At 31.4% G+C, this 72,089-nt stretch overlaps 5 protein-coding genes across 6 annotated transcripts; all 5 read left to right on the top strand.

Moving 5' to 3' along the window:
* Nucleotides 1-9,913: 9,913 nt before the first annotated feature.
* LOC137832049 (patatin-like protein 7) lies at nucleotides 9,914-12,171 on the top strand. Its single transcript, XM_068640021.2, has 2 exons — nucleotides 9,914-10,951; nucleotides 11,409-12,171. The coding sequence occupies exons 1-2, from the start codon at nucleotides 10,019-10,021 to the stop codon at nucleotides 11,784-11,786; spliced, it is 1,311 nt and encodes a 436-aa protein (XP_068496122.1). The 5' UTR covers nucleotides 9,914-10,018; the 3' UTR covers nucleotides 11,787-12,171.
* A 16,651-nt stretch (nucleotides 12,172-28,822) lies between these two features.
* On the top strand, nucleotides 28,823-32,351 carry ACD11 (Glycolipid transfer protein (GLTP) family protein). Of its 2 annotated transcripts, none has more exons than XM_068640022.1 (4): nucleotides 28,823-29,209; nucleotides 29,336-29,508; nucleotides 31,117-31,262; nucleotides 32,006-32,351. In XM_068640022.1, the coding sequence occupies exons 1-4, from the start codon at nucleotides 29,015-29,017 to the stop codon at nucleotides 32,110-32,112; spliced, it is 621 nt and encodes a 206-aa protein (XP_068496123.1). In that variant the 5' UTR covers nucleotides 28,823-29,014; the 3' UTR covers nucleotides 32,113-32,351. The 2 variants fall into 2 exon arrangements, 1 of the variants encoding a protein (XP_068496123.1); XR_016521512.1 differs by having other exon boundaries at nucleotides 28,876-29,209; nucleotides 29,336-29,512.
* Nucleotides 32,352-37,411: 5,060 nt separating this feature from the next.
* Nucleotides 37,412-51,708, top strand: CPSF30 (cleavage and polyadenylation specificity factor 30). Its single transcript, XM_068640018.2, has 7 exons — nucleotides 37,412-38,055; nucleotides 39,038-39,427; nucleotides 44,346-44,508; nucleotides 45,646-45,756; nucleotides 48,211-48,279; nucleotides 49,158-49,244; nucleotides 50,501-51,708. The coding sequence occupies exons 1-7, from the start codon at nucleotides 37,670-37,672 to the stop codon at nucleotides 51,386-51,388; spliced, it is 2,094 nt and encodes a 697-aa protein (XP_068496119.1). The 5' UTR covers nucleotides 37,412-37,669; the 3' UTR covers nucleotides 51,389-51,708.
* A 1,574-nt stretch (nucleotides 51,709-53,282) lies between these two features.
* Nucleotides 53,283-54,977, top strand: LOC137832046 (peroxidase A2). Its single transcript, XM_068640019.2, has 4 exons — nucleotides 53,283-53,532; nucleotides 53,700-53,891; nucleotides 54,118-54,283; nucleotides 54,406-54,977. Exons 1-4 carry the CDS (start codon nucleotides 53,320-53,322, stop codon nucleotides 54,885-54,887), a joined length of 1,053 nt encoding a protein of 350 aa, XP_068496120.1. The 5' UTR covers nucleotides 53,283-53,319; the 3' UTR covers nucleotides 54,888-54,977.
* A 6,972-nt stretch (nucleotides 54,978-61,949) lies between these two features.
* Nucleotides 61,950-67,396, top strand: LOC137832048 (peroxidase A2). Its single transcript, XM_068640020.1, has 4 exons — nucleotides 61,950-62,191; nucleotides 62,501-62,692; nucleotides 66,464-66,629; nucleotides 66,832-67,396. Exons 1-4 carry the CDS (start codon nucleotides 61,973-61,975, stop codon nucleotides 67,251-67,253), a joined length of 999 nt encoding a protein of 332 aa, XP_068496121.1. The 5' UTR covers nucleotides 61,950-61,972; the 3' UTR covers nucleotides 67,254-67,396.
* Nucleotides 67,397-72,089: the final 4,693 nt, after the last annotated feature.

Raw genomic sequence — 72,089 nt, 5'->3', positions numbered from 1 at the left:
CCATATGGCTGCCTCATACAGCTCTTAAATTGTGACCTTCGTCCTTCAGTTGACCCCATTTGTAAGTATTTGACTCCTTGTCATTCTCCCTAACAAGTACACATCTATATATGATTTTTATCACAAAAGTATACAACTCCCATCAAGTATCAATTCCACCACCAACCAAATCGTAAATGATAATGTGCCAACAATATCATGTGTGATTTCTATCTCTTTCGACCTCATCACATTCATTTTCCCTTTTTTTCATTTTCCATAACTATCTTCGGACTATATTACAAGAAAATTATGAAATAGAAACTAATTTGTAGATACCAAAATAATTAGTTGTAATAGTAACTAAATTAGAGACATTTTAGAAACTAAAAAGAAATTTAGTTTCTAAATTAGTTTATATTATTTTCTATTATTGTTAAATAGTCTCTAAATTGGTATCTTTTTTTTTATCAGCAATAAAAAATCAATAAATGAGAACCACTTCAGGGGTGGTCCAACCCTTTTACAAACACACATACAATTTAACTCCTAACTTGACACCCAAAACCGCCGGTCAAAAGACCAATCAAACCAAGCGCTAACTAGCTTTACCGAATCAGCCGTATACAGGCCAAAGGATCCAGAACCCAACAGGGATAGGAAAAATAAACTTCGCGGGACTTTGCAGCAATCCAAGATCACACCTTTACTTGTGCTGAGGCAAAAACTTCTAACGCATCTGCCACTCTTCCATTAAAGACGACCGAGTTCCTATGCTTCCAAATTTCACTCACAATTCCAACCCAAATTGCCCCCCAAACATCATTAACCGAAACAGATGCCTGACTCAACCTGAATTGAATAAAATTTTGCATTGGATCCGAATGGATTACGAACGACACTCCAAGCCACTCAAAGCAAAGGCATCATACCCTCCAAGCAAAGTCACAAACGGCGAACAAGTGACTCGACGACTCATCGACCTTCCCACACAAGCAACATACAGGATTTTCAACCACCATCCCGCGCCTTACCAAATTAACCCTAGTTGCAATCCTATTTTCCAAAACTCTCCAGGCCAAGAATACAGCAAAAGGCAAGGCTTTACACCTCCACAACCTACAGTAGGTCGGAGAGGACTCCCCATCACTAACCCTCCTTACCTTGCTATAAGCTGAGTTAACAGTAAAACTTTGAGACCCCTCAGCCTTCCAGATCCAGCTATCCACCCCTCCCACATCCATCTTCACCCCTTGCAGCAACTGACTCAACTGCTCCTCCAACAACTTCTCCCAGTCAAAGAGGGATCTACGCCAGCACAAATGCCAAATCCAAACACCATTAAACCAGTTCCCGAACTCGGCCACCTTAGCAGCTTTAACCGTGCTAAGCGAATATAATCTCGGAAACATTCCCTTCAGAGCACCACAATTCAACCAGTTGTCCTCCCATAATGAAATATTTCCTCCATCACCAACTTTCCACTCAACCCCATCTTCAAAACTTCTGCCCCAGTCCACCGAGGCCCAAACCTCCTTCAAGTCTCTCCACCAAAGAGAACCCTTGCAGGGTTTACCTTCCGCTCTCAAATTCCTCCATCCACCATATTTAGAGTCAAGAATCTCTTTCCACAAACCTCCCTTGGCCGACCCCCACCTCCAAATCCACTCAAAATTTTTCTACCAAATTTAGAAACTAAATAATTGGTAGTTAAAACCTTAGTTGCTAATTAGATACCAATTTAGAAACTATTTAACAGTAATAAAAACTAATTTAGAAACTTTTTTTTTAGTTTCTAAAATTATCTCTATTTTAGTTTCTATTGTAACTAATTATTTTGGTCTCTAAAAATTGATTTCTAGATTTTCTTGTAGTGTATAACAAACATCATATATAATTTCATTTTTTATCAAGAAAAAAAATAATGAAACAAATAGCAGATATTTTAGGATGTCTCACCCCTATAACATATAAACAAGTAATGTAATGCGTAACTCAAAAAGATCTGAAAACCATAAAAAAACATGTATATATCAACTCACTATAAATTAAAACTTGGTATTCAAAATTATAAAATTAAAGCAACAAAACACAATAAACTCAAATCGACTTTAAATAAGTTTATTATAATTTACTTATAATAACTGTTTTGAACCTAAAAAAAAACAATCCAAAAAAAATGTATATAGTTACTGAAAGAAACTGAAAACTTGTAAAGTTTATTCAGCATACAACTACAATAATATACTATGGTAGAGAGTTCACTGTACTCCATAAAATAAGACTTTTACAAACAGACAGATTAAAAAAATTTGAATTTTCTGTATCTTCAAAAATTAGTCTCTAATAACTATGATCAACAAAATCAATACATTGTTTGGTTAAGAAACCTTGGGTAAGAATAAATAAAAGGAGTGAAAAATGTCATCTTCGAGGTAACAAGCTGATCAAAAAAAAAAAAAAAAAAAAAAAAAAATCTTCGAGGTAACAAAAATGGAAAATTCATATCAAAATAGGTGAATCCTATGAATAGTAACTTCATCACTAATTTGTAAGGAAATACATGGAAAAAAATATACCAATTGCACCCTTACAATAAATAATCTAAACAAGAAAAAAAATTAATAGTTAAGTTGCATAAAAGTTAATTTTTTCTATTATTTTATTTTAAATCGAACATTTGAAGATATTTATTTTTACCTATTTCAATTCAATATGAAACATTTTTTTCTTCATTTTTACTCTACTCTTATTCCTTTTTCATTTATTGTTCTTCTATGAAACAAAATTTGTAGTGAACACGTTGAGATTGTGTGTGTGATTTTTGTACAACTTTGTGGTTTTGGCGTAGCATATGAGTCCGTTCAGCACAGCTAAGCACTTGCAGGTGGTACACTGGTACGCGTTCATGGACTTATATGGTACGGTTTGATGGTAGTACTGTCACTGAAACTGTATTTTAGAGAGGGGGGCCAGGGTCAACTATTAATACTAAAACTAGATACATCGTTTCATAAATATCGCCAGAAAATTCAAGAGAATGAATAGAAGAAAGAGGAAGAGAGGGGAAGACAATCACGTCTTAATGATTGAAACTCTCTGAATTTTAAATTGTTTCTGCAATATCCAAAAGGGTATATAGGTAAATCCACAGTGAGACCTCTGGGTATGGCTTAATTTTTATTAGGGTAAACTTGCCACGTTCTATCGTAAAGTAGATAAGTGTTCTAGTAATAACAATCCTATTGCATTATGAATCTGACCTGGTTTAGATGAAAGAAGAAGGGAAATTTAATGCAGGGTGTTATATCTGTGTAGGATTGATGTGGAATGAAAAGAAAATAGAAAAAGGTGGTGATATGATGTTTGATGTGATGAAGAGATAAACAAGAAATTAATATTATAAAAAATGTTGTGGTGATGATATTAGTGGAAGAAGTAGGATTTGAAGTGAAATATTGAAATTATTTAAAAAAATAGAGGAGAATGGAGAGAGAGGTAGAAGAGAAGAAAAGATGGAAAAGCTGAGAAAGAGTAAAAACGATTGATTTTGTCGGTACGAGCAGAGAATGCATGGAAGAAGAGAAGAAAAGAAGAGAGAGGGAAAGAGAAAAGGGTATGATCTGTGAGTGAGACCACATCTTTGTGAGAGACCCTACACAGATTTTGCCTCTGACTCTCACACTACCCACCACTGCCCTTCACCAGCGACGTAACACTCCCTGCCTGATACCGAATCTCATCCCCAACATTACTGTCCAAAATATCAACCAACTTTCTTTCACGTAACACCATCATCTCCATTCTCATCATTCTATAAAAGTGTATCCAGATAATATCTGTAAATTTTTTTTATGTATCTCAGTCATTCTTTTGTTTTTCATTTTAGGTTTTTCTTTTATTTGTTGATATTCGATCAGGTTTGACCAACAAATATATTCTAGTAATCAATTCTAGTAATAACTAAATACTCAGTATAGTATATTAATGGTATATTAATAACTGATTAAAAACATATTTATACGAGGATTTATTTATATTATTTAGTTATAGATTATCTGTCCTAATAAGTTGAATCTAATATATATATATATATATATATATATATATATCATTGTTAGTTTATTTTGAGAGAGATTTTCTGATTTTTTAAAGTGTTATCCGAATTTGATGGAACATGTTCTGAATTCTTAACAAGTTTTTTATCACGCGGAAGCACCACACAATCACGAATCAACTGTAGAAAAATAAACAACACAAAATTTAATGTGATTCGGTCGTCAACTGCAACCTACATCTACACGAGCAACTATTAGGTTTTCATTTTTGTTTTGTTGCACACCTAAGTACAATGATTTCTTTAAATAAAAATTATAAAATGATATTATGATTAAACTTACTCACTAAACACGGTATTTAGTCGGTCCAACACAATTGATCGTAACTTCATACCCAATCACTTTTACTATTTATTGTAATTGTTTTAAATGTGTGATTGAATGATATGGCTCCTATGATACCAACAAATACAATTTGTTTTTACCACCCAAAACATCCGTAACAAACCCACAGTAAGAATCTCATCTGAGCTATTGTTCTTCGATTCCATTCTTTTACTCTCCCCAATCAAAATAATCACTGTAACCACAACATCTCTGTACTCTATATTCTGTATTCACGTTGGAAATCCAAAAGTACAAGTCTTCTTCATAAGAAGGGTCATAAATAAGGAGTAAGAGATTTTAATGTTACAAAAATCAATCCATCTATTTATTTCTAGGACTACTATACATGGCGCACCATCGTAATTCATTAATTCCTATTGCAACTTGTAAGCGCACGTTCTCCCATTAATGCTTGTCTTCTCCTACTTTCTCTCTTTTTTTTTTCATATGCACCGCAGCTTATTTTATCAAATTTGGCAGAGAAAGGGTTTTGTATGATTCCACATTTATATATAAAGTTTAATTTCTATAGATTTTGTAAAAAATGTTATATTATTAATCCTTTTATTTTCAACAATAGACATTTTAAAATATTAGTGGTTGTATGATTGATGTAAATGTTACTTATTTCTTTTAAAAATTGTGTACATATTGGTTTAAGGTTAATGGTGGTCAAAATCTTTCCTCTTTTATTTTGAATTATAATATAAATATAAAAATTTGATAGTGTTTTTAAGAAAATATTTATCATGGAATAATTTACTTTTTTTTGTTTTAATCAGTCAGTACGTGTTTTTTTTTACTTCTCAGACTTATTCGACTTATTCTCTCTTTCTCTGCTCTCGTTCCTCCACTTCAATCAAACTATATTTTCTTCATTTGTTTTCGGTCAAAGAATACCTACAAAAGGTGATCTAGTGATGAAGTGAGTATTCTGTGCAATAATTGTGTAATAACGACATGTATTTTCTTTTAAGTTGTATCTACTTATATGTTTATCATGGACATTGTTACTCTTTGACCAATATTAATGTATGGATCGTGATTAATAATATATTACCTAATTTTTCATACTGCTTAACTTTATTAATTATCTCTTGATCCACAATACATTTTAGACATCAATCAATCAAAACCGAATACTAAAGTTGTGTTGTGGAACTCATCCTATTCCAAACTATACATATAGTAGTTATAAATCTATAAACTATCTTCCACCAATATCGCCAAACAACAATATAATATAAAAATAAGTTAATTTAAAATATAGCTGCTGATGAAAATCAAAATTAATTTTGCAACTACACACCACATTATCTTTAGCATTGCTCTCATTATTTCAAACCAACAATTGGCTTTTGCACACTTGAGACGTCCCTCTTTGGTTGCGGCGGACCTATTGACCTAATAATGCATTTAAATTTCAACATTCAAAGCATTTTTCATAAATTTTTGGGGCAATGTTTATCTTTATATAACGGCGACGAGATTCAAATTTAATGAAATTCGAAGTTAACAAATATTATCTAAATTCCTTGTCATTACCAAAAAAACTAGTGAGTCGAGTTAATATTTTTAGGCTTGAATGGTTTGGAATTATTTCAGTTATGGAGAAAACTATATGAGTGGGAGAATATTTTTCAGAAAGTGAAAGAGAATGTCACACAGTTTTAGAGAAGAGTGTCAAAAAAACTTCAATGCCAAAATTCGCATAAACACTAGCAATTGCACATAATGAAAATTCTTATTTCAACAAATTTTATGATAATATCTTTTTTATGTTTTATATTTTTTTTATCAATATTCTTATTTAACCGTCTTATAATTTGTATCTTTTAAAAAATACTTAACTCGTTTTAAGAATCTTAGTTTTTTACCTAGTCGTTATAAAGACGAAAATATTTATAACTCGAAATGGTTTTATATATCCTGTAATTGAGTTTGCATTGTCATCGATGACAATTATAAATAACACAAACTATTTAAAGAGATTTCACTCATAAGCGGTTATTTATGAAACAATAAATAGTTTTCAAGTCAAATATAACAAAAAAAAATTATAAATATCAATTCTCAATGCATTTTATTCGATACTTTTAATTCTCGTATACACTTATATTTATAACTCGAAACAACTCTATATATCCTGTAATTGAGTTTGTATTGTCATCAATGATAATTATAAATAACACAAACTATTTAAAAAAACTCCACTCATTAGCGGTTATTTATGAAACAATAAATAATTGTCAAGTCAAGGATCAACACAAATCTCAATTCTCAATGTATTTTATTGGATACTTTTAATTCTTGTATACTCTTATCATCTTTATAATCTTACTTACTCATACACTGGAGAATCTCTTTAAGATGAAGATTCATCCCTTGTTGGAGACCAATTGAAAATATATTTATTAAAAAATCCAGCTTCTCACCATTTGTACAAATTTCCGTTAAATATATATGTGAATATTATTTTAAGAGATGGTAACTCAAAAAAGCTGTTAAAAGTGTTGAAAAATGTTTTTTTGTTTTGAGTGTGATATGTTAACATTATAAATGTTACTACAAGAAAATTATGAAATAAAAATCAATTTTAGAGACAAAAAAATAGTTGTTATGGTGACTAAATTAAAGATTCTTTTAGAAACTAAAAAAAATGTTTTTAAATTAATTTTTATTATTGTTAAATGATTTATAAATTATTATCTAATTAGTTACCAAGATTTTTCTACCAAATTTAAAATATAAATAATTGGTAGTTAAAACTTTGGTAATAGATATCAATTTAAAAACTATTTAACAATAATAGAAACTAATTGAGAAACCACCTCTAAAATGATATATAATTTAGTCACTATAGCAACTAATTATTTTTTGTCTCTAAAATTGGTTTTTATTTTCTTGTAGCGTTTATTCACTTCAAAAAATAATAAAATAATATTTTATAATATTTAATTATTTATTAATTTTAAATATTATTATAATATGATGTCAATATATGTTTTTACAGTGTGATCATAAATCTTTTCCCTTTGTTTTTCTGAAGAATGAAAGACAAAAGAACCGACCTTCCTTTGGTGAGTGTGTGAATGACAATGATAAGAAGAGGAAGAGACTTGAAACAGTCCAAAAAAGGAAAACGATGAGCTATGAAATAGTGATAGTACAACCTTGGTGCCTAGGCTACACTGTCCAAATTATGTCTACGTACACACGTGTTAACACCACCTTCCCATACATCACTCCTTTATTCCTCTATTTAATGGTTTTTCATTTCTTTTTCATTCTAATTTCTTCCCATCACTCTAACAAATTCTATGATGTTATCATAAAATTTTAAATCATTTTCCAGGGAGAAAATATAAAAGCATGCATTCACCTTTTTCATAAATTAAAGCTTCAAATATCTAGTTTATTCTTGTTTCTTTATTAAAATCAGTTTTCATATTTTAATCTTTAAAATATTCAAAACTATATACCAAGATTAAAACACCAATGCTAACTCAAATTTGAAAGTTAAAATAACTAAAGTGAATCTTCTAAAAATTAAAGGAAAAAAAAACAAGTTTTAGCAAAAACATTAAAAACTAAAAATATATTCAACTTATATATGGTTGAAACCTCACATCACCTATACACTTAATTAAATTATAATATATAGATAAGATGTAAATGTCACTTCAGAAATTAATTTTGTGGTATTAAGTTATTTTAACATAATATTATAAAAAAAACATCTTAATAAATTTTGTTATAAATCTTGGTGTATTATTTGTGTAGTAAAATATATCTTATATCATTTAAAAATTAAATTATAATATATAAACCTGGTAGGATGTATATTAGTAAGTTTTAATGTCATATGGAGTTGAAAAACTTTGATGTAAATATCGTTTTTTTCCATCATGTGTACATTCATGAAGATATTTTGTGTCTCAATTAAAATTCTTTGAATAGTTTAGAAAGAGGACTCATTTTTCAAGGTGTAAATGTATTTATATAAGTTTAAGTTGAGATAAAAAAAAATCGTATCCACGTGTATTATTCAGACTCGTCTTGATATTAACAGAATATCAAAATTAACAATTCATGAATACGAGTAATAATCAATTTTCCAAAATTACGTAAATCAGCAAAATAATATCAAAATTAACAATACATGAATACGACTAAGAATCAATTTTCTAAAATCACGTATATCAACAAAATAATATGTCCTTATTTAATATTTTATTTTGAAATTTTAGTAATTATATATTTTTTAATAGTTATTGAGCATTATGTCATTTTAACATTGATTTTTTTTTATAATATTATGTTTCTTTTATATCTTACATTAGATATTTTTTTGTAATGTAAATTATACTTTGCATTTACAAAACAACATAAAATAGCATGTTACTCAGTTGAAAAACAATTTCAAATGTAATAGATTAATTAAAAGAAATAAAAAAAAGTTAAGAAATAAATTGCTAAAAACGTTTTTTTATTGAAAACACACACCAAAGTACTCTTGTTAAAACAAAAGGAAAGTATTGTTAAAACAAAAGGAAAGTATCTTAGCCTTGAATATTATTATACTACGTACCTTGCATAGAAAAAAAATATACTCTTTGTAACATATAATATAATAATCTACTAATAACTCTAAAAGTTATTGTAAGTGATCTTTATGTTGATGGTGTATAAAACTCACTTGATTTTACAATGATTTATCTATTGAAGGGAAATGGATGAGATTTAACGAATAATAAACAGGTGAAAAACAACAATATTTTAAGATAACATTCTCTTGGCACTCCTAAAAAAATAGAAAAAAAAAACTTAGTGTAGCAAAACACTTTTACTTAAATAATGATAAGTGGAATATTATAGTTGTGAAAGAGTAGAATAAGGAGAAGAGAGTTCCGTTTCCGAAACAGCACCATGACATTCCCCGCACTAAGTTTTTAAAATTTACAATCTGAATTGAAAGCGAGCAGAATAAAGCAACAGCACGGAAGAAAAGGGTGCAACAAAAAAAGAGAAAGAAGAAGACTAACCAAACACTGTACCCACCAACAACATTTTAAATTCATACCATAAAGTCCTTCAATTGGAACTTTGTTTGTGGTCTCCCAATTTTACTTTCCTTTCAACGCATCGCTTTTCTCTTCGTTTTTCCAAACTACCATCAGTTTCACCCATCTCAAATACAATTCCCTCCCATTCTTTAACACATTTTTTAATTTTATTAGACACTAAATAAGTTTTATCATTTTTTTTTCTTTTTAATTGGTGGTTTCTTCTATTACTACTATTTTCAAAAGTAGCAAACAGTTCCCTCGCTCACTCTGTCCAATCCTTTAACACGGATTATTAAATTCAGAGAAAAAAAAGAAAACACAAATCGCGTGCCGATTAATCGCCCACCACAGGGATGTGGAATGTTCTTCGATCGTCACATTCACTCACTCTCATTCCTCACTATATATACCCACCTTCCACACCTTTCTTCGGCATCACAATTCTTCAACAACACAAACACAAAACACAAACTCTCTTCAAAACCTCTTTCTCTCTCTAACAAAAACTTCGCTCCAATTGCAGAAATGGCGGCAATGTCCACATCTCCAATGAACCTCAACATGATTGACTCTAACTTCCAAGTCGACAAGCTCACCTACGAAATCTTCTCCATTCTCGAGAACAATTTCCTCTTCGGCTACGGCGACGCCGACACCAATTCCGTTCCAAAAGGAATAGACGCGAAACCAGCGAAACACAGCGCCGGCAAAGTGAGGATCCTTTGCATTGACGGCGCAGGCGCCACCGACGGCATCCTCGCCGCGAAGTCCCTCGCGCACCTCGAGGAATGCCTTCGCCGCAAGTCCGGCGACGCGAACTCGCGTGTTTCTGATTTCTTCGACGCTGCCGCTGGCTCCGGCGTCGGTGGTGTCCTCGTCGCTCTGCTCTTCGCACGCGGGAAGGATGGCCAGCCGCTGTTCACCGCCGAGGAGGCGCTGAGGTTCCTCACTGACAACCGTCGCAGGATCTCCCGCCGGTCGGGGATCCTTCGTCGAGTGCTGCGGCCCGAGTCCAAGGCGGAGAAGCTCTTCCGAAGGACGTTCGGCGAGTGCACGCTGAAGGACACCGTGAAGCCGGTACTGATCCCGTGCTACGACCTCGTCACACGCGCTCCGTTTGTTTTCTCGCGCGCCGACGCGCTGGAAATGGACGGCTACGATTTCAAAATGAGCGACGTTTGCGCTGCCACGTCAGCTGACCCTTCCTTCGCGGGCCCCACCGAGATGCGGTCCATCGACGGCAGGACCAGGATCTTGGCCGTCGGTGGAGGCGTTGCAATGAACAATCCAACAGCTGTTTCCATCACCCACGTTCTCAATAACAAACACGAGTTTCCTTTCTGTAACGGCGTCTCCGACCTCCTCGTACTCTCCCTCGGCAACGGAGAGTCAGACTTTAACGCCGTTAAATCACCGTCTGGTTTCGTAAAGATCGCTGGCGAAGGAGCTTCCGATATGGTAAGAATTACCAAATTTATTAATCTTCCTCTTTTATGTGTATTAAAGTATAATTTGAAGTTTCATTTTATTTTCTCTTAAACGTTTTATTTATATTATAAATTGCAATATGCAATTTAGTTAATGCCATTCTATTCTTGTTCTTTTAATTAAACACTTTAGATTAAAGAGATCATTAGCAGTTTAGAATTATTATGATATTAATTTTTACATGTAGCCCAGTTACTTTTTATCCCTATAAATTAAATGTAACAATAAAGATAACAATACACCATTTGCTAAAATATGCTGTGTTCATATAGAGCTTTAATTAATTTGGTAGTTAGGGAAAGGACAATAAATGTGTTAACTACCTTACAAACACATCCGCCATATTTGATTATATAATAATGAATGGGTTTACTTTAATTATTGGTTTAGATATTTATTCTAATGGGAATGAAATAAAATAATGCAGGTTGATCAAGCCGTATCAATGGCATTTGGTGATTGTCGGATGAACAATTATGTGCGCATTCAGTCAAACGGTGTTATGGCGAAGGCGAACAAGGGTGCGCAGGTGAAGTCCTGCAAAACGGAGTCGGATTTGTTGGCAGTTTCGGAGGAGATGTTGAGGCAGAAGAACGTTGAAGCCGTTTTGTTCAAGGGGAAGAAGGTGGCGAATAGTTCCAACCTGGAGAAGTTAGAGTTGTTTGGGGGAGAGATAATTAAGGAAGGAGAAAGAAGAAAAACCAGTATTCTACCAACGGTGGTGTTGAAGAACAACAATGCCTCACCCTCCCCCAGCAGAACCTCCTCTGCCACAACCTTGTCCACTTTGTCTTCCAATTGTTAGATTAGAGAGAAGAACATCCAAAGTTAGATTTGATTGTTGGGTTGAATTTTTATGCGAGTTTTTAAGTTTGTGGTGTTGGGTTTGCTGCCGCTTCGGACCAATTAAGGCAAATTGAGACTGAGCTGTGCAGAACCGAATCCTTACTACTACTTCTACTACCTACCTACATTATATTTATTTTTTTCTTTACTTTTTCGTATATATTACATGTATTTAATCATAGTGATTTGTGTAAATGGTTATTGTCACGGATGATTTTTGGTCAAGGTTAGATCTGTGCTTGATTTGTAAGAGAGAAATGTACTTTCTGTTCGCTAAGAACATCTCATCTCATACTAATATTATTGTCACTGAATGAATGCAATGGAGAGCACCAATTCAGAAATTTGAATAGTTTGCACCTTTAAATTGTTGCCAAAGGAAACACAGAATCATTATATAGTTACATCCTTTTAAAAGAATTGGAAACTACAGCAGTTTTAAGAATAGGATATTTGGTGGGTTTATTTTATTGTCTTTCTTAGTTTCGCCTGTCAAATTGAGTAAAATTGAAATCAAAGTTGGAAATGAAACTTCACTCTTAATAATAATCATTAAATTTGTTAATTTAGTCCAAACTATTTTAGTTGGAGAGTTGCAGGCATGATTTAGAATGAATACCGTAGCACGATTGAACGTGCGCATGACACAGTATTGACGTTTTTGTGTAGGGCTGCTATCCTAAAGAAGGCTCAGTATTTTGAAAAAAAAAGTGGTCACCACGTAGCACGTTGAAATTGAGTATGCTGTTATACCAAGAAAATAAATGCTTGAAATTTACGAAAAGATTTTTCATGCAGGACCACTACTTGGCACGGAAAACCAGTACAATAAATAACAATAATTCAAATTCAATTTTTATTCAAATTATCTTGGTGCTAAAAAAATCAAAATTTCAAATTTTAAATAAAAATTACAACTTGAATGTAAATTTGGGACTACAATTGATTTCAAACATACATGTAATTACATTCTGTAATTCAAAATGAATTTTGTTAAAATAATTTGCATTTAGCTTAAAAAAAAAAACGTTTTGGCACAGTCTGTGTGCATTAGGGTACAGGGTGGGTCGAAAAGTGAGAGTGGCATTCCCAAAGGAGTTTTTGTGGGTGGTGGTAGAGTGTATTAATGTTGATATTAATGTTGAAGGAGACTTTGCAGGTGTTCTTGAGGTGTATTTGTAGAAACATATCTAACAATGTAGTGATGAATATATTTCTATAAGAGTGTATAAGAGTATATAGGTGACATTTTTGGTAGTTTAACATCGTCATCCTGTTTCTATTTTGATTAAATATTAATTTCAAATTACGTTAAGTAGTTTTAAAGTTAATATGCATGTCTATATAAAATGGTGGTGTATTTGCGTACAAAGATGAGGACTGAAAAAAAGAAAGACAAAGAAAGAAGTGTGGTCGTATAATTGAGATGAAAAGGAAAGAAAACATGTAAAACAAAAGAAAATTACCCAAATACTTTATTTGTACACAACAAAGTAGAAAAGACACCAAATATACATTATTCTTTATTTTCTTTATATATAATCGCTTGAAAATGAAGACAATAATATATAAAATAAATAGAGATGACGAGCAATGTGCTTTTTTTTTCTATGAATGTCCATTAATAAAACTACCGAAATTACTTTATTTAAGTGTGAGAAGTTTAAATATATACATTTTTATGTATAATTAAGATAATTTCATCAATCTAATCTAACTCATTTTAAATCCATGATAAATATATATTAAAAAAAATCTTCATAAATATTAATATTTAAAAAAATTATAATTTGTAGTAGAAAATACATTTTAAGTTTAACTAATTTATAAAATAATGTTTGTATTCATTTAAAAATATGAAATGTTTTTATTTTTACGTCGAATCTTCAATTTTTAATATGATATTAAAATTATTTAAAATTTATTCTAATAAAAATTATTATATTTATAAATCGAAGAATCATAAATATATAATATATAATATTACATAATAATGATAGTACACTAGTGTTAGTAGTAGTGGCAACAATGTGTGCTGCAATGAGGGATAGACAACTAAACAATTCAATCATTTACCTAATTGTAAAGGTGCATGTTGAAAAATGGTGGTGCAGAAAATAAAAGCCTTGATTAGAGTTGTTTTCCCATTCCATGGCCCAAGCCACTGTGTCGGCCCATTTTGAACTTTCTATCTTAAGGCAAATTCTTTTTACACCCAGTCTTTTTGAACCTATACTTCATTCCAGAAATAAAAATCTGGAGTTGTATGGAAAAGTAGATTGTATTGTGTTTTGGAAATAAAAATCTGAAAAAAAAAATCAAATTTGATTCTGAATAAAAAAATTCGCAATATGAATTTTGGAAACATATTTCAATAAAGAAGATCTTGAATGTATTTTTATAGATATCCCCAATTTATTTAAGGATACTTTTGTCTTTTAATACTGAAATTGGGTGCACGGTGCAAAAAGTAATTGGCCTATCTTAATTTGCTTAAATATTGATTAGGAAATTACTTCTTGTGCCCCCATATTTTAACCTGTACCACTATAATTGAGTAAAATTGTCCGGTTTGTTCCTCCCATGCTGCAACCCACCACCGTTACCACGGTTGTTCATCAGAGAAAAGAAGAAAGGAAAAAAAAAAATAAAGTTGTTCCAAAAAGTTTTTTTTAGCACAAAAATATGGTAGAAGAAGTTCTTTTTGCAATACATAAAGATGTGTTCCCGAAAATTCTACAAAACTCATTTTAAAAAATACATTTCATAAGATATGCGTTTTGATTTTTTTTTCTTATAAATTTTATTCAAAAATGGATTTCGTGTATTTTGAAAAAAAGAAAAAAAAACAATATAAACACATGTTCCATTACTTCTCCACATGTATCTTTAGAAGCAAAACAAAATTTTGACATATTTTTTTCTTAAATTAGAACGATATAATTTAGTAAGCACAAGCCTATATTTTTTTGCAATTTATTACAAAGCCCAATGAAAATGAAAGCTCTGTTTTTACAGCTACATGTTAGGTGATAATGTCATTCTAAATAACAATTTGCTCACTGCAAGATAATTTATATATATTAAAAAAATATATAATATAGGCTATTTAAGTATTCTATTTCACAACGTATTTTACATTGATGATTTATCCATTTACGAATTGTTTTGCCCATTTTGAAAAATTCGAAAAAGAATTGCATTACCTAAAGAAAAAAAAATTCAATTTAAAATAAATTATTTATCCCAATTATTCTTGTTCATTATTATTTTTTAAACAGTTACTTATTATCACTCAAATAATAGTAATTATCTTTCTCTAATTATTGATAGCTAATGCTGTGTTTGTTGCTGAGTTTGTTTTGAAGTATGAGGAGAGTGTATATATTTTGTGCTTTGAGAGTGGGAGAAAGGATGAAAAAAGTGAAGATCTTTTTCAGTTTTCTCCTTTCACACAAATAAAAAAAATTGTTGAGATTCATATAAAAATTATTGTATTTTACCTAAATATAAAATATTCTTGTATGTATTTTAATATAATATATAAAATTAAATATTATATAAACTTATTTAATAATTTTAAAAATATTTAATTATATTATTAATAATTAATAATAACATATAATTATAAATAAATAAATAAATTATAATATCAACAAAATATATATATATATATATTTATATAAAATAACAAATAAATATTATTTTCATAAATTTTAATATATTTAATAAATTTATTTTAACTTAACACAAAAATATTTTTTATTATATTTGTATATTTTTTATTAAAAAATACAAATAATTATAGATATTATATATTAAAAAAATTTAAATAATTCAAATAAAAAAAAAAGTCATAATTCATTGTTCAAATATTGAATAATAATAAAAATAAATTTATAAATACACCTCATATACAGAGTAGACTTTAAGCCTAACTCAACCCCATAAAACTGGCTCATAGGATTGAGGTTTGCACCCACTTATATACAACGAAAGACTCTAATCTCTAGTCGATATGGGATCTCCAACAATATATATTCACGTTTTCAAAATATCAGAACTCTTCATAAAATATATAAAAGCAAATGTGAGATACTTGTTGTTGTGGTTGAAGTGTTCAGAAATAATATTTGTAACTAACATCCTAAATATTTAGATGGACCAAAAATGACAGATTAATTATCATAATTTGCAATGAACTGAAATAATTGGTGCAGTAGTACTGGACATGCACCATGCACCATGCATGCACGCACTGTGGTGTGACATGTTTTCATCAGTTTCCAGGAAAAAGAAAAGAATCACAATAATCACCATTGTATAAAATAAAATAGAAATACCAATTTAAAATAGTGAATTGCCAAATTATCTAAATGCATTTAGTGGAGTAATCTAATTTAGTTGTAAATTTTATCATATTCAAACCAATTTTGCAATTATAAAACAGAAACATTCATTTTTATAATGTATTCCAGCAGTAGAAAAGGAATCGCTGCAATTCTTTGTTAGTGGGTTTTGGGGGAAATTGACTTTTGCTTCTAAATTTGCAATTGAATTAATAAATATTTGGTGAATGTGGCAGATGGTATAAGAAAATTGTAAGAAAAAGAGATATAATTATATTACATATAATTGTGTACATATTGCACGATTTTTGTCCTGCTGATCTTTTGATACCATATTGTTTTTTTTTGCAAAGAAATATCTTTTTTTCTTACCATTTTCTTATATATCATTTTCTTACATGGTATAGAGTCATTTCGAGTCTATCTAGCAAGTGTTTGTTGAGTTTATCAGGTCACCCGCTATTTGACCGTTATCGGACCACCTATAACATATATCTCAACGTATGAGTTGGTAGCCTCGGCGTGAAGGGTGTGTCGAGATCTCTCATCGACTAGAGATGAAGACATTTCATTGTATATAAATGGGTGCAAACCTCATCTCATAAGTCAGTTTTATGGATTAAGTTAAGCTTAAAACCCACTTCTTAACCGATGGCTAGATGTGGTATAATTTGAATGTGGATGACATTGGGATGAAGTAAGGTTAAATGGAATTTCTATTCTTATTAATAAATCAAAATCTAAATTACTATAATATATATTGAATTCTATTATTTATATTTTTAAAATTTAAATATTTAAATAAATTAAAACAAAAACAAACAAAAAAATCTCATTAAAACAAAATTCTCTATTTTTTCTTGCAATTCATCATTCATTTCTTTTATCTTCTTCTGAAGAGTTGTATCATCTTCATCTCAAAGATGCTTCATAACTTGTAATTTTCCTTTTAGCTCTTCAATTTTCATTTCTGATTTCTGTTTCGATCAAGCTGTTTTTCCAGGTTATAAGCCTACTCTTTCTCTCTCTCTCTAGATTTGAAATTCACTAGTAAATAGAAAACAAACCTTCTGCTCTTCAACTAGCCTTAAGACATTTTCATAGACTATCCTCTGTTCTTTTGAAGCCAACAGGAGTGATTCATTTCTGGAATCTTTCTACAAAGACAAAGAGATTATGCCATGTAAGTATTTCTGAATTAAGCAATTTTTAAAATAATGAGTTATTTACAAAGCAAATAAGATTTTGTAATTGAAATTAACAGAAAATTGCTTATTATAAAATAAGCAGATTAGACAAAGACATTAAAAAACTGAAATCTAATTATTTATAAAAAGAAAACACTTTTTTAAAATAAAAATAAGCACAAACAAACTCATCCTATATAAGAATCCTGTAAAAGCATATCATCAGTTATTAATCTATTGAGATGCATTGATTAATATTGAAAGAATTTTTAACAAACAAATTTTACAACTTATATTCAATTTTATTGATAAAAATCATATTTGAAAATTAATCTAAACTAATAGGTGAAATTAAGTACAGGTAGTTTTCAACTCTCATAATTGTGTAAGTATTGCATTGAACCATTATTTAAGAAGTTTAGCTTTGACAAATTGTTAAAAAAAAAATAATTTATTTTAGTTTTAATAGAAATAGTTCAGTTTTTCATAATTCATTCAATTCGAATAGTGTTTTTTTAACTGCACTTAAGTGTACATGATATTTTATGCACATAATTGCACATGATATTTTATTTTTCTGTTTTAATTGTATTTTAGTTACTGATTTAATATTTTTTAGATAACATAAAATTATTTAAGAGATACTATAAATGTTTTTAAAGTCCTGTTAATGAAATTAACAATGTGCTGCATTTTTTCCTCCAATATATATGCTGCATTTTTTCGCATAACATATGAACATAATAATCATTTTTATGAATTCATATTTTCTCACCATGAATGGTTGCAATTAATTTAATAATGACTTTAGGTTCCAATCTAAAGAGATAAAATCAACACAAATTACTTCGGTCAATGTAATATTAAAATGTAATATTAATTACTACAATCCAACCATTAACTATCAGCCATCACTATTTTTTAGTTTATCATTTAAAATGTAAATTAATTACTACAACCCCACCATATTATCACCATTGTATAAAATAAAATAGAAATACCAATTTAAAATGGGAATTGCCATCATAAATAAAATTTAAACAATTTGAAGTGTTTATTAACACAAACTTTTACGTGTTCTGGTGCAATTTTTCCAACATAAACTTTGGTACAGGTTATAGTTTTACTAAAAACAATAATTTTAAATCCCTCCCCTTTATCATATTTCCCTACTGTAATTCTTTTACGTTCTAAAACATTTAAATACATTTATTCTTTTATTATAAAGTAATATAATTTATAAAAAATATAACATTGCTCTTAATGTATATTTGGATTGACTATAAAGAATAAAACAGAATGAATCAAACTATATTAAAATAAAATAATGAGAATAAAAATGTATTATTTAATTAAGATATTTTACTATAAAACAAAAAGAAAAATCATACTATTATTTTGAAAAGACGATGAAATGAATTATAATTTTAAATTTTTATATTGATTTTATTTAACTATATTATTTTTAAGAAGTTAATAATTATACATATTGTTATTTTTTGAATTGTTTCTTAGTATAGATACCTGCAGAAGGAAATTATGGTGTGAGAGGCTCTGCATAGAAGAAAAGTCTCCCCTAACATTACTCACAGCACGCTTAAGAAAAGAACAAAAATGGTGACCCAAAATTGAATGTGGTTGGAAAATAGTGCTTTCCATTGATGACATAAGTTGAGCATAGGAGAAGGCATTGTCCTTTTATTTTTTTTTACAGGGAGAGTTATAAATGGAGGTGTCTTGTCTATTTGCTTATTTGCACAAAGGGTAACTAAAAATCAAATAATCAAATGACTAAACACAACAAGTCTTAATTTCCTAACTTGAAAACTCAACAGAAACATACGCTGTTTTAGAAGAAAGTAACGTCCAAAACCTAAATTAGGAAAACAAATCAAAGCTTTTCAGTTTGAGGTGGTACTGAATTTTTTTAATAAAATTTTCATATATAAACATTTAATGAACCACTGTGAGTCATAATTGTTGATAATTAATTTAGATTTTATTATTATTAAATGTTGATTTATTACTCTTAAACATCGTTATTGAAGGTCTGTGTGTTAGTATTCTTATCTTATAGGTTCCAGTAATTATAATTTTATTATTATTATATATATATATATTATTGAAGTAAATCGAATTGAATAAGATCAGTTCAGCAGTTTTGCAATTTTGTGCAATTACGTTCAATTAGTTTCTACAACCTTTTGAGAGTTTTTGTTTGATTATCATAAATTATGGGATGTCGTTGATAGTGGAGTGTCTGCATTAGCTGCTAATGCAACTGAGGCGCATCGTGATCAGAAGAATAAGGACAATAAGACTTTGTATCTAATCCATCAAGGGATGAATGACGAGACGTTTGAGGAGCACCAACTGTCAGTGAGAGGCTTGGACAATTTTGTCAACCAATTATAAAGGTGATGACAAGATCAAAAGGCCTAAGACGCCAATATGAATTGCTGCAGATGGAAACCACAAAGACGGTTGATGTATATATAAATAAAGTTCTTGAGAAGATTTTGAGATCTTTAACTCACAGAGATTTGAACATGTTGTTGCCGCAATTGAAGAGGCCAATGACATTTTAACGATGACAGTAAGGTTATTGTCTGGTTCCCTACGAGCGCATGAGCAGTGAATTAATGATAATAAGATTGAAAACCAATTGAACCGGCTTTACAATTACAAGCACAAGCTTAATTGATAGCTCCTATCATAACACACGGTAGTTCACGAGGCAAAGGACGGGTACGTGGTGTTATAAATGTCATAAACGCAACCATTATGCAAATGAGTGCAGATCAAAAGGTGATAATCATGATGCCAATTATGCTTAAGAAGATGAGGAATGGCAATGGAATGCAGCAACTGAAATGGATTAAAAAAAACGATATATTTACATTTTGAATGATGATGTGGAAGATGGAATCACTCTTGAAGCACCTGGAGTTCAACCTGAAGCACTGCAGTCCAACCTGAAGCTGTAATTCAACCTGAAGTTGTAGGTCATATCATGACTCAAATTGGTTTTAATCTAGATGTTCCAATTATTAAGATTTATGTTGACAATGTCTCTGCAATTAATCTTACAAAAAATCAGGGTTTTTCATCAAAGAAGTAAACACATTGATATTCGACTTCCTACAAGATAAGTTGGGAAGAACATGATCAAATTGGAATACTTTAGATCAGAACAGATTGCAGATAAATATCACTAAATCATTGGTTGGGCACGAAGGTTGTTCCAAATCAGAATTAAGGGAGGATGTTGTTATTAATTCAGATTTTATTATTATTAATTCTAATTCATTACCCTTAAACTACCGTTATTATTGTATTAATGGTCAGTTTACCGGGCTGTTAGTATTATTGAAGTTCAATAGTTTTTACAACCTTTTGTCTTCTCTTGCAATAATCACTAATAGTGAAAATTAGATTTTAATAAAAAATTTAGTGATTTTTACTCTATTTAATTTTTTTATTTTCATTTATATGTATTGTTATTTTTTTTATAAATAAGATGAAAAAGATATTAATTTAAGTTTTATTTAATTTGTCTATCAACTGATCCACCTCTCTTTTAAATTTCTTTCAATTTATTGTTTATTTTTTTTTAAAGAATGACTTAATTTACAAATTCAACTTGATTATGAATAAAAAAACTTGAACTACAGCTAATTAAGAAGAAAGATATAGAGAGAATAATTCATGTTGAATTTGTCATAAGGAAAATGGTATTGGTGACCAAATAAATAATTAATGGAAATATTAATTACTACAATCCTACCATTAGCTATCAGCCATCACTATTTTTAGTTTATTAAAATGTAATATTAATTACTACAACCCCACCATTATTCACACAATTAGAAATTGAAGTGTTAGTTACAATTTTAAAGAGTTAATTTTGGATTAAGTTGATGTATCGGTGACAAAACGTGGCTAGGTGATTTTCTTTTTGAAGTAATTTGTCTCTTTGGAGGTTTCGTGTGTTCTCCTACTACGTACCACTTTCATTTATTATTTATCCTTAATGCATTCAATTCAGACATAATTATGGGTAATTTCTGTGAACTAGAGAGGATTGAAAAATATATTTTATTATTTTGTAAAGAAAAGGAAAATGTTAAGTATAATAGTTTTTATTTTTTTTTGGGCCATTTGCTTTGGGCCTCTTTGGGCTTTAGCTATTATTCTGAACCTCATCACCTTGTATATATCTTCTCTGTGCCTTCTTTCTGTTTATCAGATAATAATAATAATCTCTGAATTCCTTTTTCTCTTCAAACACGTGTACTGTTACTTTTCTTCATTCACTGTGCTAGGGTCCCGTTTCTGTTTCTTGGGTTCTTCTTCTTCTTCTTCTTACCAGGTGGCTCCAAGTTCGTGCTGCACTTCTTTGGCACCACTGGTCCGATCAAGCAACATCGCGGACACACACCAAATCTATTATGGTATCAGAGCTCTTCCTTTGAAGAGCTCTGTTGCGCGCTCCTTTTCTTTCTTTCTCTTTCTTCTTCATCTTTATGAACATTTCTTGCATTTACTTTGGTTTCTTTCTTCCTGTCTAGTGAAATGGCGGAAGAACGAACAACAAGGACTACGCTGGAACCTTATGCAAACAGCTATCTCTATCTACATCCAGGAGAGAACCCAGCAGCTTCACTGGTCTCGCCGGTTCTTGACTCAACGAACTACCACTCATGGAGCACGTCTGTTATAACGGCGTTGAGCGCAAAGAATAAGGTGGAATTCGTTTTGGGAACCCACCCCTGCCCACCGATGAACGATTCTACATATTCGGCGTGGATAAGGTGCAATAACATGGTAGTTTCATGGTTAGTGCATTCGGTATCCCTTCCAATTAGGCAAAGTGTTATTTGGATGGACGTAGCGGTTGATGTTTGGAATGATTTAAAAACACGATATTCACAAGGTGACCTATCCAGAATTTTCGATCTGCAATTAGAGGCCTCTTCCTTGAGTCAAAATGATTTGTCTGTCACCGATTACTTTACCAAATTAAGGATAATTTGGGATGAACTTGATAATTTTCGACCTAATTCCGTTTGTGTTTGTGAGAATAAATGTTCTTGTACTGTAGCATCTACTATCAGCAAAAGGAAGTGCGAAGACCAGGCAATGCAATTCTTGCGGGGGCTTAATGAACAATTCAGCAATATCCGATCTCACGTGCTCCTCATGGAACCAGTACCGCCTATCTCCAAAATCTTCTCTCTAGTGGCTCAGCAAGAGCGTCAATTGGCAAGTAATTTTTTGATTACAAGCATTAATCATACTAGTACAAGTCGTAATTCTGCTATCACTTGCTCTTTCTGTGGAAAATTGGGTCACACCGAGAACGTATGCTTCAGAAAAGTAGGTTTTCCAAATCAAGAGAATAAAAATTTTAGGTTCAACAACAATAGAAAAGTTTGTACCCACTGTGGTAAGATAGGTCACACCATAGACACTTGTTACAGGAAGCATGGTTTTCCTCCAGGTTACAATCCACCTAACAGTAGGACAACCCCTTTACTCAATGCTATTCTAACTGACGATGTTTCTTCTGAGAATTGTCAACAAGAACAGGGCAATGGAGACATGTGCTCTGCCTTTACAGCTCAACAATGTCAGGTTCTGTCCGCATTGCTCAAACAAAATTTTGCCAACAATACAACAAGTCAACCCTCTGCACAATTAAACCAAGTGGGCTCCTTCACTGTTGATACAAACCGTAAAGAATCTCCAACAGGTAATACTATTCTTTCAAATCTTTACACTACTATTAAAGGCTCCTGGATACTAGATTCAGGAGCAACTGACCATGTTTGCACTTGCTTGTCTGATTTCACCACGTATAAAAGCATCAAACCTGTTCTCATTAGTCTTCCGAATGGGCACTGTTTTTACACCAGTTATTCTGGAACTGTTAATTTTAGCAATAGATTTTATCTAACGAATGTTTTGTATGTACCTGAATTTACTTTCAATTTAGTATCCGCTTCTAAACTTGCTTCAAATCTGAACTGCCAATTAATTTTCTCATCTAAGGATTGCGTAATACAGGACAATATAACGAAAGAGAAGATTGGTACAGTTGATGCTAAAGATGACTTGTATGTTTTTCATGCTTCTGTTTTTCAAAGAAATGTCATGAACAATTCTGTTCCTTCTTTTCATTGTGTAACGAAGGATGATAATGTGTGGCACAACAGACTGGGACATCTTTCTGATGAAAGATTGCATGTTTTGAGATCTCGATATTCTTGTATTCCTGTCAAAAAAACATATCTGTGTGATACTTGCCATAGAGCAAAGCAACGAAAACTTCCCTTTGCTTTAAGTGATTCCAGTACTTCCAAAATCTTTAATATTTTACATATGGATATTTGGGGTCCCTGCTCTATCATTTCTATGCATGGTTTTAGATATTTCTTAACTATTGTGGATTATTTTTCTCGTTATACTTTGGTCATTCCTATGCGCACAAAATCTGAAGTGAGAACTCATGTAACTAGCTTTATATCTTATGTTGAAAATCACTTTCAAACTACTGTCAAAATTATTCGTTCTGATAATGGAGCTGAGTTTGCAATGACAAATTTTTTCTCTTCTAAAGGAATTATTCATCAAAAAACCTGCATTGAAACACCTGAGCAAAACGGTATAGTAGAGCGTAAACACCAGCATATTCTTAATGTGACTCGTGCTTTACTTGTTCAAGCTAATTTACCTCCTATATTTTGGCACTTTGCTGTTTTGCATGCTGTTTTACTTATTAATTGTATACCAACTCCTCTACTTAAAAACATGACCCCCTATGAAAGACTTTATGGTACTCTGTATGACATTTCTTTACTACGTGTTTTTGGCTGCCTTTGCTATTCCAGCACTATCAAATCTGACCGAAAAAAACTAGATGATAGATCTGTTTCTGGTATCTTTTTAGGTTTTCAACCTCACACAAAAGGTAATCTTTTTCTTAATCTTAAGAATCATAGAATTGAGATCTCAAGACATACTGTTTTTTATGAAAATCTCTTTCCTTACAAAATGAAAGATGATAACAATAAGAGTCCCAACAATTTATCCTTGCCCATTCCCCAATCTTATAACCCCAATTATGATTTTTTCTTTGATAATACTGTTACTGAGCCCATGATGCCCACTGAAATTGTGGATCACAATCTGCCAAGAAGATCTAATCGATCCAGAAGGGCACCAGCATATCTTGAAGATTTCCAGACTGATTTAGCATCAACAAATAATATTGTTGCCTCTTTTTCTTCTTCCAATGAACCCTGTACTTATGAGGATGCCTCCAAACATGACTGCTGGAAAAATGCAATGGAGGCCGAGCTCAATGCCCTCTCGGCTAATAAAACTTGGACCCTTGTACCGCTTCCATCCGGAAAAATAGCAATTGGGTGTCGTTGGGTATACAAAGTCAAACATAAATCTGATGGCACAATAGATCGTTACAAAGCACACCTTGTTGCAAAAGGCTACACGCAACTTGAAGGGCTTGACTTTCTCGACACCTTTGCCCCTGTTGCAAAGCTTACCACTCTACGTCTTCTTTTGGCTGTGGCTTCGTCACACAACTGGGATCTCAAACAGCTGGATGTCAATAACGCCTTCCTCCATGGAGATCTACATGAAGAAGTCTACATGAAGCCTCCACCTGGGGTTGCTCTTCCTAATCCAAAATTTGTCTGCAAACTCCAACGATCTCTCTATGGGCTACGACAGGCCGGCCGGCAATGGTATGCTAAAATATCCCACTTTTTACTCAATAATGGTTATGTGTTATCTGCTGCTGATCATTCTTTATTTTTAAAAACACATTCTAATCATATCACTGCTCTTCTTGTGTATGTCGATGATATTGTGCTCACGGGCAACAATGCTGAGGAGATCAAGCACATCACCACCCTGCTGCATCAACACTTCCAAATCAAAAATCTGGGTGATCTCACATTTTTTCTGGGACTCGAGGTAGCCCGCAACAGCGCTGGAATCCACCTGTCCCAACGAAAATACACCATGGATCTTCTACATGAAACAGGGATGCTTGAATGCGCACTGGTCCCCACTCCTATGGTCCACTCTTCACCTCTCTCCAGCACTCAAGGAGTTCCTCTCGCTGCTGCTGACTCGTCTTCATACCGCAGATTGATAGGCAGACTTATTTACTTGACTAACACCAGGCCCGATATCACATTCAGTGTGAACAAGCTCAGCCAGTTTGTATCCGCACCCACCACTATTCACCAACAAGCTGCCTTTCGCATCCTTCGGTACTTGAAGAATGCCCCTGGCAACGACATCTTTCTATCAGCAGCAAGCATCCCCCAGCTAAAGGCATATAGTGACTCAAATTGGGCTACCTGTCCAGAGACCAGAAAGTCTGTTACAGGTTTTTCAATCTATCTTGGTGAGTCTCTTGTGTCTTGGAAATCCAAGAAGCAGCAGACGATCTCCAAAAGCTCCTATGAAGCTGAGTACCGTGCTCTAGCAGCAACTACATGCGAGATCCAGTGGCTGACATATCTGCTTCGTGATCTTCTTGTTTCCTTCACCCAACCAGCACTACTTTACTGTGATAACCAATCTGCAATCCAGATTGCATCGAATCAAGTTTTCCACGAACGCACTAAACATATCGAAATCGACTGCCATCTTGTTCGGGAGAAACTTAACGCTGGCCTGATAAAACTCCTTCCAATTCCTTCCTCCATGCAAACAGCAGATATGTTCACAAAGCCTCTGCCTCCATCTACATTCCAGCAGCTTCAATCCAAGCTGGGCATGAAAAATCTTTACTCCCAGCTTGAGGGGGGGTGTTAAGTATAATAGTTTTTATTCTTTTTTGGGCCTCCATTTGCTTTGGGCCTCTTTGGGCTTCAGCTATTATTCTGAACCTCATCACCTTGTATATATCTTCTCTGTGCCTTCTTTCTGTTTATCAGATAATAATAATAATCTCTGAATTCCTTTTTCTCTTCAAACACGTGTACTGTTACTTTTCTTCATTCACTGTGCTAGGGTCCCGTTTCTGTTTCTTGGGTTCTTCTTCTTCTTCTTCTTACCAGGTGGCTCCAAGTTCGTGCTGCACTTCTTTGGCACCACTGGTCCGATCAAGCAACATCGCGGACACACACCAAATCTATTAGAAAATGCTTTTAAATTATTTTCAATAACAATGTATAAAGCTCGAAAACTCCTTTCAAAATGGTGTGTCGGTGTCATTTTTGTATCGGACACCGACACTCGTATGACACCTGTATGACACGCATATCCGTGAAGTGTCCAATTCAAAAAGTATTTGTTAGATTTATGACAATTCTAATACGGTTCTAACACAATTTTAAAAAGGAAAAATACATTAATTTTCTAAAAAAATTACATTTACTTCCTATTGTATCTTCTTAAACAACACTCATAATTTTTAAGGAACACCCACCTCATCGAAACATAATAAAAAAAAGATATGTATTCATAAAAGAAAAACCACAAAATCAAATCAGTGTGAAAAACCAATGAAGTAAGTGTGAAAATTAGAGTTTCATGCACAACAATATATCAACACAAAAGTCAGTTTCAAATAGCAAATAAACCAACATATTCTTCCCCTGTTTGTCTTTACAAATAGAATAAAAGAGTATAAAAACAATTTAACAATATAAAATTGTTCAAACAAAATAAACCCAGCAAATATAAGATTGTTCATCATAAATCGAACAACAACAAAAGACTTAAGACTAAAACAAATCTTCAATCATCTTTCCCATACTGGAGTTCCAAAGAGCTGATTTTGGATAGCTTCAATTTGCTTATCAAAATCTTAAGCGAGATACACAAAATTTATGGTGATTCCTTTGTTGACCACAAAACTGTTCATTTTGCTCAATATCAACCTTTCACAGGGTGACATGGATGTCATGGATGTGATGCTCACCAGCATTTTGTCCAGCTTCATAACTACCAGCACCATCTCTTCCAGCTTCCATATCAGCATTTTCTTCAGTAGCAGCAGGAGCAACATCTTCTTCAGTAGCAGCAGCAGTTTGATCTTCATCACCAGACTCATTCAACAGAGTCCTATCTAATTTCAAGATATTACTTCCATCAGTTGCCACCCTTCTACCACCATATCTTTTAGAATCCACCTGTATTAAGCACAACCCCAAAAATGACCCGTACTTCAGTAGTTTTTATCAACCTATGGATTTCATAAAACATGACATCAAATCAGAACAAAACACAAAGTAGCAAAAACTTATTTAAGTCCTATGGTTTTTGCAGCAGCAATCAATCCCTGTTTTTTCTTTTCTAAATAAGAAAAAAACACATATATACTTAACAATAGTGGTGTATCATCATAGTTCAACAAATAATAACACTTAACATCCAAAAGTAATGAAATTATTTTTCTACAAATAATCATCAAGTCCAAACAGTACTTACAAATGGTGGCGTGATATATTTGATTTCAGTCTCGATCCAACCACACCATCTACAATATATCCCAATCTGCTCGTCAAAAATAGTGTCATGCTTGCACTTTGGGCTGTTGAGCTTTCTTCTTTTTCTCTTGCTTCATTTGTCCCTGTATTAACCTAAAATTAAAACATACAAAGTTAGTTACTAACTTTGAGTGTTTGCATTGCATTGTTGGTTGTGAATGCTATCTGATAGTGATATTTTGTTCAACGTGCATAAGAACGTGAGAAATACAAAAAAGCGAAACACAGTTCTTCCCTCATAATTTTGTTTGAACATATATGAATTCATGGAGAATTCAATACCAAACTCAAATATTCAAAATCACATGCTATTATCACACCACTAGCATCCTTTTTGTGATGAATTTGTTTGAAAAATCTGTAAAATGATTTAAATTAAATTAAATAATTCTGATATAAGTTGAATTTGGTGAATTTTTGTTTGATGTATTCAGTGCGTGACCTAAATGGAGCTTAGGCCAGGCTCCTATAATTATTTTTAAACTTTTACAAATTTTAAGTATTTAGAAATGTTTTTTTAAATGTGTTGGATATTGTTATGATAGGGTCAGTAGTTTCACATAGTTCAGAAATAAAAATGAAGTACATTTTAAATACATTTTTCTTCTCTTATAATATTAAGACGTTTTTTAAAAATAAATTTATGACGAAATTCAGAATTTGAAAATAAATAATTTCTTTGATGGAATAATTGATAAATATACTCTGAACTTGATAACAGAAAATACATTAAATACATATGATTGACCCATTACGACATTTCAATGAATTTGAAATCAAAACATGCTTATTCATAATCGATAAAAAATTATAAAGATCGGAAAAAATTCTAAGGATTAATCCTCATTTCATTTCCTAAACTGAGATGTTTTTTAAACATTTGTTTAAAGAAAAGTTATAATTGTATGTTCTTATTTGAAAAATACAAAACTAAAATCGTATTTTTAAAAGCATAAAAACTAAAACGAGATTCCATGTAAAATTGAAGTAGGTGAAGCAGACTTTACCCTTTGGAAGAAGCAATCGCATAGAAAGAAGTTGCAAGAACAAGCCGAAGAAGCAAACGAAGGAATTGAGCCGAACAGAGGAAGAGTGCGAAGAGAAGGATCATCGTTGTGGATGGCAGAGGGAAATGGTGACAGAACTCTGCCGAGAATTGCAGAGGCATTCAAGGACCTCGCAAGCGTCGTCGCCGATTCGCCGAGTGCGGAGGTGAAGGTTGCTCCCTTCTCCCATGCCTGCGCTCTCGTCTCCCCTCTCTTTGGTTGCTTGGGCGTCGCCTTCAAGTTCGCCGAGATGGATTACGTTGCCAAGGTATTCCACTCCGTCACTCAGGATTGTTCGATTAAACCGTTTTATTATTTATTTTTCACTCGATGCTGTTTGTTGTGACAGTTTCTGGAATGGATCGTGGTTGATTGTTTGATATGGTGATGGCAGGTTCATGATCTGGCTGAGGCGTCGAAGTCTATTCAGAGCTTACACTCTCTGATTGAGCTGGATGTCCGTGGTGGCACTGTCAAGAAGGGAGGTAGCCACACGCGGAATCTTCTCAGAGTGAAGCGCGGACTTGACATGGTCAGAGTACTCTTTGAGCAGATTCTAGTTACTGAGTATGTGCGTCACTCACTGGTTTACTATTTGCTTAATTTCTTCTATTTAAACTTTGCTACATTGTGTTTTGAACAATTTTATTAAGACACCGTAATTGTCATTGTTGATGTTATCGAAAATTGTGGCTGCAATTTAGGTTGCGACTTGGTAGGTAAGGCATCCAAAACCTTGATGTTACAGTAGCAATTTTAGTTGTGATGTGGTGTCGAGACCTCCAAAATCTTGGTATTACCTTACCATCACAATTGCTGCGGTTCACTGTTTTCATAACCTTGCCAGATAGTGGAAATGGAGTGCAGTGAAAATGAAGGGATAGATTCTGTTTTTCATCCATGGGAAAGAGGAGAGTGGCGACTGAGATCTTCCACCTTAGCTTTATATGAATGAAACTGTGAGGAATAAGAATTATCATTTTAAGACACTAAGGAGCGAGATTTTAAATTGTGGTTGTGGTTTAGTCGCGATGCTTGATATTTGGAAATTTAGTTTATAAATGGACTGCAACTGCTTTTGCAATATGGTCAAAGAGACCTCAAAAACCTTATTGTTGCAACTGTGGTTGTGATTGCGGGCTGCTATCTAAAACCTTGCCAAAGGAGTGGAAATAGAGTGCAATGAAAATAAAGGAGTAACTTCCATTACTCATCCACGGGTACGCAATAGTCAATGTGGAAAAGTGATAATTGAGGTCTTACCCTTTTGCTTTGTATGACTAAAACAATAGGACTAAAGAATTCCACGTTTGATATGCTGCTATCCATTGAATAATTTTAAGACATTGAAGAGCTAGGTTTTAAGTTGTGGTTGTAGCTTGGTCACGTCCTTGATTTTGCTGAAACGGGACTGCAGTTGTAATATGGTCAAGGAGACACCAAAAATCTTGATTGTGGACCGTTTCTAGAACCTTGCCTAAGAGTGGAAATAGAGTGCAATGAAACTGAAGGGTAAGCTGCTTTCTTCCATGAGAAAAGAGAAGAGTAACGATTGAGGTCTTTCCCTTTTGCTTTCTATGACTTAAGGCATAAGGAATAAAAGTTCCATATTTACCACTTATTTTCAATTGTTTATTTAGTTTGTGTTTCTGAACAGTAGAATATGGGAGGAAAGTAGGAGGCCTGCCTAGCTGTGTGTCCAATCTTCAACTTTGTAACACCTTGATCTTATTGGCCGTGTTGGTGGTGCCTAAAATTTGTGCTTTTCCTTTAAAAGAATCTGTTAAGTGTTGAACTAAATGTTCATTTATGGTTGTTCTTCATACCTGTCATTTTCGATGTTCATTCCATAAAAAATGGTTGCAATCTGTTAAGGCTGGTAACTGATCTAATTGTCTTACCTGTTGTGTTTCCTTTGTAACTGACCATTAGTGACCAGTTGCATACTCCCGATCAGTTTCATGAAACAGAAAAATAATAGCAATTGATTAAATTGAGAATATTTTCCATTTTTTTTATATCCACAGCCTTATTGTTCGGAGGGGGGTTGCATTGTTGGTAAATGTTAGCAAAAGTTTGTTTCTTATGTTAAGTCAGCAAATACTTCTGTGTAATAAACGCATGGCATTAGACCTGATAGTATATGAGTGAGTTACTGGATGACTTTTTTGGCAGGAATAATTCCCTTAAGGATCCAGCTTCCAAAGCTTATGATCAGGTGTTTGCACCCCACCATGGTTGGGCAATCAGGAAGGCTGTTGCTGCTGGAATGTATGTCCTTCCTACGAAGGAACAACTTTTGAAGAAACTCAATGAAGATGGTAAGTAGAGGATTTGGCTTGCTTGCACACTTTTATTGGAATTTAAATCCTGAAAAAAAAATTAAAGTGTAGTTGGTTTTAGAGATATCATTTATGTGAAATCTATGTATGATGAATCAGGAATGGTTAATCATTTTACCCTGCCTATTATAAGTTAGCAGTTGCATCTCTAGTTTAACCTTGAAGTTTGTGGCATAGTAATATATCTACCACCCGCATTGTGATGTGATGATATAGCTTTTCCTCTTTAAGATCCAACGTTACTTTGTAGCCACACGTCTATGAGTGTGCTTGGATTTCAGTTGTGGAGCATTCAAATCAACTTTCAGTTTTTATTGAATATTGTGCCAATATGTTTGGTACTTTTTTTTAGATCTAGTTAGAAGCAAAATTTTACCACAAACTCAAGTTGGTCTAAAAACTACAATGAATTGCTTTTTCTTTTCAACTCAAATTAATGTTCTAACAGAAATCCAAACATATACTATGTTCTTAACAGCTTGTAGAAGCATAAAAGGTTAAAATGTACACGATATTATTTCTATTTGTTTCATCATATTGTTTCTTGTGGTTCTGCTTTTTACCGTTCTTTCTCAAAGGTAAATCAAGCCAGTGTACAAAAGTAGGAAAAGGGAAAGTCATCGTCAAACATTATATTATTCAAACTTGTCTAGTAATTTGAAGTTGATGTGATTATGATGTTCACTTTTCTTTTGTATTTGTTGTTGTAATCTTTGCTTCAGAGGCGTCAGCAAAAGTTCACATGCAAAGTTATGTCACTGCATCAGCACCTCTAATCCAATACATTGACAAACTCTTTGTTTCTAGAGACTTGGGAATAGATTGGTGAATCTTGGATTGTATTTGAGATTGTACAATATAATTTACTGTTAATTATATGACATAATTGTTGTAGTTATGATTACTAAGTATTCATTTGTTATAGAATTTGTTTAAATTGCAATAGATATTACAGGCTATTGAGATGGTACCTGATATTGGTACTGAAAGGTAACGGTGGGTTAAGTGTACACTTTTCCTTCAGTTTTGGAGGATTACTTTGTCAATTTTATCTTTCCACTTCATTCAGTCTTTGAATCTTTTGATGTTTTAAGTTACTTCGGTTTAATTAGTATGCTACAGTATCAGATTTAAATACCAAGTGTTTTTATTCTGCCCATTCCTATATTATACCGCCATAGTCCCTGAAACAACTTAAAAGACAATTTCGGGCGACTGTAACAATTTGGTGCATTCTATGTGGGAAGCTTTGATGGGTTCAATAGTTATTGTTATTTTCCTTAATTAAAGTAAAATAGAAATGCTAATGGTTTTTCCCTAAAAGAAATTGGACAATTTCTTCCTGTACCTTATCAATTGTGACCTGCGCATAATGTCTTTTTGAAATTTCCAAATTTATCCTTCATGTTTGAAATGAAATCTGGAATCAAAAATACATTCTATAAAACAAAATGAAATTCTGGAATAGATTTCGAAAATAAGAAAATTCAGAAAAAAAATCTGAAAAAAGAAAATTCAGAATTAGAAAAGTGTTATGGAAATTAAAATTCAGAAACATATTTTGAAAAGGGGATTTCGGAAGTATCTTTTATCTGTACCTCCCACTCTTATTTAAAAATGTTTTTTTCATTTCATATAAAAATGGAGAGAAGGTTCAATTGATTAGGGAGTGAAAGTAAGACTGTTTCTTCCTGCAACTCCATATATTTTTTTATCTTTCTTGTGGCACCCCAATATTTTAGATTACATAATTGGAAAGTTAATCTCATATTTAAAAATGACTTACGGATTATGTAATTCATAATATATTTTAAAAAAATAGTATTTTAGATTATATAATCCAAAAATCTGAATCTCAGAATAACTTGTAGATTATGTAATCCGAACACGCATTTGAAAAAAAACTTATGAATTACATAATCTGAAAGCTAATCTAGACTTCTGGATTATGTAATCCGAAATCATGAATCTGGAAAAAAAAATTTGGATTACATAATTTGAAAGTTAATTACGAATTTGAAAAAAGACTTCTGAATTATCTAATCTGAAATATTATAAAGAGACTTTTTAAAATATAAAAAATTTATGGAGGTGAAAGAATAGCATATGGAGATACGGGAAGAAACACTCAGAAAGTAATTCCTGAAAATGGATTTATTTTGGATCCGGCCTCTTGATAGATATAAAATATGGACGATCTCTTTGTGCATCCTATGATTTCTCTCTGTAGCTCATATATTCAAAATGTATCTTGGATTACGCAATTTAAAATATAAATTATCAATTTTAAATTTTGGATTTTAGATTTTACAAATTGATTCTTCGTATTTCACATTCTAAAATTATAAAAAATATTTTATAAAAACTATAAAAGGTAATTTAGATATTTTTTAAAGTATTCATGAAGAAAGGAATTGAGGTGAAGGAACAAAGCTTCTTTACTATGTTTGTTTTTTCGTTTGAGGTGTTAAAATTCAGTTTATTAAAATTGTCTGTAAAATATGTCAGTATATTAAAATTGTTTAGAAACCCAGTTTTATAGTGACAAGACTTAATTTGTTTTTGTGAACAGAGTTTGTCTCTTAAATCTACGCCTAAAGATAGTAACACTCAGTTTATCCTCCCTCGTATTCAACAACTTATTATAATTTGTAATTTTACAATTTTGAGATTATCATTTGATTATTATTTCGGTTAATTTTTAAGACATCTACTATAGTTTTTAATTTATAAATAAGAATTAATAAAACTTAGTTATAAGCCTCAGAAAAACAAGTTGGAATAATTGATATTATACAGTAATTTCTTCTTTTAATACACTCGTTTGAGTATATTCTTTATTATTCACAGAAAATTTTGAAGTTACAAAAAAATTATAAACATCAGACTTATTTAGCGATTTCTTTGTGTACCTTTTTAATATTTTGACAAATAATTAAAATTAAGTTTAAATAGAACTTTGGTTCTTCTATTTTTTTGTTTAATCCAAAATTTTGATTATTTATTTAAAGATAGAGATATTAAGTACCATTATTTTAGAAAATATGCAATTTTGATAAAAATATTTAATTCTATATATGCTTTATATATTTATTTATTCTTGAATTCAGTACTAGATATAATATATTTACATTTTATTTATTTTTATTTTGCTTGAATTGAATCTAGATCTAACATAGTTATTAAAATATTATAAAAAAATATTCAATTAATTAAAAATATAAGAAATAACAAATACAAACAAAATTAGAAATTAAATAAGATTTTCTAGATTAAGTTATCAAATGTTTTTATCTTAAAATGAGAGATAAAAGTATCTACTCAGCACAGAGGATAAGTTATAAACCATATTAAAGAATTTAAAATTTTCCGACTATTTTATCGGAGTTGCCATTGTACTGGCCATGTGAGACTCGTTAGAATAGCTCGGTTAGCTGACATCGAGCTCAACATTATTTTGATGAGAAGATAAATTTGTAATTTTTTATAATTAAGTTAATATTTCAGGAATTTTGTTTTGTTGTTATATGAAATATTATTTGGCAAATATACTTAAAATGTGATGATGTGAGTATTTTTAATGATTTTTATATAATGAATGAGTGATTTAGATTTTAGTTGTTATATAATTCTTAAAAAAGAATGAGCAGAAGATGCTATAAAATGGGAAAACTCTCAATAATAATGTAAATATTGTTTTATTGTTAGAGTATTGTCTATCGGTAGAGTCTCTTTCGTCTCATTGTGACTTCCACACATTTAGGAGCTACATTTGTAAAGAGATCATGTTGAAAATCACCTCCAAGTTTCCGACCTTTAGCTTGGTGAAAACATTTGGCGACTACTACTATGGGGACATGTAAAACTGATCATGCTCACCACCCTAACACCCTAACACCCAAAACTCAAAAATCAATAGCCAAACAACATGAGGAACACTAGAAAATGAACTCTAACACAAGATGGAAACAAAGCACCCATTTTACAACATATCACGGAGACAATGCGAGCTCTCCAACAAGACAATGAAGAGACGAAGAAGCAAGTTGAGGAATTTCGTAGCCCAAACCGATCAGGAACGACTTCGAGGAGAGGTAGATTCGTCTAGAAAATTGATGGAAGACACCGTCTAGATAAACAAAGAGCTATAGAGAACCAACGAAGAATTGCGGAGAACCATACATAGGCAGACAAGGAGAGATGCACAAATTCGTTCCCCAAATATGTCATGAAGGGATAACCCTTAGCCGTTTTCGCAAGCAGTAATGATGGAGTCAATCCTATCTCACTTCATTACACCAAAGGTCACTCCTTTTTTTAGGATGGAAGACCCAAAAAGTTATCTGAAAGCATTCCGAGTCCAAATTATAATTTTTGGCGGGTCGAACGCTGTACGTTGTAATATATTCATGGGCATGTTCACTATGACAACCCTTCAACGGTTCATTGGAGTCCCAAATGGTTACATTACCTCATTCCAAGGATTCTCCAGGGTATTGAAGGAACAATTATCGACCAACAAAGTAAAATAACATCAATTGGTCGACCTTTTCGATGTAAGACAACGGGAAGGAGAACCCCTCAAAGAATATCTAAACCATTTATGCGCGGTTTTGGTAAGCCTCCAAAACCCAAATGAAAAGATGGTGGTGGATGCGTTCGTGAAAAGACTTTGAGTCAACCCATTTAGTGATTCATTTCTTCGAAACCGAGCGAAGTCTATGGCCGAAGTATGAGAATGAGCTTCAACCCATATTAAGGCAGAGGAGGCGATCCGAAGAAAAAAAAAGCGAATGAACAACAAATGCAAGGAAGATACAAAGACAACGAATGAGATCATCGGATCGAAGACTGATGAAACGACCTCTGGTCGACGATGTGATAATAGATATATTTTGTTTGTGGCCAAGAAAGACAGTGCAAGAAAGGGCCAACCAAAATATGACTTGCCTCGTCTAAAGTTTAACACATCGCATAAGTCACTAATGACAAAAGAAGTTGTTGTTGATAAGTTGCAATTCCTGAAGAAAATTGATTGCACACTGGGAAGTCAAAATGAAGCTTGATGCGAGTCTCAACGAGCCCGCGGTCACGATATTGAGCAATGTTTGACTTTGTCATATCAGCTTGTTGGGTTAGTTAAAAGAGGATATTTAACAAAGTATCTTCAAAATCCTCAAGAGAAGGAACGAGAAGATGAAGGTTAGCCGAAAAGACGTGACCACGGAGCTCCGATCTTAGGAGACTTTCATACTATAACAAGAGGGTTTTTCGGGGGAGGGTCCTCGGCGTCCAACCAAAAATGATATTCTAGGGCAATTTTTTCCTTAGAAATCCATGCGCCCAAGCCTCATTTGATTCCCTCTCTCTATTACACCTGCTGAATTGGGAGATGTTTTTTCTCATGAGAATGATCCTGTGGTGTTACCACTCATCACAATGGGTCGTAATGTACATTGGGTATTGATTGATCAGAGAAGTTTAACTGATGTGATGTTTTGGGATACCTACCACTGACTCCAAATTCTTTTAAACCGGCTTAAGTCATTTGATGGCTGTCTTGTTGGTTTTATGGGAGATCAAGTGGATGTATGAGGTTACGTAGTGTTGCACACAACCTTTTTCAACGGAGAGGTGGATGTGGTCGATTAGAAGACCGATAAAATTTGTTCAGACGTATAACCGATTTAGCAAAATATAGCTCGACATTATTTCAATCAGAAAGTGAATTCATATTCTTTAGTTATTTTCTATAGTTAAGCTAATATTTTTAGAGATTCTTGTTTTGTCCGGTATATGAAATATTACTTGACAAATATATTTGAAATGCGATGTTGTGGATATTTTTAATGGTTTTTATCCATGATAAATAAGTAATTTCAATTTTAGTTGTTATAAAATTTATGGAAAAGAGAGCTAAACAAAAGATGTTACTCAAAAGGAAAGACTCTAAGACAAATATTATTTTATATAATACATACTATACTAATACATTTTATCCTAAGTTTTCACTGATTTAATCTTTGAAGTAATTTTAATACCTCTTATTTCATTGTGATTTTCATTCATCCAAAAATTACACACAAAAATATCATCTCAAAAAACAACTCCAAACTTTGAGAATAGCCATATAAATCAAGACCATTTTTATTCTTATTAAACATAAAACAAAAGAAAAAATATGGTACCCAAGAAAAACCTAAAACAAAAGAAACAAAAACCCAATTTCGCCCTCCAGAATCAGGAACCAGCAAGCTGAGTTTTTCCGTTTCAGTCTCTCCTATTTCTTCCACAACAGTGACAAACTCTTCCGTCGCCTCCGAATGCATCACATTCACACGCCCCTTTCAAATCCCTAATCGCTTCAAATCCACTCTTCAATTCCAATGGAGGATTCCGAGGGAGTCCTCAGCTTCGATTTCGAGGGTGGCCTCGACACCGCTCCCTCCGCCGCCGCCGCTCCCTCCGGCCCGCTCGTCCAGCACGACTCCTCCGCTGCCGCTTCCGCCGTGTCCAACGGTGGTCCTCCAGCCCCAACCCCCTCCGGAACCGAACCCGCGGCCGTCAACGTCCCCGGGCGGCGGAGCTTCCGTCAGACGGTATGCCGGCACTGGTTGCGCAGCCTGTGCATGAAGGGCGACGCGTGTGGGTTTCTGCACCAGTACGACAAGGCGCGGATGCCTGTTTGCCGATTCTTCAGGCTCTATGGAGAGTGTCGAGAACAGGATTGCGTGTATAAACACACGAATGAAGACATCAAGGAGTGTAACATGTAAGTGTATGAGTATATGTACATGTTTGTGTATGTATTGTTCTTTCTTATTTAGGTTGTGAAGACTGGTATTCAATTTTTTAAAGGTTTTTTGTTTTGTTGAGTTTTGGTTGTGTTTGATTGAATATTGTCATATTGTGTGTGAGTTGTTTCTGGTTTGGTTGTGCGTAATGGTGTAAAGGATCTGTGCTCTCAAGTCTATTGGTTTAAGAAAATCTTATGTACGTACTACCAAGTTGCTTGATATATATATAACCGAGGACGTTTGATTAGATGAATTGAGTGATATTTTGTATAGGGTTTTAGACTGGTTGATGGAGACTTGGAAGGCGGTGAATGGGCAAGGTGATCAAATGTTCAGTACTTTTGTTCTTCTTTCTATGATTGAACATTTGAATTATAGTTTCTACTTTGATTTTACATTGCATTCTAGCTGTTGGATTTTTTGGGATGATTGCTTAGCTTTGGCTCGATTTCTTAGCAGAGGGTTGACTAGTAGACCATAATAGTTGGAGGAGTTTGTGACTCGTATCAGGGGTTGAGGGTAGAGAGACGGGTCAGATTCTATGGCGTTGTGATAATCTGTGGTGTATTTCACTGGAGGGAAATGAGTTTTTGCAAATAAGTTTCTACCTTATTTGTTATTGATGGAGCATTACTAATTGCTTCTTCGCATCATTATGATATTTTACACGAAGTTGCCTTCTTTGATGAATATTCAAAGAGTTAGGAGGGATTTACTGGTTTGTTATGCTTGGATTATGTACGCAGTCCTCTATTTTTTTTCTTTCAGTGTTGTCTGGGAGGATATACGCTATACAACTATTATTTCATTTGAGTTTTTACCCCAGTTTCATTTTTTGTCTAAGAAAATGTTTTTCATTCTATGTTTGTTGAGTTCAATTGTTTATTACTTTAACTTCTTTGCATAAGATAAATAAGATTGTATTAGCTTCTAATTTTAAAACTTTTGCATCTGCAGGTACAAGTTGGGATTTTGTCCCAATGGGCCTGATTGCCGATATAGACATGCGAAATCTCCTGGTCCTCCACCTCCTGTTGAAGAGGTCCTTCAGAAGATCCAACATTTATATTCCTACAATTATAACTCATCAAACAAATTTTTCCAACAAAGGGGTTCTAGCTATACCCAACAAGCTGAAAAATCCCAGCTTCCTCAAGGAACTAATTCTACAAATCAAGGGGTGACTGGAAAACCATTACCAGCAGAGTCGGGAAATGCCCAGCCACAACAACAAGTTCAACAGTCTCAGCAGCAGCAGGTCAGCCAGAACCAAATACAAAATGTTGCTAATGGCCAGCCTAATCAAGCCAGTAGAGCTGCTACCCCTTTACCTCAAGGAATATCTAGGTGTGTTCAGGGTCTTGTAGTTTTCAGTCAACCTATGTAAAATATTTTGAGTATGCTTACTGTTACATAAATACTATAAGCAAGGTACATTTTTAAGTGTTTTTTCCGTCTGGGGGTTTATACAATTATTTGCCTTCTGTAGCTAGTTTTTCTTAAACTGCCATTTACTTGGCAGTCAACACATACATTTCATGCTGTATAATATTGGTTGGTTACACATAACGCATATACGTTTTAGTGTATTTATTTTATTTTCTACTTTCTTTTGCCACTTATTGATTTTAAAGTATTTAAACTTAATTGTAAACTGTACAAAGTCCTCATTATAGTTTCTAGTCCATCTTGGAAGTATAATATTCAAACAGGATAAGCATCAAGTTCTTCGCTACTGATTGTTAAAACTTGTCAGGGTTTTTTATTACCTGAAAAAAATGATTGCCATTGACACACAGTATATACAAGGGGAAAGAAACAGAAAGATATACCTGAGAGCAGTGAAGGCCTGTTGAAAGGAGAGAAAAAGAGAAGATGGAAATACAATGAAAGAAGGGAGTGAAAGAGTGGAGAAATTGATTGGGAGAGAGGGTAATGGCAAACAACAGACTGGACAACTGGCAACAGGAATTGGAGATTATAAGAGTAATAATGGTGGGGAAAATGATATAGAGGATAGGCTGGAAAGTGAAGATGGCTTTTGACAATTTTGAGGGTAGGCCTTGGATAGAACAAGGAGTGTGCTCTTGTATTCCTATTTTTTTATTCTAGTTTTCTCTTTTGCTCTACACTTAGAAGATAAAGTAAGAGGCATGACTGAATTTGTGTAATTGGCGAGAGGGCCGGAAAAGACAAATAAGTTGTGGTTAGAGGTAAGTCAAAAGTGTTCCTAAGTAGATGGTCCTGAAGGCCTTTAGCAAGGTAAAATACTAAAAGGGAAAGGTTAGATAAAAGAGATTTGTTACTAGTAATCTAATTAGTAGCCATAGAGTTAAGGACACAAGAACCAATAGATGGAGAATGAAACAAACCAAAACAAGTTATTAGTTTGTACAACAAAATTAGTGGAACTAAAGGCTTGACAAACCTCATATCACAAGAGGGAGTTCGTGTGAATAGTAGGTGGTGGTTGTTGATTGTTGGAAAGTCCACTTAATTGTGGACACCCTTGGCTTTCCCTAAAATGCAGCCTCATGCACCTTCATTTTGATAGGTGAAAGGGTGAATGTGTCCCATATTAGGTAGAGACAAGCCTCAGTGTTATCAAAAAAACGATGATGGCAAATTTTGGTAATAGACTTTCCATTAGCCACCATAACATGACGGTGGCGAATTGGGTTTTGTAGATGGCTCATAAAGGCTATATTGGGCATTGAAGAGTGGCGGTTTGGAGCGACCATGGTAGAAATCGTGAACCTGCACAACGCTCCCCTAGTTAAGGAAGAAGCCTTAGGTCTACGCGACCTGACTCGACCCCACTTGAGGCACTTACAAACTATCTTTTTTTCTCTTATATTTTTATTTTCAGGTCACACATATTGGGTCAACCTGCTAGTGTTCTTTTGGAAAGGGATTAGGCCATGCAACCGACCCAAACCCAAACAACTACAACAGAAAATTAACCTAACGCACCTCAACCACCTCAGTATGAACTACCCCACCCATAGCGTACACACTCCACACTGTTGCAATAGCCTCCTCTGTTCTTATGTAACGTCTTTGTTTGTCCCGCCATTGCCTTCCACATTGCCATTTTTATGTAATTGTTGTCCTGTCGCCATTGTCCCACACTTGTTGTCTAGTTGTGCTTGCTACCACTATCCCGTCACTTAAAGTTCCAATGCAAGTCCTCTTTTATTTTAATTTTCTATTTCCTTTTTGTTTAGTACCATACACCCTCCCTAATTTTTTTTCTCTTCCACTCAATAATTATTCTTTGAATATTTGAAACATTTGATCACCTATTTTCTAACAACTACAATGGCAACTGAACGTGGCAGTTTAAGAACGTCCCACAAAAATTACCTAGGTTGGAAACATTCTCCTCTGATGTATGAATTAAACTTCAACAAAACCATTTGTAATTATTGTGGAAAAATTATGAAAGGAGGAGTTACTATAGCCAAAGAACATATAATGGTAAAGAAGGGCAATGTTGCAAAGTGCAACTAGACCCCAAAAAATGTTAGAGAAGAGCTTTGGAAATTGTTTATAGAAAAAACGGGCCACCTCATCTATATATGTAGTGCGGCTAGTGATAAGAATGAGAGTGAAGATGAACTATATTTTTTCTCAACTAGTAATGATAAGGGGAGAAATAGTGGTGGAAGAAAGGGGTTTATGTTTTGTTGAAATCCAACTGCTACAATGGAGAAGAGAAAAAAAGGAGAAACTAAGGCAAGTTAGTATCAAAGAGGCAGTTAGTCTTGTTGGCTTCACATGTAGCCCTTTTAGTTCCTTGAGCTTGTTGAGACAATTCACAAATAAGAGGGGATTGGTAAGACATGTGCTTACAAGATTTGTTACCTCTTATTTATCACTACAAAGGTTGCCTCAGAAGAAATGAAATTTGACGAAGATGTTCACTTCATATAAATGGGGCAAGTACAATTTGTGTAAGGAAGTTACAAATTTTTTTCTTATGCTTTTGTTTTAGAATCATCTAGTTTTTACTCTCAAAGTCATGACTCATTTTGTTCACGTATTTTGTCTTGTGGAAGTCACTATAAGCTATATATATGAAGTAATGGGAAAAACCAAGAAAACAAAAATGAAGTCTTTTAATAACAATGAAAGTAAATATAAGGATGTATTTACAATCATTGATGATAGATGAGCATGCCAACTTTATGGCCCCTGGCATGTGATATAAACCGACAGATAACTAAGGACACAACAAACACTTCCCAAAAGGGTCAGTCATCTCAAGATACAAAGCCAGATCCCATCAAGCCTCGAGAAAGAATCAACAAAAGAAGAAGAAGCTATAAACCAGAATATCAGAAGTTCTTTATAAGAGTGGAAGTGGACTCTTTGGTGATGACTTTGCCAAAGAATTAAGGAAGATCACAACCCCATGTGAGACACTTAAACACTTCTAAATTGGGTCAAGTTTACATTTTAAGTCACTTTGGTTATAGTTCAATGGTGAAAGAATTATGGTCACACCACTCAACTTGCAAAAGTTAGCAGTCAAGATTTTAAGCTTGATATCTAGCTCACTGGGATGTGAGTGCAATTTTAGTGTATTTGAAAGCAAGTAATAATTATTTTTCATGATTTGATTTATTTCATTATTGATTTTTTTTGTAGAAAGTAGGAAGAAATTAATTAACATTTTACTTATTCATGATGCAAATTCATTAAAAAAAGAGGAATAGACTTGGCCACAAAAAGTTGCATGATTTGGTTTGCATAAAGTTTAACCAACAACTAGCTCAAAGATACAATATTAGGGATGACATAGACCCTATTATATTGAATGACATTGGTGATGCAATGAGTGGTTAGTGGGGCAAGTGGCTTATGATAATGATAATGAAGATGGGGATATGAGTTGGTTTTTTATGATGATCCTTCTCTTAATTGGGAAGGTATTTATGAAGCCTCAGGTAGTTAGAGAGCCAAGAATTTATACAAGGAGAAAAACAAACAATAAAAGAAAGCAATCACCAAGTGGTGGTATTTTTATTGGATCTTATCTTTGCTTCTAAGAAAAGTCCTGGTGAAACTTCAGCCCCAATAGGAGGGAGGGACAAAGAGAAGATTCAACGGGTTGAGAATGAAATGCAATTTGATAGCTTTGATTTTAAGTTTGAATAATTTCTAAACTTTGACAAGAGCTTCTTTGAAAGAGAAGAGAAGGAGGGGTATGCCCTTTGGTATTAAAGCCTATCTTAGATCCATTGTTGAGCCACCTTCATTGCCATAATCTAAAACCTTCAAAGCCATAATCTAAGTTGGTAGCTTAGAGTGTGGTAAGGAGTGTTGGAATGTCGACTTAATTGTAATTAACCCTAAGCTGCCTTAAATGCGATTACTGGTAGGACGCCTTAGTTGCAACCTCTTGGAGGGCTGTCGTAATTGTGACCTCAAGGGTGTTGTTTAGTTCCTTATCAATTAAAAGTATAGCATAAATAGAGCGTACAAAGCTTAGGCATAATCATCATTTTACATGCCAATTTTGTGTAATTGAATTAGGTCCTTAGTCCAAATTCTAAGATTACTTATTTACATTATTTTGGTCATATTATTAATATAGGATCTCCAACACACTCCTCACACGTTGAGGACTAGACAATGCAAGTGTAAAGTTTGACATCTATAAATGGTTCGATAATGGGTGATCCAATAGGCCCAACAACAACTACTAGGATCTCATCTCCAACACTTTTCTCATGTTGAGTCTGAACATCCAACACTCTTTACTTGTTTCAGCAATCTTTAGGGTGGTTTGCTGTTTCTACTGTTGGTTTTCTGTTTACAGATTTTTTTTTCTGTTGTAAGGAGCTTTACTTCATTCCTTATAGTTGAATACTGTCCTGATTTCTAGTCGTGACATTGAAGGAGAGAAGCAAGTTTTTTTTTTTTATATATAAATGGTTTGACATTAAAAGGTCAGAGATCTCTGTTTTCTTAACTTGTTATTGTGTTGTCTCTGATATTCAAGTAAAGTTATGGTATTGATCCTCTTGTAGAGTCTAAACTAGCACTACCTGATGGATGATTTTAATCAAGCGCCAATTACTGAAATGAGATTATTACATTATGATGTACTGGTTTGGAAGTTAAAAATGGATAAGTTTCATGAGGGGTTCACCACCTTCAAATTGAATATTTAAACCTATGAAGTATTGCTTTAGTTGAATCAACATGCTCTCTGTAGTGCGAATTGCTCTAATATACTTTCCCACCAAAACCTTAGGTATTTTATTGTTAAAAGTTGCAATCGTGAAAATTTGGAGTTATCTGTACAACAAGGAGTATGGGCAACCCAAAGGAGCAATGAATCCAAACTGAATGAAGCATTTGACTCTGTGGAAAATGTGATATTGATTTTCTCAGTCAACCGTACTAGACATTTCCAGGTATGTTTTGTATTAATCCTACCACTTGGCTAGGTTTGTTAAACTTTATGCATTTAGGCCATGATCTATTTTTTAGCCAATTTAACTGGAAATTAACATATTCAGCTTACAGGCTTACTATAGGCTTAATTCTTGACTAAGAAATAACTTATCAATTTTTGTAAAATGTTCAAATAATGTGAGAATATTTCATATTTAGTATGGTGATTACGCCATACTATCTTTCTGGCACCTATGTTTTAAATCTTCAACACGGCCTCTTCATATAAGTACTTCCATGATACTGTTGGTGACATTGGTACTTCTTTTTAATTAATAGAAACCTCAAAAGTCGGATGTTTCATCACAGACTGTATAATTTTGCATATCATGCTCTGCTTTTGGCCTTTTTATCTCTTAAATTTTCAATGGCATATCAAGTTCTCTACTCTATCGTGTGCATTGTATAAAAAGTATTATTTTTTTATTGGATAACTTTTAGAAGTAGATCAAAGACTGATTTTAGAAGCTGCTATCACTTCTAATATTTTCTATATAAATTGCCAGTATTTTATTTAGCTGACAAACCAACAATAAAAATCACATCTCTTTCTCTATTGAACAATTATCTGTTTTAGTAGTTTCTTTTGACATTTAATCAACCACGATCTTTGTCTAGCATGTTTTTTCTTATTTATCTATGTATTATTTGTTTCTTGAAACTTCTCATGACAGTTCCATATCAGAATCCAAATAACCTGTAAAACTGTCATTTAAATACCCGAGATAAGTTAATCACAATGGTTTAGTTGGAGAAATTGAGAGATAATTGATAATCTTTCTTTGATTTTGTTGTTATGCTTAAATTTGCTAATTTAGGCATGATGAAATGCATTAACCCAACTAGTTTTATATTATTGATTGCTTGTTAATTGGTCTTTTACTGATGATTTAATTCAACAAGAGGAATAGTCTTTTAATTATAATTTTCTAATATGCATTATGTTTACCTAGTTGATTACTTAATCCACTATGATCATCAAATGCTTCCTGTCATCCCTTAACAATTTTCATTTATAAAATGAAAAAGAACCCTTAGATAGCTTTTCCGTGGCTGTGGCCAATTTCCTGAACCTGAAGTTATGTATGTTTTGGCAGGGTTGTGCAAAGATGACATCTAGAATTGGCGGTTCTGTTGCTGGGGGTAACTGGAAATATGCTCATGGAACTGCACATTATGGGCGAAACTTCTCGGTTAAATGGTTGAAGGTATAAAAACTCCTTCAACAAATTCCATGTGTTAATTTTTTCGAGGATATCAATAGTCTTGGGTGAAATCACCATAATCATACTTAAATAAGGCCATTGCTAAAGGGAAATTCAAATTTCAAATTGCTGTTCTGGGGATGTTTTAAAATTTTACATTGTCTTTTTAGTCGCAATAGATTCTAAACAGATTTCCAAAAATCAAACCAAATTAAGTAAAATGGGAAATTACTATTTTTATCAAACAGATGAAATAGGATGCACAGTGATGCTTTGACAGTTAACAAATGAGAGAAGAAGATTTGATAAGGTTGAATGAGGGATGTCCAAGACTTCTAAGATGAAGCCATACTTGGGAATTTGCCATTGTTTTATGTTTTTTATTTTACTTGCTAACTTATGATCTTTATATTGTTTTGGTCCTTGGATTCCAATATACACAAACCACTTTGCTCCTTAGCAATTAAAATCATCTTCCTTGTGGCAAGGTTCTGAAATACACAATAAGAAGAGAAAAAGGTTGTTGAACAGTTCAAAGCTTTTGTAAGTTTCTTATAGAAATGAGACTATTGGTCAGTTGTGGGACATATAAAACGTCTTTTAATATAATAGATGATTCTAAAGTTATATTTCTCGATTCGAACATAGGTACACTATCATTATTTGCAACTCTAATGAGTTGTTATCTAGTCATTTTGATATATGAATTGGGGAGCACAGGAAATAGAATCATGTGATTAGTTGCTTCTAAATCAATAATCTATATAGCCTAAGAGATAGGAACAATAATATTGAATATACTCTTACCTTTCATGGTCAAAGTATACGATTTAGAGGACTTAGTCATACCATTCTGGCCCACCAAACCTCAATAGCAATTGCAAACAATGGTGACCACAATTAACGTGGTGGCAGAAAAAGTGCTCCCAAGATTGGAGCTCGGATACCAACTTGAATCATGTGAGGAAATAAAGAATTATTTTATTGATGATAATTAAATCAATTACATTTTCATCATTTCTTATTTGTAATAATCAAATTCTTCAAAATAAGAAAATAAAAATATATTAAAATAAATAGGAAGATTTTGAAGATATTTTTTTTCTAATCAGTATGGAGATACTGAGATATTTTTATCCTAATAATCCGATATTTAAAACAATAGTTTTAGAATCTTAAAATCCTTATTGATCATCACCTATAAAATCATGGTCATTTAGATAAGCACCAAGGTAGTATATTTATTTGATGAGAAGCATATAGCATCCAGGGAAAACAAAATGGTTTGCCTTGCAATGGATCATTTTAAGTTGCTGGATGACTGTGCCGAGCCAACCAAACATAGAGGTGATTGTTTCAACCTATATAAGGATTTATGCTATTTTCATATTGGACCTACTCTTCCTGATGGACAAACCTATGAAATTATTTTCATGCTAAGCACCGCTGTAATGTTCTCCATATAAAACTTGACCTTTGAGGGAGTTGTGGACTTCTAACTTGGTTTGCCTTGTTGGAACCTTCAATAGTTTCGAGAATGTGTTGGAAACTAGAAGGATGTTCAACTTTATCTGTCAGAAGAATTAAAATTCCTTAGTAACCTACTTAATAGTTTGATGGAATTACTGAATTAATGTCATGTAATGTATCTCATTGTCATGACAGTCAAACAGTTAATTTATACCTGATTTATGATTTCTTAACACTGATATTCAGCATCTGATTTTCGAAGATATTTTTCTTGTCATTTCCATATTAATTGTCTTCTAGTGTGCTCCTATCCATGAATTAAAAGTTACATTAGTTTAAACATTCGTATAAAAACAAGTTTCTGAAGATGCTAATGGCTATCACAGAATTGAAGAAGCTTCCATTTGAGAATCTGCTTCAGTTATTTGACATCTTGCACCCACAATTTTCATATTCTAACCAGCAGATGCTGCAATTTAATTATCATAATTTCAAGTTTCTTCCCCCCCATTCATCTTCGGAACATTCAAACCTCTATCAAATTCGGCATACAATTCATTCTCTAACCACAAATTGATCATCCATTACCATTGTTGTCTGTGGTTATTATTGAGCATAAGTTAAGATATTTTGTTTGAGATTTTAGGATTGCTCAGTTGCACAGTTGAGAAATAGCCTTTCACCCAAAATGAAGAAAAAGAAGTTTGTTGTTATTTTTGAGGAATTCATCTTTTGTGTTTATTTTTCATGGGTTGAAAGAAAAAGAGTAAAAAAGAAACAATTGTCCAATAACTTGCTGTGAGTCGTTTGACTCACCAACATATAGTTTTCTTTTTCATTGTTTACTAGAGTTGCCTTTGCTAATGGTTGTGTCTGAGCTTCAGCTACTGGGAGAAATTTGTGCATGAACTAGTATTGGAAATTGCATTATGATATATGGTAATTTTCTCTACATTAACTCTGTCTAATTATGTTTCTTATTTGCAGTTATGTGAACTGTCTTTCCACAAAACTCGCCATTTAAGGAATCCATACAATGAGAACTTACCAGTGAAGGTATTATCTTTCCCATTTTTATGATTTAATTTGAAGCTTGATGATAGTTGTTTTCTTTCTTTACTCTTGTCTTGGTATGAAATCTTCTAGTGGTTCTTATATAGAAAATAGTTGTGTTTTGAAACTTTCTTCTTGCCAAGAATTGGACCCATCTGACTTTCGATGTGATCCTTATGAAAATGTTAATTGGTCTACCTCTCTCTTACCCTATACTTTGAATTTTATCTTTTCTTGTTTAACTTTTAATCTTTTGCTAACTTGGTTCCTTTAGTAACCATTTCTGCATCACCGCTTATTAGGGAATAGGTCTACCAAGCATAATATATAATAGGTGTAGGTGTCATGTCACTTTTGACCATTTGATATGATATCATTATTAACTGCTTGACATTTAACAAATGAATGTTGATTTACTTGGCTACAGCTGCCAGTCAGCTACATCAACCAGCTTCCTAATGATGAGACTGTCTGTTTCTTGTTACACACCGGATGCATGCTGATTGTGGAAACTAAAATTGGCTATTAATCTTTAGGTTAAATCTTTATAGGGCCATAACACAAAGTGATAAGACCAAGAACAGACCATTTTTGGCATGTCCTGAAATTTATGGCAGCTGAAATCTAATTGAAGTTTTATTTTAGTGTAGATGTTTCATGTTCTGTATTGTGAAAGTCGGATACATTTTTAAATCATTGAGCCATGTGTGACCATATACTTCAGCACTATATATGTATCGGTTGTTTTCCTTGTTCCTTGTTATGTTTATTTGCCAAATTATACCTCCAATTCACTTTATGAGCTTTCACTTAACAAATTAATCTTGCGGGGAAGTTTGTTCATGACTAGTATTTAATATTCTCTGTGTATGCAATTGCAGATAAGTAGAGATTGTCAGGAGCTGGAGCCTTCAATTGGAGAGCAACTGGCATCGTTGCTTTATCTTGAGCCGGATGGTGAACTTATGGTATATTCTCCTATGAGTCATAATTTTTTTTGTGTGAATAGAAACCAATAGGTAATAATCGTGATGTACTAATGGGAGAAAGGCAAAATGGTCTGGATGTTACAATGAGAAACTGAGTATCTTTGGATTGGTATGATATTTGTTTTACCTGATATAAAATGGGACATTTTTGCTAATAAGAAATTTTCAGACATGATTATAGGCTGGTATATCAACAATCTTATGTAGTTAAACACAGTTCAAACTTAAAAGATGCTACGATAGTCACATTTTTTCCAAGCTGTCAACCTTTGATAGTGTGTGCACACGTGTGTGAGAGAGAGGGGGGTGGAGTTAAGGGCATAATGATTAGTGTGTGACCTTTGGAATTCAGAAATCTATGGTGGACAAACTTTTTATAAGGAAATTTAGAAAAAGAGGACTTTGAGCCTAATTTTTTATGCTAGTTCTTATCCTGAATCTCCTTAATGATTAGCTAATCTCTCAAGAGATATTGGTCAACACTCAAGTTGAAATACTAATCTTAATTAGAAGTGTCATGGCAACGTTTTGTAGCATAACATTATAGTGGGAGGCTTTTATAAGTTTTTGTGGATCAATATTCTCTTCTATAATTCTCGGGGTTGAAATTTTTAACGATTAGATAGAAATTAGGTAAAGGGTAAAGATAGAGTAAAAAATTAGACTAAATAATTAATAGGTTAAGTTACATTTTAGGTTTTCGTAGTCTTCCGAATCTTTATTACAAGTACATATAATTATAATGATTTCGACTGTATGCATATACTAAAAATAGTTCTCAAAATAGATTCTCACTAGCTGAATGCTATGTTAGAACTTCATTAATCATTTTAGAGATTCATGATCCGCAGGATCTGCTTCAAACTTAATTATAACATAGGGTCTTATTTAAAATTTTTTAAAGTCCCTGTTCCATCATGCATATTTTTTGCTAGATTATATTAATGCCATCGGCTGAGCATTTTCAAAACTCGTGCAACCATCTTCAAGTATCTCATGTTTGACATTTTACTAGCACTCTTGTCTGGAGCTCCATTTTGGGGTTTGGGGAATCAGCCGTGTTCAAATTTGTTAAAATCAACTGCTCAGATTTTGCAATATTTTATCATTTACTATGCATTACATATCAATCAATGGTAAGCTATTTTAGTGGATGGATGCGCGAAACATATACTGCAGTTTTTAACTGAGGTGTTTTAAGAATTGGATTAATCTCAGCTCTCTTGTATTTACAGGCCGTTTCAGTTGCAGCCGAGTCAAAACGGGAAGAAGAGAAAGCAAAGGGAGTGAATCCAGATAATGGTGGAGAAAATCCAGATATTGTTCCATTTGAAGACAATGAAGAAGAGGAAGAGGAAGAAAGTGATGAAGAGGATGAGAGCTTTGGTCATGGTGTAGGGCCAGCTGGTCAAGGCAGGGGTAGGGGCAGAGGTATGATGTGGCCACCTCATATGCCTCTTCCACGTGGAGCCCGACCCATGCCTGGAATGCAGGGCTTTAACCCTGTAATGATGGGTGATGGGTTGTCCTATGGGCCCGTTGCACCTGACGGTTTTGGTATGCCAGATCTTTTTAGTGTGGGGCCCCGTGCTTTTGCACCATACGGTCCCAGATTCTCTGGTGATTTTGGAGGTCCCCCAGCAGCCATGATGTTTCGTGGGCGACCTTCTCAGCCTGGGATGTTTCCAGGTGGTGGCTTTGGGATGATGATGAATCCTGGACGTGGTCCCTTTATGGGGGGGATGGGGGTTGCAGGGGCAAATCCACCAAGAGGTGGTAGGCCGGTTAATATGCCTCCAATGTTTCCACCACCTCCACCCCTACCTCAGAACACAAACCGTCTTGCCAAAAGAGATCAAAGAACTACTGATAGAAATGATAGGTATGGCTCCGGATCAGAGCAGGGTAAGAGTCAAGACATGCTCAGTCAAAGTGGTGCACCTGATGATGATATGCAGTATCAGCAAGGTTACAAAGCGAACCAGGATGATCATCCTGCTGTGAACAACTTCCGGAATGATGACAGTGAAAGTGAGGATGAAGCACCTAGAAGGTCAAGACATGGAGAGGGGAAAAAGAAAAGGCGAGGCCCAGAAGATGTTAATACAAACTATAATCATTAGCTCGCTTATGCTTTCACCAAGCACTACATATTGATGATCCACTAACCAGGATGCCAGTTTCATTTGTTTGATAGATTGCTTTGTATGAGTTTTTTTCCCCACTCTTTAAGAGACCCGGGGACTGAGTTGTTTCACAGAATATTTGAAATTCTGTTCACTGATCATATAATTTTTACATATGGTTCATTGGATATTTAGTATTAAATGTATAAGAACCAAGATGGTACTTTAGTATGCTTGGTGAATGTACACCTACATGTATTTGTAAAGGGATCGTATCATTCGAGTTCTCAATGAAAATGGTGGGATGATTTATACCATACCAGTTACGGAGCACTTCGTTTGTGGCACTGGGTCACTGGTTAAAATTAATTGTCGGTGGCTAATAGCTTACCAAGCAACAAAAAAAAAAGCTATATGCATAGATAGAAAATTCTTTTAAATGATAGTAGAGTGTAATTTATGGCTGATATTTCCTTTTTGAGGTCGTATAAACCTTAGAGATGACTCTTATGGATGTCATATTGAGATTGAGAATCTTAAACGATTAATAAATTTAATTAATGATTAAAATTAATTAATGTTCTTATCAATATGTATTGTGATGATAAGACGAGATTAACCTAAAGTTGTGATAATCTCAAATTCAATAATATGAAGAGGATTCCTACTCCTCACTTCTATAAATAGGTATATGGTGAAATGTAGGATTTCTATCATATTTATTATTTCAATATTTTTAAATATTAACTTAAAGCGATGAAAATCTTGTTGCAAGTATTTGTTCCATTCTGAATGAGATCACATAATTGATAAGTGATCAAGATCTAGAATTCTAACACTATTAAATTAAAGGAAAAGACATTTTTTTCCAATCTATATATAAGAACATAAAAATTAAGAAATAAATAAAGAAAATAGTATATATTAGAATTAAAGTGTCATTCCAAAGAAAGAAATATATGCATAACAATATTGGATTTATTTGGCGCTTAGAATACCAAAAATTATTATAGTATATGTATATCAAAAGTGTAAACAATAATTTTTAAAAAGTGAGAACAGAGATTAACTTTATTATGTATATAAAAAGTGAAAACAATAATTTTTTACTACCATTACACCCATTCAAATAATTATTTCCACCGTATCCTATTATTTTTTATGGTTACTTTTTCTTTACTATCACTAGAGATTCACTATCATAAGCATTGTTACTCTAAATAATTGTTTCCATTATTGACATTGGTATCACTAACACTAAACTATTACTTATATGTATGTTTTGTTCATGGTACATGCACCCACCTACCTGTCTTCTATTCCTCCATTTATCTACCACTTTCATTACAACTACATTGGATCAATTCATTATTAAATAAATTTAGTAAGTAGTTTTTACACAATCCCCATTTATTCTGAAGCAACAAAAATAATGAACTCTTATATCTTTTTTCCTTGTTGATCGTTCCTAAACTTGATACAATATCTTAGCAAGTACATATATCTAATTTTAAAACTTTTGTTTTTGTGTTAAAAAACAGTAACATTTCTTGATTTTGTTGAATGACGATCTCCTTGAGAAAATAATAGGTGATTCGTTATCATAGCTATGATGTATAGATTAATCTAAGATAATTTTAAACTATCTAATAATTTTGATATTGTCATGCACATCATTTCGTACAAGATATAGACGTCATATTAACTTTGTCACTCTACTTTCTGAGAATTTTCCTTTCGAAAAGGAGTAATAGAAACATGTTTGATGTCGTGAAAATTTTAACAAAATATTTCAGCTGGTCCTACAATTATTCAATATTGAATCCATTCATGTGGTGATACAAAGAAATGCACCAAATTCATCTCTATAAATAGAGGATGGAGATGATATCTGAGTATAAAGTAAGTCAGAATTGAAGAACAGTGAAATGGGTTGTATGCGTATGGTTGTAGTAGCAGTAGCAGTGTTGTGTACATTAGGGTTTCCAGTGTCATGTGCAGATTTGAGTACTACTTACTATGACATAACATGCCCTCTGCTATATTCTATTGTGTATGGAGTCATCAATAACGCTTACCTCACTGATCCCCTCATTGGTGCCAGCCTCATCAGACTTCATTTCCATGATTGCTTTGTTCAGGTTCCTACTTGTTCACTAGACTAAACCTTATGCATGCAAAACTGAAGGGAAAGTGCTGTATACTTATATGTCATCTTAAACTATATAACTTCTTTTAAGAGGCAAGTAAATGACATGCAAAACTTACGATGATTAAGTTTGAAGTAGGTTGTTGATGTTTGTAACAGGGTTGCGATGCATCAGTTTTGCTGAAAAACTCTGCTACCATAGAGAGTGAACAAGATGCCATTCCAAATATCAATTCAATAAGGGGTTTGGATGTGGTGAATAACATCAAAACAGCAGTAGAAAATAGTTGTCCAGAAACAGTTTCTTGTGCTGATATTTTGGCTATTGCAGCTGAAGTAGGTTCTGTTCTGGTAAGTTTTAACTCCCAACTAACACTCTTATTCCAAAAAACTCTACAAAATTGTTTAAATAAGTTATCTGTCTTAGTTTTATTGATCTTATAATGTTACAAAGATTTAAATTTTATACAAAGTTTATTATAATATTTTAAATATATCTTCCAGGCACAAACTGTTTGTTAGCAAAATGTATCTGCCAGGTTTTCACTTAAATTGTTTCAATTTTTGTATTTCACAGGGAGGAGGTCCATCATGGTCAGTTCTATTAGGAAGAAGGGATAGCTTAACAGCAAACAGAAGCCTTGCTAATCTAAACCTTCCAGCACCAAGCTCCACACTGGATCAACTTCAACAATCCTTTGCTGTTCAAGGTCTCAACACCACTGATTTAGTTGCACTCTCAGGTATACTCAATCAAATTCATATTTTCTCACAGAACTTGTATTCAAAACTTAGTTTAATTTCAAAAATTAGTTCACAAAGTCACCATAACTAGGTTATTTATCAAGCATTAAAGTATGAACAGGTGCACATACGTTTGGACGAGCTCACTGCAGCTTGTTCAGCAACAGATTACACAATTTCAACGACACTGAAAGTCCTGATCCAACTCTGAACAGCACTTACTTGGCAACATTGAGTGAGATATGCCCCCTAGATGCTACTGAGGACAACCTCGCCAATTTGGATCTGACCACACCTGATAAGTTCGATAACAAATACTACTCCAATCTCCAGAACCATAATGGCCTACTTCAGAGCGACAAAGAACTCTTCTCCACTTCTGGTGCTGACACCATTCACCTTGTGAATAGCTTCAGCAGTGACCAAAGTGTTTTCTTTGACAACTTTGCAGTGTCAATGACAAAGATGGGAAGTATTTCAGTGCTGACAGGGGATGAAGGAGAAATTCGGTTGCAGTGTAATTTGGTGAATGAAGATTCATCTGGATTAGTTGGTGTGGCATCCAAGGATCGAAAAGAGAAGGTGGTGGCAAAATCCAAATAATGATTAAGTTGATGGGAATGTGCTGTAAAGGCAAAAAGTTGTAAATATATTGAAATAAACCAAAGGATAGTGTGCATGCCAAAGCTATTTTCTGATGTATCTTCTGCTATATTATTATGTATCTACTTTGATGCTGATAATAAATAAATAAAATAAAATAAAAAATTATCTGTAAACTCGTTGTCTTAATTTAGTTTATTCTACGTAACATATATGCACGTGATAGAAAGTGCCTACAATTAGGCATGATTTGAAAGTGATGTTGGATAAATCATAATAATAGAAATGATTCATTATTTTAAACCTAACTCAATCCTATAAAACTAGTTCATATCCCATAAAATTAGTTCATGGATTAAAATTTGCACCCACTTATATAAATAATGATTAATGGACATTCCCTGCTTTTTTGGTGGTGTTCATTGAGATAAGCTTTGATGGAAAAAGAAAAAAAAACTAATCGGTTAACAACTTTGTATAATCGATATTTGTGACTTTTCAAGAAATAAGCTCTTATCCTTATTTATATATATATATATATATAATTGATTAGAAGCGATTTTTAGAAGGATATTCAGTTTCTTAATACATAATCGATTATCACTATTTTTTTTTTTTAAGTTCCTTTGTTATTATTGTGGTTTGTATTGCATAGAAGATCAAAATTCAAATAATGATACAAATGATTTTTTTGTTGTAAGAGAATAGGTTATGCAAAATTTATAAATTTTGAAATTGGGTTATCATTTTGATTTCAATTTTTTTAAAAGTAATAATTATTTTCTTAATTTTATTTTTTCAATAAATTAATTATTTGTAAATATATAAAATAAATAATTTATGTTGTTAATTCAAATTTTATAATATTTTGTAAAAATAGTAGTTTTATTTTAAAAGTATGTTTAAATATTGAATTAATTTTAAAATATATTAGCTTAATTATTATTATATATAAAATATAATCAATTATATTATATATAATATATGTTACAAACCTAAATATAATCAATTATATAATATAATTTAATATAATAAAAATAAAATAATATTAAAAAATTAAGTATTAGATAAGTTTAGTAATAAAAATATTTAACAATATTTTTAATAAAAAAAATATAATTATAATATAGAAAAAATAAAAATAGTTATTTATAATAAAAAATAAATTTATATAATAATAATATTAATTATAAAATATAAAAATTACTATTAAATTTAATATAAAAGTACTTTTTAATTAAATTTTTATAATTATAAATATTTAAATATGATTTTATATAACAATTTTACTTTTATCTACAATGTAAAATAATTTGTATTTTTTCTTACTAAGACATTCAATCGAAGTGGAAATCATATTGTAATCCAGGTGACATTCAATATTTGCAATATCAATATCCATACATGCGGACTTAAGCAAGAATCACAAGAAAATAAAATAAAATATTTTAACGAAAGTTATATAGTGAATGTTAATAAAATTTTAGTAATAGATTTAATTAATGGAAGTTATTTTAATCTTCATTAAATTTTAAAAGTTTATTCTAAATAATGGAATTTTTTTTAACATTCATTAAGTTTATTCTAACCTTAATAAAATAAAAATAAGTTTTTTAACCTTGTTAAATTTTAAAGTTTATTTTAAAGAAGATTTTTTTTATCCTTTTGTTAAATTATAAAGATTTATTGTGGAACCTCATCAAAATAATTTACTTTTTTTTTTCAAACCTTCATAAATAAATATAATTAACTAATTTAATAAACAAATAATTAAAAAATATATTTAATATTTTTTAATTTTCCCTCTTTTTTGTTAATTAATATATATATATATATATATAATTTCGTGGTAATGGAGTGAAAATAATTTCTAGGTGTGAACATTGGAAATCTGTGAGAATCTATTGAGTTGTTCAAAAAGTAATTTGGAAATTTGTGAGAATCTGAATGTTCAAATATCAATCTGAAACGTTTTTCTTCACACCCTATCAATTATAACCTGCACCCTATTATTTTTTCAAAATTTCAAAATTACCCATATTCCGGATTTGAAAATACAGAATAATAAATATAATTTAAAAATAAATAAATAAATACATTCTAGACAAAAAAAATCCAGAATTCAAAATTAAAAACACATTTTGGATAAAAATTTCTGGAAATAAAAAATGAGTTTCGGAAACCTTAGATAAAAGGTTTCATTCAAAAGTAATTTTTATTTACATTTTTTTTTTCCTTTATGTAAGGTTATTTTTGTCATTTTCAAAAGCAGATTGGGTGCTACCAAATTTAGAATATAAATAATTGGTAGTTAAAACCTTGATAGCTAAATATATATCAACTTAGAAACTATTTAACAATAATAGAAACTAAATTAGAAATCAATATTTTTTAGTCTCTAAAATGGTCTCTAATTTAATTACTATAGTAACTAATTATTTTTTGTCTATAATATTGATTTCTAAATGATGATTTTCTTGTAGTGTTAAAAATGAAGTCTATTATGATGATAACTAAAAAAGAAAATGATAATTTTGACAACTTTTTTCATATACAATCAATTAATAGTTTTTTTGCCAGTAAAAAAAAATTAATAGTTCTTTTATAATAATAATGATAATAATAATATTATTTCAATTAAATACTTGTATGTTATTAATAAACAATTATCAAAATATCATTTTGATAATATTAATTATTAATATGTCATTAGTCAACACGAAACAAGCAAATATCTAATCAATTGAAGGTTATCACCAAGTACTCCAAAGTCATACAGATAGTTAATGGACAACCATTTGACTTTTGTAACCTTATGCTAATGATGGAGTAAAAATGAGCAAACTAATGTGTAGAACCTTATTATAATAACATATAATATAGCATTTTTAGTTGTACTTTTCTGAATTTATTGTAGTAAAGAAGTGGTTGAAAAACATTTTATTTTTTAGATTTATATTTCTATTACATGTTTATATTGTAGGTTTCTCATCAAGAAAGGTGCAACTAGTAAATATAATATAATATATGTGATAGTTGAAGAATATAATATAATGTAGAAATGATTTTTGTCTTATTTTGTAAGCAATGTTAGGTTTTCATTTGTATTACTTCATAGTAGTATTTGTCTTTTATTAATTCCTTATAATTTTTTAACTCATTTTGTATTTGTGTCTAATTGATATATTTTTGTATAAATTGTAATTTAGTTATATATATGTATATTAATGAATGTTATATCCATTTATTTATTTTATTTATTGAAAAATAATTTAACAAACATAGATAAATAAATAAATACAATATATGTAAATAATTGTGGTTGAAAAAACACATGAATTCATAAATAATAAATGAATGAAAAAACAAATGTTCATATCTAAAACCTATTGTCTTTTATGAATTTTTTGAAACATATGGTAATTTGCAGAGGTTCTGAAACATATGGTATTTTACGAATGTTTTGAAACCTATTGTAATTTGCGGAGGTTCTGAAACTTATGGTAATTTACAGAGGTTTTGAAACTTATGGTAATTTAGAGAAGTTCTGAAACCTATGATATTTTACGAATGTTCTAAAACCTATGGTAATTTACGGAGGTTATGAAACTTATGGTATTTTACGGAGGTTTTGAAACCTGTGATATTTTACGAAGGTTCTGAAACCTATGATATTTTACGGAGGTTTTGAAAATCATAATATTTTACGAAAGTTCTTAAACTCGTGGTATTTAACAGGGACTTTGAAAGACTTTTCCTAAGATTCAAAAAAACCTTCGTAAACATGTTCCCCAAGGATGGTATAGCGAGGTAAAACTGCAATTCTAAATAAATGACTTAATGGAAGTTTTAACCCTTGATAATATAAAAATAAACCCCCATTAAAACCATTTTTTCTTATAGTTTTTCTTATAGTGAATTGATGACTAAATATGAACTTGATGACTTTCACATTATTATTTTTGAAAAGTCCTAAGATTCATTTGTCATCTATAACCAAACAAGATGTATCTACAATGTACCTCCCATCAAAAATTCAAATTTTTAAGTTCATCAAAGATTTATATATTTTTTTATAAGAATATATTTTAAAAGCTTATAGTGTTTTTATTGTTACCGAGATAGATGAGATACTTAAAAAGGAAGTCTATTACTATGATAACTAAAAAAGAAAATGATAATTTTGACAACTCTTTTTCATATACAATCAATTAAAAGTTTTTTTTGTTGTCCGGTAAAAAAAATTAATAGTTTTTTTATAATAATAATAATGATAATAATAATATTATTTTAATTAAATACTTATATTTTATTAATAAACAATTTTCTATCATTAGTCACACGAAACAAGCTAATATCTAATCAATTGAAGGTTATCACCAAGTACTCCAAAGTCATGCAGATGGTTAATGGACAACCATTTGACTTTTGTAATCTTATCCTAATGATGGAGTAAAAATTAACAAACTAATGTGTAGAACCTTATTATAATAACATATAATATATCATTTAAAAATAATCTTGTTAATTCGAGTATTCATATTATTATATTACTGTAACAAATTATTAAATAGTTTTTTCTAAAACAAAAAATATATAAAAATATTATTATATTACTGTAACAAATTATTAAATAGTTTTTTCTAAAACAAAAAATATATAAAAAATATCATCACTCTTCTAATGGTTAAGAAAAAGGTGGCTTTCTAGAAAGAAGATCTTTAAAAGATTTGTTACAGAGTTCCTGTTTAGAAATTTGACTTTGACATAAGAAAACTTAAAGAGAATATCATAATTATTAATTACTCTTAACCACCATGTTTTGTTAGATTTATGCAATCAAATTAACTTAGATTAATTTTTTTTATAATGTAATATTTTTCATAGTTATACAAACTAGATACCATATCATATGTGGTACATTTTTTCTTATATATTTATAATACTTATTTTAAAAATCACACTCAAGATAACTTTTTGCTAGTTAACGGTGTAATGCTTTTTTTATATAGAATATGTACACTTATAATAATTATTTTAAAAAGTCACATGATAATGCTTTTATTAGTTAACAGTGTAAAACTTTTTAAGTGGAGAGCACAGGCAAATTAAACTTTGTTTTTAAATTCGATAAGTCAAATTGTAAAAAAAAATATTATTCTGCAAATGAATGTTTACATTTTTTTATTATAAATAAAAAATATAATTAAATGAGGTAACGGCAGCGCAAAATATTTTGTATGTCCTAATCCCTGCAGAAACATAACCAAGGAGAAAATGAAGAAGTACCTTTTTCTCTAATGTACACATTATAACATTATTACTTAAACAATGCCACTTTCTGACGAAACTTAGTTGACTCTACACTATGAGTTAAAATTCAGAAAAATTAATGTATCAATGTACACTAAAAAAATTTATGAAATATAAATATAAATTAATTTTAGAAACAAAAAATAATTAGTTGCTATAGTGACTAAATTAGATACTATTTTAAAAACTAAAAAAAATTAATTTCTAAATTAGTTTATATTATTGTTAAATGGTTTTTAAATTAGTATCTAATTAGCTACCAATATTTTTGCTATCAAATTTTTATAAATAATTGATAGTTAAAACTTTGGTAGCTAATTAGATACTAATTTAGAAACTATTTAACAATAATAAAAACTAATTTAGAAATCAAAAATTATTTTAGTCTCTAAAATAGTATAATTTAGTTATTATAATAATTAATTATTATTTTTTTTCTAAAATTGATTTTTATTTCATGATTTTCTTAAAGTAGTAAGTTAAAATTGAAGTTAAGCTCTAATACTTCACAATTTTCCTGAAAATCATCATCCTTTTACCCCCTACTACATTGCAGGTCAATGCTAAAGGTAATTTAGTATGAAAATGTTTATGCAGAGAGGTTCAGTGGAGTGGATGCTCTCTTAAGAGAGGTTAATTATTTTGCACATTGCCTGTGGTATGTGGCGTTGCTGTGGTCCTACAAAGCATATTTTAATTAGGATTAAAGATGCTGAACTTACTACACCAGTTTTGAACTTCAGTTTTCATCACAAAATATTTGTGTGAAATACAACATTTTCTAAATTCGTGGCTTTGTGTGCTCCAACCACATTCTACAACTCTTTACTGGTCCTACAATGGCACAATAATTCCAGTATAAAAAAAATCAAGACTAGAAAAAAAAATAGTTCCTTTATCTTCTTTCTACTTGTTAAGGCCTATCCTTTGACTTATTTCTGTTTCGAAATGAATTCATGTAGTTAGCATAACAGAATGCTTTTAAAGCTCTTAGTTCTCTAGGAAAGTCATATGTGGTTGTTTATGTAATGTAGTGTTTTATGTAGTAGTAATAAAGAAAGATTTTGGATGAATGTTTTTTCTCGATTGATAGAAGGACGGATTAGATTCTATATATTGTTTTTAACCTTGCTCGCATTCGGATTTGAATTTCAATCCAACAATCAGGATGGATAGAAAGACATACCATCTGCCCTTTGATTCTCTGGCCGAATTGGAATTGCATTTTGAGGGGGAAGAAGTAAGTGGGCATCATAACCAATTGGAACTCGTATAGTAATGAATACGAAAATCATGAAATAAAAATTAATTTTAAAAATAAAAAAATAATTAATTGTTATAGTAACTAAATTAGATATCATTTTATAAATTAAATTTTTTTTGGGTTTTTAAATTAGTTTCTATTATTAATGGTTTCTAAATTGGTATCTAGTTTTAACTACTAAGGTTTTTGCTACCAAATTTAAAATCTAAATAAGTGGTAGTTAAAACTTTAGTAGCTAATTAGATACCAATTTAGAAATTATTTAACAATAATAGAAACTAAATTTTGTTTAGTCTCTAAAATGATTTCTAATTTAGTCACTATAACAACTAATTATAAGTGAAATTATGTTAGTTTACCTTTTGAGAAATAATTTAAAAAAAAATTAAGTTAATGCAAACATTTGAGATGTCGTGACTTCCAAGATATCCACCCTTGATATCTTGTATAAATAAAGGATCGATGTGAGATCTGAGAACATATTAAGTTGGGATCAAGAACAACGAAAATGAGTTTCATGCGTGTAGTAGCAGTGGCAGTGTTGTGTGCATTTGCATTGCATGCAGGGTTTTCAGTCACTAATGCTAAGCTTAGTCCTACGTTCTACATAAAAACATGTCCAAATCTGTTCTATATTGTGTTTCCAGTCATCCTTAAAGCTTCCTTAACCGATCCCCGAATAGGGGCTAGCCTTGTCAGGCTTCATTTTCATGATTGCTTTGTTCAAGTATGAACTTCTTTTTCCAAAACACTTGTCATTGTTTTCTTTTTACTAAGCACTGTGCTTATTAAACCAACCATGGTATGTGCACAGTTGCATTCATTCATTACCTAATGTTGTAATTAGGTACTTAAAGAAAAAAGGTGGCTTAATTCAGCTTAATACAGTTTTCTTGATTTTATTCTATAACAAGGAACAAACAAACCTGGACAACATTTACTGTTTTTTTATCACTAGAATAGGATATAGATATTCTGATAAAAAGGAGAAATCTCATTAACAACAACTAAAGGTATACTGTTATATTGTTGACAGGGTTGTGATGCATCAGTTTTACTGAACAACACTGCTACTATAGAAAGCGAGCAAGAGGCACTTCCAAATAACAATTCAATAAGGGGTTTGGATGTGATCAATAATATCAAGACAGCGGTGGAAAAAAGTTGTCCCGGGAAAGTTTCTTGTGCTGATATTCTTGCTATTGCAGCTCAAATGGGTACTGTTCTGGTAAGTTCAAATTCTCAATCATTTAACGTGGTGTCATTATAGTAATGCCCTAATTAAGGTGAATTAGACAAAAAAATATATATATATATATAATCAAAATTCAATCACATATAAATATAAATATTCATGACAATAATTAAATTCTCACCACAAATATTATTTATGCTATTATAATTATTATTAATATTAAAAATAAATTCCACAAGGTAAGAATCAAAATCAAGTCACTTAAATAATCAAAGAAGCTTCAACCATTACACTAATTAAATTTTATTGTGATGTTATAATAATTATTATACTTATTAGTATGATTAACAATATTAATAATATTAATATAATTAATATAATTAATAATATAAAAATTATTAATAATATTCATATATTCAATATCATTTATATTATTAATTTCATTAATATTATTATTATTCAGATTAAACATCTCATGAAAATAACTGTTTTAGATATGCACAAACATATAAACATGAGTCTTTGAGTAATATTGAGGAGAGGTGTAATCCTAAGGTTACATATGTGATGGATCAATCTAAGAAGTATAAAATAAGAGTAATTTTTATTCAAGTTTACTTTAAAAAAACTTGTCTTTTTTATAATTTAATTTAAAAAATATAATTATCTCATTATAAATCATTTTAAATGTTACTCAAACGTTTATATTCTTAAAAAAATATTTATTTTTCATAATCTTTTAATAAAATTTATATATTTTTAATTTTTTAAATAAATTTATAATTTTTTATTTTAATAAATGATGTTAAATTTTTATATATTTTTAATAAAGTAATACTTAATTATCTTATTTTATTTAACCATAAACATTGATTATATATTAACTTAAATATAACTATATTTATATTTTATTATTTATTTAAATATATTATAAGGTCAACAATAAAATAATAATTACAATTAAATAATTGTATATTATATATTATGATGTTAATGACAAAATTTACCGCATATTTTTGTAAGACAACATTGATAAACCTAATTTCAAAGAGAATAATTGCATTTTTCTCATAATATATAAGCTTAAGTACTAACATCTTATTCGTATCTTAACTCTTGAGATATTTAGAAATATACATTGTTTCAACATATGTGGAGAACAATACATGATAACTGATTTAGTTATAATTGACTAAATTATAAGCTTCAAACTTATTTTTGAATATTTTAACCAGTTATAAGCCTACTACAAATAGAGATTGATTCATTATCTTGTATTTATGTATTTATACATAATAACAAACTTTGTACTTAATCATTTATATTTTATAATTATATTTATTTTTAGAAAAAGATAAAATTTAATAAATAGTATAAGTCTATATAATTTATAAAGTATGAAGAAAAAAGAAGAACATAGTCAAATAAAAAGAGTGTTAAATTGAAAAGAAAAGATAAAAAAAAATTGTTGACGGATGAATTATGTACTTTTGATTATTTATTTTATAATTTCATGAATTCTGATTATATGTTTTCATTTTCACTTTAACACATTAGTTGTATAATTTCTTAAATTGTTAATGTACCGGTTGGTACTAGACGAGTCAGTCACTCGGTCTAAGTAACCGACCGATCGTGTCAAAATAAGTATTGTAATTGTAACGTGACACAATGAAAGTAAAATTGTCTCTTTAATAAAAGATTATGGGTTCAAATTTAAAATAGAAAAATTTTAATATTTTTTTTCACAATTACTAGTTATATAATAATGAAATTAGTATTATATGATATTTTATATTAAATAATCATTATTAATTTATAAAAATTCAATAAATTTTTTATTAATTATATTTTTATTGAAAGAAAAATAAATTTATCATATGGTATTTTACATTAATAAATAATTATTTATAGCATGTATATTTTTTATTTTTAATAAAAAATTAGTGACAACTTAAAATTAGTCACATTTAAAATATAGTAACAACTAATATACAAATAGTGACAACTTAAAATATAGTCACAACTAATATACAAATAGTGACAAATTTTATATATAACACTATTAATTGCATTATCACAAAATAAAAATAATATTGACTTATAAAAAAGAAAATCATACATTTAAATATAAAATAACATAAATTTAATAGTTTTTTTTAAGAATGAATTATTATTATTGATACAAACATCATGATAATTCTAAAGTGATATAGTGAAAATAATGAATTTTTTTCATTAAAGGATTTTGAGTTCAAATCTAAAGTAGAACAATTATTTTTTAATAACTTAAAAAAATAGTCATAATTTTTATAGTTATCACCGTTAATTATATTATCATAAAATGAAAATAATGTTAGACATATTTTAACAGACTAATAATTAAAAATTTATCATTGATAAAAATAACTATTAATTTATAAATAATTAGTAAATTATATTAATTATATTTTTATTATAAAAAATATTATATATTTTTTAGTAATTATTTATGATATGTGTTTTTAACCTTTTAATATAATTATTGTGATATTTCTTAATATTGTCACTATCATGAATAACATTTGTGACAAATAAAATGAATAGTCACAAATAATAAATAAATAGGAACAAATTTTATTTTTATCATTAATTTTAATATATTTATTGTGATATTTTTAATTTTGTCACTATTATAAACAATATTAGTGAAAAAATAATAATCACAAATAATATATAAATAGTAACCAATCTTATATTTATCATTACTTTTTCTCACTAAAACTAGCTTAACTTTTTTTTCTTGTAGTGAATTCTTTGAATCAGATCACACCGGATATCATTGAAAAATCTCAATCTCAATAAGTATTAATGATGGGATAAGTATTAATGGATGGAAATCAGTGATAATGTTTAATTTTGATACTCTTAGACTCGAAAAAATTGACTGATTATAATAACTTTTCCGGGCTTTTGAAAAAAAGAAGCAAGACAGAGAACATTCCCAAGAGTTGTAGGTTATTCTTTATGAAAATTAATTGGCGTAATTAAAGCCTTGATTGAAAAAAAAAAATAACTTGCGTGATTAAGATTAAACCTATTTGAGTCAGCTGGTTGAAAAAAGGGCATAGTTTTTAATACCATAATTTTAGTGTGTGTGTGTGAGTCACCATTAATGACATGAATAAATGGACTCAAACCGTGTTGAACTTACTTGCCTCCAAGATATGCAAAAAGAGAAAAAATAAAACTTAAGCAATGTTTAATTATAATAATATATTATACACTCAAATAATAACATCTCCAAAATTCGGGTATTTAGGTATTTATTTATAGGGTGGTGATATTTAACACCCGTAAAACACATACATTTAACAACCCTATAAAATATTATTTTAATTATATTTATTTTATTTTGGAATGTCAAAAGAAATTTTTCCTTATTTATAAGGACAATTCGTTATCGTGTTGAACTCTAGCACGGCAAAAATGATTTTGGTAATACCTGGCATCATCAACATTGAAAGTCAATAATTTAAGTACATGTGACCTGGATTTTCGTGCAAAATGCTTATTATTACTTATAGTTTTGTTTTTTTCTTGAGAAAAAGTCATTGAAAAGGAAAGAGAAGATAATTTGATTTTTGTCTGTAATGAGATATCTTTGATGATGTTTTAAATAATTAATGAATATTTGTGCTATATGGTACATTGTTGTTTTGTTGGAGGCAATAAATTAAAATTTCAGTTAGCTAAACATCCACCATTAACTTTTTGTGAGTTTTATAAAATATGTACTAAAATGTTTTAATCTATCTATTTCAGGGAGGAGGTCCAGCATGGGCAGTTCTATTAGGAAGAAAAGATAGTTTAACTGCAAACAGAACCCTTGCAAATCAAAACCTTCCTCCTCCTTTCTTCACCCTCCCTCAACTTAAAGCATCATTTGCTAATCAAGGTCTCAACACCACTGATTTAGTTGCACTCTCAGGTATACATAATCAAATTCACATCACTAATACCAAGCATCAACTTCATGATCTCAAATTCTATTTAAGGTGTATAGAGTTTCTTAATTTTTGTTTAATTTGTTGAAAAGTGAAGGTGAATAAGTTTTTTCAAACATGGCAACAAACACTACATGTACTATTTCTAATTTTCAAACCATTATATATATATATGCATATACACAGGTGCTCATACGTTTGGAAGAGCTCACTGCATTACATTCGTCAACCGATTATACAACTTCAACAACACTGGAAACCCTGATCCAACTCTGGATACAAATTACTTAGCAACACTGCGTCAGATATGCCCCCAGAATGCAACTGGGAACAACCTCACCAATTTGGACCTCACCACTCCTGATCAATTTGATAACAAATATTACTCCAATCTTCAGCAACGCAAAGGCTTACTTCAGACCGACCAAGAACTGTTCTCTACTCCTGGTGCTGATACCATTCCCATTGTCAATAGCTTCAGCAGTAACCAAAACACTTTCTTTGCCAACTTTAGGGCGTCAATGATAAAAATGGGAAATATTGGAGTGCTGACGGGGGATGAAGGAGAAATTCGGTCCCAGTGTAATTTTGTGAACAAAAATCCATAATAAAACATGGTTTCTCAATCTTATTAAGTTAATGGGAAATGTGAGCTGTAAAAGCAAACTAAAGGTTGTAAACCTCTTTACTACAATACTGAAATAAAACAAAGTGTGCATGCAAACGTGATTTTGCTATGCAACTCTTGGCATATTATGTGTTTAATATTGTCATTACATTATCAGGACAAGGACTGTGTGCATCTACATGAATCAGTCACACTGCTACAAGTACAAGATACCCGTAGGTTTGTATTACAATACATTTTTGTGTAGCAGACAGGGTATATATCCCAATGCTTATATCAGATTTTATCTCCAACTTCCAGGTGATTAACATATTAATACTTCAAAGCACGGTGTGCCTGTTGGTCTGATATATTCCTATCCTAATTAATTTTTTATAAAAAACAATGAATAAATAAGAGTTATTTCATAAATACATCAATTATTGTATAAAAGACCTACCACTCTCTCTTACTCCAATCTCATAACATAAGCAAAAACTTTGAGTCTAACCTCTTTTACAAAAACGTAACTAAAAAGCGTTAAAACTAACATTGAACCCTCTACTCATCAGTTATACCTTCTAATTTTTTTTGACAGATTTTATACAAATCAGTGACTCTTGAGACCAATCAGAAAAGGAAAACACATACCCTATAGGTTTTGGACTTTACCCAAGATCAAGCCTTCAGTTGCGCGAAAGTAAAAATCTCATTATGATTTATCTCATGTGTCTGAAAATCTTCTTATTCTTGTGTTTCTATAATTTTACTATCACTGCTATCCACATACAACTTCAAATCTAATTAACACTTTTTTTACTCCACTTAACTTGAAATTAACAAAATGCTTTTAGGCTCGCAATTGTATGGCACACAATTAAATTCATAATATGGTTTTGCTACGCAATTGTATGGCACACAATTAAATTCATAATATGGTTTTACTTCTGTAGCATTTGAAAGAAAGAAATGTATAGACTTTATATTATTCAAGTAAGAGAGGAGAGAGAGAAAGGTGGAAATGATAATGAGATTCATCGAAGTAAATACATAGCAAACTGAGAGGTACATGGCAAAATCACTTTGCCATCCACACTAATTGGACAATTTCAGCACAGCACCAAGGTTTAGAACCTTTTATTTTCCCTTTACTACACATATTAACTTACACGTATTAACTTACTTAGATTGAGCAAGCAGGTTCACATTAGGATCTTTGTAGGCCACACCAGCTAATAATGCGGACAAATCCTCGTTAACAAAATTACACTGCGTGCGAATTTCTCCATCAGTTCTTAAATTTGTCATATTTTAAGGAGGCTCTGAAATTTTAAGGAGGCTATGAAATCTGTGATATTTTATGCAGGTTTTGAAACCCATGATATTTTACGGAGGTTCTGAAATCTATGGTGTTTTATGGAGGTTTTGAAATCCGTGGTATTTTATGAAGGTTTTGAAATTCATAGTATTTTATGAAAATTTTTAAACTCGTGGTATTTAAGGAGAGTTTTGAAATATTTTTTCTGGGATTTAGGGTTTAGATTTAGGATTACCGCAATCAATTCATTACAAGATTGTTGTAATATGAACTTGATGACTTTCACACTCTTTTAAATGATAGATATTTTTTTATTATTTTTAAAAATATTATTCGAGTATCAGTTTTTTACACGTCTTTATACACAATTTACAAAATTTAGATATTATCCATACCCAATTAAAGTAGGAATTTCCAAGAACGGAGTTATGACAATACTCGTAAGATGGATTCATTTGTCATCTATAACCAAACAAGATGTATCTACTGTAAGGACCGAGAAAAATAGTCTTAGAGTAGAAATGGTACAATTAAAATGACACCTGAATATTTTATTATTAAAGTGAAAAGGCTATATAAATAGAAATTTAGTTATTCAGGTTTCATTTTAAAAAGAACCATCATCTCTCTAAAAACTCATTTTTCCTTTCCTCTGCCTTCTCTCTAAAATCCCGACCTCCTCGCTCATCTGTTTGACGATCGGAGTCCACCATTGGACTCCTGGCAGCGAGATCTACAAGATTGATCGATCACAATCTTTCATAGAGTATGTTCACTTTTGTTTCCTTTTTCCTTTCCTCTCTCCTCTCTCTTAGATTCTGACCTCCTCTTTCATTAGTTTGATGATTAGAGTCTGCCATTGGACTCCTGGCAGTGAACTCTACAAGTTTGACCGATCAAAATCTTAGATAGAGTAAGTTCATTCTTGGCTCTTTTTCCTTTGAGTTAGTTTTGATCTGGTTGGGTTACCTTTTAATTTAAGTTTGCATGTGAGGTTTTTTATCTTCAGAATTAGTCTCTGTTAGCTCAGGGTCCTAGTGATGTACTTAGATTTGTGACCAGGACTCTGTGGTGCAGGTTAGGGTATCCTTAAGCTTTTGGTGGGTTTGGAGATCTTAATGAGCATCTGCTAAAGTCCAGGTAAAGGGAGCTAGTTTAAAATCTTCAATAGAACCCTAGGTTAGAAGATTTGAATGTGAGTGTGACGTGGTCACCAATTCCAAATTTTGTTGCAAGATTTCTTGTTCTGAGTAGATTGTAGTTTGATTGAAATTGAAAGTGTTGTGATTGAGAATTGGTTGTTTGATTTAAATGGTTTTGGAATTAAAAATCATATATATGTATAAATGGACATAATAGCTCAAGGATTCAATGAGAGTGATTGTATCATGCTGAACAGGAACTGTCAATGTAATATGTAGATTTATAATTTATGAATTGAATGAGGTATTGATTTATAATCTGATAGGTATATTAAGTTATGCAAAAATTTTCTGCATATTTCGCTCAAGCTAGCGAATTTTAGCCTAAGCTAAACAGATTCTGGGTGCTCTCTGGAGGTTTTTAGCCCAAGCTAGCGAATTTTAGCCTAAGCTAAAAAAGTTATGGGTGCTCTCTGAAGGATTTTAGCCCAAGCTAGCGAATTTTAGCCCAAGCTAAAAATTCTGGTGCTCTCTGGAGTATTTTAGCTCAAGCTAGCGAATTCTAGCTCAAGCTAAAGTAAAATAAAATAATAAATAAAAATATTAAACTAATTTTTATTTGCTTTTAAAAGATTGATTTATTCATTCCTATATAATTTTTCGTATAAAGTATGTAAACTTTTATTTCATGTATAGTTAATTGAAAATCTCTTTAATTAGACATTTATATGATTAGTTAATGAATTGTTGTGTATTTTGGATATTCTAAACATTGATATGATTTGATTGTTTGATGGTGGATATTATGAGGTTCAAAATATGAATTCTAATCGAGACATAGTATTTTCAGGAAAGAAAATACCGTGTTAAGATTGTTTAGGATGTGCATTGACTAGGGATTCGTCTAGAAAGAGATATCCTGACTCTCCTGAGATAATGGAATCATATAGATGAAGTTATTCAGGTGGTGAGAGTCGAAGGAGGTTCATATGAATGAGTAAGTTGTTTGAAAGATAATTAACTTGACATGTTATATGAATTAACCCTGTCATACTAGGAGAGAGATGATATTGAGATTAATTATGCGCATAGCTGTGTGGATTTCACAGTGATGTAGTATGACAGGTGCAGATCTCTGAGTCTAAGTCAACGCACGAGTCTTCCGGAAGTAGAGTCAAGTGTCTATGTGTTATGAGTCAGTAGAAGTCTAACATGAAAAAGAGGAATATTGAAATTGTTGATAGACACTTGATGGTTATGTGAAATGCATGAGAAATGATGAATTTATGTGGATGTTTAAAGTCATATTTGTGTTATAAGTTTTAAAAATACCTAGCTTACCATTTGTTTTGTTTTGTGGTTGTTTTTCTTTGATCTATGATGATCGTGTATTTTACACGGGAGCAGATGATGTTAGAGGTGATAAAGTTTTTCGGTGAGAAGATGGATAATGGAAAATGTTTATTTTTCTTTTGAAATTTTGTTTTAAATTTTATGTAAATGAGTCTTATGAAGAGAGAGATAATTTGAAACATTATAATAATGAAATTTTAGATATATTTGTATTATGTTTATATATTTATTTTAATATTTCATACAGATTATGGTTATAGATATGGGAAAATATAGGGATGTTACATTTGGTATCAGAGCAGTTCATCCTTAGGATGACCTGAGGGTAGTGGGTTCATTGTGCTTCTTTTGCTTATAAATAATTATTGGAGTCTTAATTAAAGTTATAGTGAAAGGTTTTCAAATATTTTTTTTAAAAAGGTTTTTGAAAATCTTGTTTGTGCTATAGTAAATGTGTGTTCTAAATGAAAATTTTAGTATTAAGAATGAAAAGATCTTGATAAAGTAGTGAGGGTGCACACTCATAACTGAATCAAGATGATTCTCTATCTTAATTCTAAAAGTTTGATGTTTAGCATATATTAAATTTTTGTGTGATTCATTTTATTTCATTAAGTGTTTTTGTATTTGATGGAAAGTTGTCTTTTAGATTAACAGTTGTACATCAATAATTATTTTGGTATAATACTTTATATTATAAGTATTATGAATTTTTTGATAAACTCAAATTCTAGATGATTTTGAGATTGCTTGCCTTTGTAAGATCTAGATGTTGTCTTCTAAATAAATTGATTCTTTATGAATTACATTTTATAGGAATAGGAATAGAAATAGTAAACAATAGTTCCAAAAATCCCTAGAAAGTAAGAATGGATAGTTACCCTATAAGTGTAGAGCAAGTGCAAGTTAGATTTAGTTGTGTCAAGGTTTAGTTTCAGATACATATAAGTTATGAAGAGTAAATAAATAGTATGTTGAAGGTTTAAAGATTTAAGCACGTGTTTCCATGGGAAGTACCCGAGTT

Source organism: Phaseolus vulgaris, chromosome 6 (genome assembly GCF_051622355.1).
Source record: "Phaseolus vulgaris cultivar YP4 chromosome 6, ASM5162235v1, whole genome shotgun sequence".
Lineage (NCBI taxonomy): Eukaryota > Viridiplantae > Streptophyta > Magnoliopsida > Fabales > Fabaceae > Phaseolus > Phaseolus vulgaris.
The sequence above is the reverse complement of the archived record's forward strand: the minus strand, read 5'-3'. Positions and strand labels throughout refer to the sequence as shown.

Excerpts from the sequence above, each read along its gene's own strand:
- LOC137832049 (XM_068640021.2), top strand. The coding sequence starts at position 10,019 with ATGGCGGCAATGTCCACATCTCCAATGAACCTCAACATGATTGACTCT. Across the intron at positions 10,952-11,408 it reads GCGAAGGAGCTTCCGATATG|GTTGATCAAGCCGTATCAAT; the intron begins GTAAGAATTACC and ends AAAATAATGCAG.
- ACD11 (XM_068640022.1), top strand. The coding sequence starts at position 29,015 with ATGGCAGAGGGAAATGGTGACAGAACTCTGCCGAGAATTGCAGAGGCA. Across the intron at positions 29,509-31,116 it reads GAGCAGATTCTAGTTACTGA|GAATAATTCCCTTAAGGATC; the intron begins GTATGTGCGTCA and ends CTTTTTTGGCAG. Across the intron at positions 31,263-32,005 it reads GAAGAAACTCAATGAAGATG|AGGCGTCAGCAAAAGTTCAC; the intron begins GTAAGTAGAGGA and ends TCTTTGCTTCAG.
- CPSF30 (XM_068640018.2), top strand. The coding sequence starts at position 37,670 with ATGGAGGATTCCGAGGGAGTCCTCAGCTTCGATTTCGAGGGTGGCCTC. Across the intron at positions 48,280-49,157 it reads ATGAGAACTTACCAGTGAAG|ATAAGTAGAGATTGTCAGGA; the intron begins GTATTATCTTTC and ends ATGCAATTGCAG. Across the intron at positions 49,245-50,500 it reads AGCCGGATGGTGAACTTATG|GCCGTTTCAGTTGCAGCCGA; the intron begins GTATATTCTCCT and ends TTGTATTTACAG.
- LOC137832046 (XM_068640019.2), top strand. The coding sequence starts at position 53,320 with ATGGGTTGTATGCGTATGGTTGTAGTAGCAGTAGCAGTGTTGTGTACA. Across the intron at positions 53,892-54,117 it reads CTGAAGTAGGTTCTGTTCTG|GGAGGAGGTCCATCATGGTC; the intron begins GTAAGTTTTAAC and ends TGTATTTCACAG. Across the intron at positions 54,284-54,405 it reads TGATTTAGTTGCACTCTCAG|GTGCACATACGTTTGGACGA; the intron begins GTATACTCAATC and ends AAGTATGAACAG.
- LOC137832048 (XM_068640020.1), top strand. The coding sequence starts at position 61,973 with ATGAGTTTCATGCGTGTAGTAGCAGTGGCAGTGTTGTGTGCATTTGCA. Across the intron at positions 62,693-66,463 it reads CTCAAATGGGTACTGTTCTG|GGAGGAGGTCCAGCATGGGC; the intron begins GTAAGTTCAAAT and ends TATCTATTTCAG. Across the intron at positions 66,630-66,831 it reads TGATTTAGTTGCACTCTCAG|GTGCTCATACGTTTGGAAGA; the intron begins GTATACATAATC and ends GCATATACACAG.